This window comes from Mytilus edulis, chromosome 4 (assembly GCF_963676685.1).
Source record: "Mytilus edulis chromosome 4, xbMytEdul2.2, whole genome shotgun sequence".
Taxonomy (NCBI): Eukaryota; Metazoa; Mollusca; class Bivalvia; order Mytilida; family Mytilidae; genus Mytilus; species Mytilus edulis.
This window is the reverse complement of record NC_092347.1, coordinates 83636945-83709033: the sequence shown is the minus strand read 5'-3', so window position 1 is coordinate 83709033 and position 72089 is coordinate 83636945. Positions and strand designations below refer to the sequence as shown.

At 33.2% G+C, this 72089-nt stretch overlaps 2 protein-coding genes across 8 annotated transcripts; one reads left to right on the top strand and one right to left on the bottom strand.

Annotated features, from left to right (window-relative positions):
• The first annotated feature begins 20994 nt into the window (after nucleotides 1-20994).
• On the top strand, nucleotides 20995-29735 carry LOC139520812 (dye-decolorizing peroxidase YfeX-like). Its single transcript, XM_071313777.1, has 9 exons — nucleotides 20995-21144; nucleotides 23395-23597; nucleotides 24413-24604; nucleotides 25937-26009; nucleotides 26524-26685; nucleotides 27021-27094; nucleotides 28161-28209; nucleotides 28910-29005; nucleotides 29318-29735. Exons 1-9 carry the CDS (start codon nucleotides 21087-21089, stop codon nucleotides 29572-29574), a joined length of 1164 nt encoding a protein of 387 aa, XP_071169878.1. The 5' UTR covers nucleotides 20995-21086; the 3' UTR covers nucleotides 29575-29735.
• Nucleotides 29735-71887, bottom strand: LOC139520810 (echinoderm microtubule-associated protein-like 2). Of its 7 annotated transcripts, none has more exons than XM_071313774.1 (27): nucleotides 71670-71762; nucleotides 56323-56499; nucleotides 55221-55317; nucleotides 54509-54681; nucleotides 52024-52144; nucleotides 51351-51553; nucleotides 50065-50162; nucleotides 49580-49754; nucleotides 48163-48388; nucleotides 47901-47966; nucleotides 46941-47273; nucleotides 46446-46593; nucleotides 45959-46108; nucleotides 43820-43892; nucleotides 43256-43354; nucleotides 42468-42554; nucleotides 41370-41513; nucleotides 40815-40955; nucleotides 40198-40311; nucleotides 36964-37119; nucleotides 36390-36530; nucleotides 34842-34912; nucleotides 34230-34324; nucleotides 33165-33271; nucleotides 32342-32441; nucleotides 31639-31865; nucleotides 29735-30403 (listed from the first exon to the last, which is right to left on the bottom strand). In XM_071313774.1, the coding sequence occupies exons 2-27, from the start codon at nucleotides 56428-56430 to the stop codon at nucleotides 30281-30283; spliced, it is 3576 nt and encodes a 1191-aa protein (XP_071169875.1). In that variant the 5' UTR covers nucleotides 56431-56499; nucleotides 71670-71762; the 3' UTR covers nucleotides 29735-30280. The 7 variants fall into 7 exon arrangements, with proteins under 7 accessions (XP_071169875.1, XP_071169877.1, XP_071169874.1 ...); XM_071313775.1 differs by having other exon boundaries at nucleotides 30157-30403; nucleotides 71756-71887; XM_071313772.1 differs by lacking the exon at nucleotides 71670-71762 and adding an exon at nucleotides 65352-65438 and having other exon boundaries at nucleotides 30157-30403.
• Between the last annotated feature and the right edge of the window lie 202 nt (nucleotides 71888-72089).

The window sequence follows — 72089 nt, the reverse complement described above, 5'->3', positions numbered from 1 at the left end:
ACAGCACTTAGGACCAAAAGTTCAAAAAAGTTGTGCCCAATACGGCTAGGGTTTTCTGCCTTGGATAAGAACATCCTTATTATTTAGAATAATATATACTTTTGCAAACAGTAAATTTGAAAATGACTATATAATAGATATACATGATAAAACCGAAGTGTTAACTAACTACAGAATTAAATACATTGCACAACACAACATAATCCAGCACAAAAAAAAAAATACACACGCCCGAACGATTTTAACATTCTGCTGAAGCCGTTTTGATTCAATGCTCATGAACATTTTACATGTTAAGACTCACAATTTTGAAAACGTTTGGTTTGGAGATTTACTTAATGAAGTTAGATTCGAGAATATCGTCATCACAGAAATCGGCACCAAACGTTTTAACTACATGGATGACATTTGACGTAATAACATTGTAAAACTAAAATTTATAAACAATGACCCTATTCACCATGGAGACATTAACCACTACAGGACAATGGGAACACGGAATAAGAACTCTGATATTTTCAGTTGAAAATATGTCAAGTTCGATCAACAAAACTAGCTGAAAGGGGTGTAAACACAGATCAGGTCAACAACCTCTTCAATACTATACCTCTCATAAACATTGCAGCATGCAGTCATTCCAGCATTTTTTATGAGAGCTATATTCTGGAATCAAATTTCAGACTAAATTTAAATTTAGAAACACTTAATTACAAGTAAAGGGTACAGCCCGTAACAGAGTAGTGATCGAATTCGCGTTTCTTTATACCGTCAGAATAAGTTACGTTATCGACAGACTTATTTCAGAAGTGACATAATTTAATTTTCTTCATCAATAAAATATTTCATGTCCAACGTGTAAGTTTTCATTGTTTAAGTCGAAGTTTTTTTTAACACAGTAAAACATTTTTTATAATCAACCTCTGTCATTGGCATTTTTATTTTAACGGTAAAGGATCAAATACGGGATCTCCGAAATTTCTATCATTTGTTACGAGGAAATTCAATCGAACATATGTCTTTGTTCATTGGGGCGATTTGGAGCTTTTCAGAAGGAGTGAGATTCCACCCTTGTGGAGACCTCTAGATTTTTAAATTCCCTCCGTTTTTCTCATAGATGGAGTGTGGTCTCTCTGTAAATTACCCCATATCTTTTCATTTTCCTATTTACCGAAGGTTCCATGTAAAAAATTTCCATTGGATCATATCTGTTAAACTAAGTGTACAAAACAGGCTCAAGAAAAGGCGAAATTTCTTTTTCAAACCCGAACTAGAAATCCATTTTTTTTTCTAATAGAGCACCTTACATTATCGTCAATGAGTGCAGGCATGTGAAAAATTATATAATCATACACAAGAAAGAAACCCTGAAAAGGCTTTCAGCAATAATGTTTACTTGTTTAATATTAAGTAAATATTAACATGTACATGTATTTGATAGAGTACAGATATAACAAAGAAACTGCCCGGTATCCGACGTTAGAGTACACTTTTTTACTGCACGCGTAGTTGGGTGCGTTCACTACGAGGACACTTGTACTCAACTACCCGTGAAGTATGAGTACAGAATCGTCCCATACAGGACATTTTTTATGTTATCCTAGTATATTATCCGACAGTTAAGAATAGAATCTGGTCAAATTTTGAAGTTGAACATGTGGGAATTTTTTATTTTTGCCACGGACCATTTAAATTTTATGGAGGAAGGGGCCTGGTAGTTTTTAGAAAACAATATTCTGACCCTGATATTGTCTTAAAAAATCTGCTGCCTCAATATTTTGTCATATGAAAAAAAAATTGTCAACAAAAATTTTCTGTATAAACTGTAATAGAAAACAGAGAAAATGTGTCTATGAGACACAGATGCCCCCGCAAAACAGGAAGTAGACGAATGACAGACCTGAAAAGGGGAGACACGGTACAATTCACCTGGATAAAGCTTAAGACAAAATATCAAACCAATCCGACATACACAAGCCGATTTATATTTGACAAAAACTTTATAGACCGGACGTACAGACGTACAGACAAGGGTAAATCTAAATGCCGCGTCGCCTAAAGGCGGGGGCATAAAAATCTGACCAGCGAAGCGGTTATCAAAATATTCTGAGACATATACCTATATACCCCCCCCCCCCCCTTTTCCCCTCCTGAAAATCAAATGTTTCGTGCCTTAGCACATGTGTGATAGCACTAAGTTGTTCAATTAACGCGGTTAAGAAGAAATGTTTGTGTATTTCGACAAAAATTGGTAAATTAACACCAGAGATTCCTTCGTTTGATCGAAAAGTTTTCTTGATTCAAGCTGAATAATTCACACCGTTCTACATGAAAAAAAAAAAAGATTTAAAAACCAAAGTTCCGGCGGACTTTTTTACGTCCTAAATTTCGAAACCTGACAATCCGGGACATTAAAATTCCACTTTACCAACAAAAAGATAATCCCAACTTTATTTCTTGATAAAGGGTCTCTGGTAATAATGATACGAAGTCGGAATTAACTCAGGTTTTAAGAAAAACATACGTGTACATTCTGGATTTCAAAAGTAAGAATTTATGACAACATATTTGGCCTTGGATAGTGCCTATGTTCAGAAAAGAAGGTCAGATGTTAAACTAAACTGCCTAATGGCAATCGTCTTGGTTGAGGATCGAAGTCGCCGGATTCAACGTTTGAAGGAGACTGATCAAGGGTAATTTCAGCAGATATGTCGAGATTTGGCAAATAGCTTTAAAATTTGCAAGATTTTATTTCAGCGTGGCGACCAAACATTTTCAAGAACTCACTGGAAACGATCAAGATTCTATCAAAATTTGGTTCCTATTTAATTAGTTGTTTCATTTACACAAGCACGGTGGGCCGTGGAAGTATAAATTCAAAATGTTCACACTTCTTTGTCAGCTATAGAGTACATTTTTTTTTAGAAATGCAGCGTCTAAAATGAATTAATAGTACTCGATATACAATGCAATCAATTATTCCAAATATTTAACAAGTATTCATATCTTCAAAATTTCTGTGCATGAAAATACCAAACTGTATACTATTATTGAGAGGACTGCACTTGTTTAATGAAATACATGTTTTTGTTTGTAGCCAAAACTTCCTAGATCAAATACATGTTTTTGTTTGTAGCCAAAACTTCCCAGATCAAAGACATGGGAGTGCGATCCCTTGACACCTGTTTTTAAGCAATGAAAATGTTTCGTTCTAACGATATAGCTTTGATTATACGGATGTAAAGTTTGGTCTCCCCCACATGTACAGCTTCCCACAGCCAATCCCAATTTTCGTTCTCGTTCCTATTCTTGCCAATGAAAATCTGATGTCAGTTTGCAATGCTAAATATCAATCATAAAAGTACAAGACCTACATTTAGTATGCAAGACTCGCGTTTCTTTTATTCAAGACTCGTCAGTGACGCTCGAATCAAGAACGAAAGTTTGTCAGCATTGTCAATCTTTTTAACGTTAAAGTACCAATAGTTCGGTCACTACTCAATTAAGTTTGTCGATAACGTAGCTAATTTTGACGGTAAAGAAACATCAATTCGATCACTTCTCTGTTACGGGCTGTATCAGTCAACTCCAAATTGCCTGAATTTTGAAAAGAATTCCCGTACAAAGTCAGGAAAATGGCAATTGTTACCGTATAGTTTGTTTTTGTGTGTTGTTGCACTGCCGTTTGTTTTTTGTTCACTTCAGTGTTTCTGTGGTTTCGATGTCGAAATGTATCATATTTGCATTGTTTATTTCGTAATTCTCTGTCCTGCATGCTCTTGCATTTATTTGTACTGTATTACTGTCATGTAATGGTGTCATTTTGATGTTATAATTAACATTGCCATACAAGCGGGAGGTTTGGCTAGCCACAAAACCAGGTTCAAACCACCATTTTTTACTTGAAATGTCCTGTACCAAGTCAGGAAAATGGCCATTGTTATTATTATAGTTCGTTTCTGTGTGGGTTACATTTTAGTGTTCTGTTTCTGTTGTGTCGTAGTTCTCCTCTTATATTTGGTGTGTTTCCCTCAGTTTTAGTTTGTAACCCGGATTTGTTTTTTTTTCTCAATCGATTTATGAATTTTGAACAGCGGTATACTTCTGTGGCCTTTATTCCTCACTGTTTAACTACATCCCGTTGTCAATTTTGAGGTTATTAAAAAAACCCATAATATATATAGTATCATAGGCGGATCCAGGGGGCCCTGGGGGCCCAGCCCCCTCCCCCCTTTCGTGGGAAAAATTTGGTTGATTATATAGGGAATCATTGGTCCATGACTGGAGCGGGCCCCCCTTAGGTCAGTCAGCGGCCCCCTCCCCTTAGGAAAAGTTCTGGATCCGCCACTGAGTATATACTCCTTTACCCATATTTCTGGAACTTCGACCGAAATATGCATGTGATTATGACCCAAGTTTATGGGCGTCAAGTTGGTTACCTATTCCCTATTCCCTATTCGTTACCTATTCCCTATTCCCTATTCGTTGCCTATTCGTTACCTATTCCCTATTCCCTATTCGTTACCTATTCGTTACCTATTCCCTATTCCCTATTCGTTACCTATTCGTTACCTATTCCCTATTCCCTATTCGTTGCCTATTCGTTACCTATTCCCTATTCCCTATTCGTTACCTATTCCCTATTCCCTATTCGTTACCTATTCGTTACTTATTTGATTTTTAATATCCTTCCCCCTTTTTAATTATGGCATGGAATAGTTTAATATGGCTGCCGTTACCATGGAAACGGCACAATTGTGAAAAAAATGAGCTTTTGGTTTTTGGTGAACTGTTTGGATATGCTTCAACTCAGAATCATCATATTTTAAAACAATGTAGGTGCCCACTATATACAGGTGTTGGATGATTTTGGCGATCATTGGAACTACTATGTTGCCATGGAAACTACACCAAAATTTTCAAAATTCTCAAAATGCTCAAAACTTCATGAAACTTCACAGTAATGATGAGCAACATTGGAGTTGGAATTTCCAAAATAGGTCTTGTTACCATGGAAACAATGCAAAAAGGTCAAAAATTTCAAAAATAAGAATTTTCCGCAAACTGGATGAAACTTTACAGGAATGGGAACTGGCATAGGCAGAGTTGGATTTTGAAGTTAGAATTTTCAAAATGGCCGCCGTAACCATGGAAACAGCAAAAATATCAAAAATTCAAAATGTTCAAACTTAATGAAACTTTGCAAAAATGTTACTAGACATCTGTAGATGCTCTCTTTGACTTTGGAATTGTCAAAATGGCTGTCACTCACCTGGTAATAGGGGGAAGGGGTGTCTTCCGTTATTGCTAGCAATTACAAATCTAGTTGTTAATAGTCTTACATATGGTAATAGTTCTGAATTGGTTGAGGTAAAATGATCTTTTTATGACCTATTTATATGTGTTTGTGCTCAACCGATCCTTTTACTTCATGTTCGATACGCATTTGTTCCTTACTTGTTTTTTATACGTTCTACCTTTTAACTGCTTTATGTCCGTATGTTTGAAGATGGATCTTGGTTCGACGGGATGAAATCACCGTGTTAGCGCTTGCGTAAAACGAAGATGTGGTATGATTACCAATGAGACAACACTCCACATTAGACCAAAATGACACAGAAATTATCAACTATAGTTCACTGTACGGCCTTCAACAATGAGCATAGCCCAAACCGTGTAGTCACCTATAAAAGGCCCAGACATGACAACCTCATACAATTCAAACAACAAAACTGACGGCCGTATTTCATATACAAAAAAATAAACGGAAATATGTAACACAAAAACAAACGATAACTACTTAATTTCAGGCTCTTGTCTAGGGACAGGCACATACTTACATAATGTGGTAGAGTTAAACATGTAAGCAGGGTGTACATCGTTTCGGAGCATGCTATTACCTTGTTTAATTCGTTCCATCACTCGCTTATAATTCGCTTATAATACGTGTATCTTACGTTGCACCTTTTAAAACATGATTTTCAATGGTTTTGTTGTCTCTGGTGGAAGATTTGGGCTCTTAGAGGTGATATAACTCTATAAGTGCATTTGTATCCGTTCCAGCGGTCGGATAATACCCTGTTAAATATTCGTTACTAATTCGCTTTTAAAAAGTTTGTTGTACGTTGCACCTTTTAGAAAAAGATTTCCAATTGTGTTCATATCTCTGGTGGTAATAATGTGTTCTTATAGATGAAATACCCCTATAAGCGCATATGTACTCGTTCCAGCGATCGGTTAATACCCTGTTACCTATTCGTTACCTATTCGTTACCTATTCACTTATAGTACGTTTGTTGTACGTTGCACCTTTTAGAAAAGGATTTTCAATTAAATTCATATCTCTGATGGTAACAATGTGTTCTTAGAGATGAAATGACCCCATTAGAGCGCATGTACCCGTTCCAGCGCTCGGTAAATAACCTGTTACCTATTCGTTACTTATTCGCTTTTAATGCGCGGGGTATACGGTGCACCTTGAAATAAATCGTTGTTTAATTGTGTTCAGGTCTCTGGTGGTAAGAATGTGTTCTTAGAGATGAAATGACCCTATTAGCGCGCATGTACCCGTTCCAGCGCTCGGTTAATACCCTGTTACCTATTCGTTACCTATTCGTTACCTATTCGCTTATAATACATTTTTTTATACGTTTCACCTGTTAGAAAAGGATTTTCAATTATGTCCAGGTCTCAGACGGTAACAATGTGTTCTTAGAGATGAAATGACCCCATTAGAGCGCATGTACCCGTTCCAGCGCTCGGTAAATAACCTGTTACCTATTCGTTACCTATTCGCTTTTAATGCGCGGGGTATACGGTGCACCTTGAAATAAATCGTTTTTTAATTGTGTTCAGGTCTCTGGTGGTAAGAATGTGTTCTTAGAGATGAAATGACCCTATTAGCGCGCATGTACCCGTTCCAGCGCTCGGTTAATACCCTGTTATCCATTCGTTGCCTATTCGTTACCTATTCGCTTATAATACATTTTTTATACGTTTCACCTGTTAGAAAAGGATTTTCAATTATGTCCATGTCTCAGGTGGTAACAATGTGTTCTTAGAGATGAAATTACCCTTTTAGCGCTCATGTACCCGTTCCAGTGCTCGGTAAATAATCTTGTTACCTATTCGTTACCTATTCGCTTTTAATGCGCGGGGTATACGCTGCAATTTGAAATAAATCGTGTTTTAATTGTGTTCATGTCTCAGGTGGTAACAATGTGTTCTTAGAGATGAAATGACCCCATTAGAGCGCATGTACCCGTTCCAGCGCTCGGTAAATAACCTGTTACCTTTTCGTTACCTATTCGCTTTTAATGCGTGGGGTATACGGTGCACCTTGAAATAAATCGTTTTTTAATTGTGTTCAGGTCTCTGGTGGTAAGAATGTGTTCTTAGAGATGAAATGACCCTATTAGCGCGCATGTACCCGTTCCAGCACTCGGTTAATACGTATACCCTGTTACCTATTCGTTACCTATTCGTTACCTATTCGTTACCTATTCGTTACCTATTCGTTACCTATTCGCTTATAATACATTTTTTTATACGTTTCACCTGTTAGAAAAGGATTTTCAATTATGTCTATGTCTCAGGTGGTAACAATGTGTTCTTAGAGATGAAATTACCCCATTAGAGCGCATGTACCCGTTCCAGCACTCGGTAAATAACCTGTTACCTATTCGTTACCTATTCGCTTTTAATGCACGGGGTATACGCTGCACCTTAATATAAATCGTGTTTTAATTGTGTTCATGTCTGGTGGTAACAATGTGTTCTTACAAATGAAATGACCCCATTAGAGCGCATGTACCCGTTCCAGCGCTCGGTAAATAACCTGTTACCTATTCGTTACTTATTAGCTTTTAATGCACGGGGTATACGGTGCACCTTGAAATAAATCGTTTTTTAATTGTGTTCAGGTCTCTGGTGGTAAGAATGTGTTCTTAGAGATGAAATGACCCTATTACCGCGCATGTACCCGTTCCAGCGCTCGGTTAATACCCTGTTACCTATTCGTTACCTATTCGTTACCTATTCGCTTATAATACATTTTTTTATACGTTTCACCTGTTAGAAAAGGATTTTCAATTATGTCCAGGTCTCAGACGGTAACAATGTGTTCTTAGAGATGAAATGACCCCATTAGAGCGCATGTACCCGTTCCAGCGCTCGGTAAATAACCTGTTACCTATTCGTTACCTATTCGCTTTTAATGCGCGGGGTATACGGTGCACCTTGAAATAAATCGTTTTTTAATTGTGTTCAGGTCTCTGGTGGTAAGAATGTGTTCTTAGAGATGAAATGACCCTATTAGCGCGCATGTACCCGTTCCAGCGCTCGGTTAATACCCTGTTACCTATTCGTTACCTATTCGTTACCTATTCGCTTATAATACATTTTTTTATACGTTTCACCTGTCAGAAAAGGATTTTCAATTATGTCCAGGTCTCAGACGGTAACAATGTGTTCTTAGAGATGAAATGACCCCATAAGAGCGCATGTACCCGTTCCAGCGCTCGGTAAATAACCTGTTACCTATTCGTTACCTATTCGCTTTTAATGCGCGGGGTATACGGTGCACCTTGAAATAAATCGTTTTTTAATTGTGTTCAGGTCTCTGGTGGTAAGAATGTGTTCTTAGAGATGAAATGACGCTATTAGCGCGCATGTACCCGTTCCAGCGCTCGGTTAATACCCTGTTACCTATTCGTTACCTATTCGTTACCTATTCGCTTATAATACATTTTTTTATACGTTTCACCTGTTAGAAAAGGATTTTCAATTATGTCCATGTCTCAGGTGGTAACAATGTGTTCTTAGAGATGAAATTACCCTATTAGCGCGCATGTACCCGTTCCAGCGCTCGGTTAATACGTATACCCTGTTACCTATTCGTTACCTATTCGTTACCTATTCGCTTATAATACATTTTTTTATACGTTTAACCTGTTAGAAAAGGATTTTCAATTATAACCATGTCTCAGGTGGTAACAATGTGTTCTTAGAGATGAAATGACCCCATTAGAGCGCATGTACCCGTTCCAGCGCTCGGTAAATAACCTGTTACCTATTCGTTACCTATTCGCTTTTAATGCACGGGGTATACGCTGTACCTTAATATAAATCGTGTTTTAATTGTGTTCATGTCTGGTGGTAACAATGTGTTCTTAGAGATGAAATGACCCCATTAGAGCGCATGTACCCGTTCCAGCGCTCGGTAAATAACCTGTTACCTATTCGTTACTTATTCGCTTTTAATGCGCGGGGTATACGGTGCACCTTGAAATAAATCGTTTTTTAATTGTGTTCAGGTCTCTGGTGGTAAGAATGTGTTCTTACAGATGAAATTACCCTATTAACGCGCATGTACCCGTTCCAGCGCTCGGTTAATACCCTGTTACCTATTCGTTACTTATTCGTTACCTATTCGCTTATAATACATTTTTTTATACGTTTCACCTGTTAGAAAAGGATTTTTAATTATGTCCATGTCTCAGGTGGTAACAATGTGTTCTTAGAGATGAAATGACACCATTAGAGCGCATGTACCCGTTCCAGCGCTCGGTAAATAACCTGTTACCTATTCGTTACCTATTCGCTTTTAATGCGCGGGGTATACGCTGCACCTTGAGATAAATCGTGTTTTAATTGTGTTCATGTCTGGTGGTAACAATGTGTTCTTAGAGATGAAATGACCCCATTAGAGCGCATGTACCCGTTCCAGCGCTCGGTAAATAACCTGTTACCTATTCGTTACTTATTCGCTTTTAATGCGCGGGGTATACGGTGCACCTTGAAATAAATCGTGTTTTAATTGTGTTCAGGTCTCTGGTGGTAAGAATGTGTTCTTAGAGATGAAATTACCCTATCAGCACGCATGTAGCCGTTCCAGCGCTCGGTTAATACCCTGTTACCTATTCGTTACCTATTCGCTTATAATACATTTTTTATACGTTTCACCTGTTAGAAAAGGATTTTCAATTATGTCCAGGTCTCAGACGGTAACAATGTGTTCTTAGAGATGAAATGACCCCATTAGAGCGCATGTACCCGTTCCAGCGCTCGGTAAATAACCTGTTACCTATTCGTTACCTATTTGCTTTTAATGCGCGGGGTATACGCTGCAACTTGAAATAAATCGTGTTTTAATTGTGTTCATGTCTGGTGGTAACAATGTGTTCTTAGAGATGAAATGACCCCATTAGAGCGCATGTACCCGTTCCAGCGCTCGGTTAATACCCTGTTACCCATTCGTTACCTATTCGTTACCTATTCGCTTTTAATGCGCGGGGTATACGCTGCAACTTGAAATAAATCGTGTTTTAATTGTGTTCAGGTCTCTGGTGGTAAGAATGTGTTCTTAGAGATGAAATTACCCTATCAGCGCGCATGTACCCGTTCCAGCGCTCGGTTAATACCCTGTTGCCTATTCGTTACCTATTCGCTTATAATACATTTTTTATACGTTTCACCTGTTAGAAAAGGATTTTCAATTATGTCCAGGTGTCAGACGGTAACAATGTGTTCTTAGAGATGAAATTACCCTATAAGCGCTCATGTACCCGTTCCACCAGAGACATGAACACAATTAAAAAACGATTTATTTCAAGGTGCAACGTATACCTCGTGCATTCAAAGCAAATAAGGAACGAATAAGACCCCATTAGAGCGCATGTACCCGTTCGTGCGCTCGGTAAATAACCTGTTACCTATTCGTTACCTATTCGCTTTTAATGCGCGGGGTATACGGTGCACCTTGAAATAAATCGTTTTTTAATTGTGTTCAGGTCTCTGGTGGTAAGAATGTGTTCTTAGAGATGAAATTACCCTATTAGCGCGCATGTACCCGTTCCAGCGCTCGGTTAATACCCTGTTACCTATTCGTTACCTATTCGTTACCTATTCGCATATAATACATTTTTTTTTACGTTTCAACTGTTAGAAAAGGATTTTCAATTATGTCCATGTCTCAGGTGGTAACAATGTGTTCTTAGAGATGAAATTACCCTATTAGCGCTCATGTACCCGTTCCACCAGAGACATGAACACAATTAAAAAACGATTTATTTCAAGGTGCAACGTATACCTCGTGCATTCAAAGCAAATAAGGAACGAATAAGAAGCAGGGTATTAACTGAGCGCTGGAACGAGTACATATGCGCTAATAGGGGTATTTCATCTAAAAGAACACATTATTACCACCAGAGATATGAACTGAATTAAAAATCCTTTTCTAAAAGATGTAACGTACAACAAACGTAATATAAGTGAATAGGTAACAGGGTTTTTATCGAGCGCTGGAACGGGTACATGCACGCTAATAGGGTCATTTCATCTCTAAGAACACATTGTTACCACCAGAGACATGGAGACAATTAAAAATCCTTTTCTAAAAGGTGCAACATACAACAAAAGTATTATAAGTGAATAGGTAACGAATAGGTAACGAATAGGTAACAGGGTATTCACCGAGCGCTGGAACGGGTACATGCGCGCTAATAGGGTAATTTCATCTCTAAGAACACATTGTTACCACAGGAGACATGGAGACAATTAAAAATCCTTTTCTAAAAGGTGCAACATACAACAAACGTATTATAAGTGAATAGGTAACGAATAGGTAACGAATAGGTAATAGGGTATTAAACGAGCGCTGGAACGGGTTCATGCGCTCTAATAGGGTTATTTCATCTCTAAGAACACATTGTTACCACCAGAGACATGAACACAATTAAAAAACGATTTATTTCAAGGTGCAACGTATACCTGGTGCATTAAAAGCAAATAAGGAACGAATAAGAAGCAGGGTATTAACTGAGCGCTGGAACGAGAACATACGCGCTAATAGGGGTATTTCATCTAAAAGAACACATTATTACCACCAGAGATATGAACTGAATTAAAAATCCTTTTCTAAAAGGTGCAACGTACAACAAACGTATTATAAGTGAATAGGTAACGAATAGGTAACATGGTATTTATCGAGCGCTGGAACGGGTACATGCGCGCTAATAGGGTCATTTCATCTCTAAGAACACATTGTTACCACCAGAGACACGGACACCATTGAAAATCCTTTTCTGAAAGGTGCAACGTACAACAAACGTATTATAAGTGAATAGGTAACGAATAGGTAACAGGGTATTTACCGAGCGCTGGAACGGTTACATGCGTGCTAATAGGGTAATTTCATCTCTAAGAACACATTGTTACCACAAAAGACATGGAGACAATTAAAAATCCTCTTCTAAAAGGTGCAACATACAACAAACGTATTATAAGTGAATAGGTAACGAATAGGTAACAGGGTATTAAACGAGCCCTGGAACGGGTTCATGCGCTCTAATAGGGTCATTTCATCTCTAAGAACACATTGTTACCACCAGAGACCTGAACACAATTAAAAAAACGATTTATTTCAAGGTGCAACGTATTCCTCGTGCATTAAAAGCAAATAAGGAACGATTAAGTAGCAGGGTATTAACTGAGCGCTGGAACGAGTACATACGCGCTAATAGGGGATATCATCTAAAAGAACACATTATTACCACCAGAGATATGAACTGAATTAAAAATCCTTTTCTAAAAGGTGCAACGTACAACAAACGTATTATAAGTGAATAGGTAACGAATAGGTAACAGGGTATTTATCGAGCGCTGGAACGGGTACATGCGCTTATAGGGTCATTTCATCTCTAAGAACACATTGTTACCACCAGAGACACGGACACCATTGAAAATCCTTTTTTGAAAGGTGCAACGTACAACAAACGTATTATAAGTGAATAGGTAACGAATAGGTAACGAATAGGTAACAGGGTATTAACCGAGCGCTGGAACGGGTACATGCGCGCTAATATGGTAATTTCATCTCTAAGAACACATTGTTACCACAAAAGACATAGAGACAATTAAAAATCCTTTTCTAAAAGGTGCAACATACAACAAACGTATTATAAGTGAATAGGTAACGAATAGGTAACAGGGTATTAAGCGAGCGCTGGAACGGGTTCATGCGCTCTAATAGGGTCATTTCATCTCTAAGAACACATTGTTACCACCAGAGATATGAACACAATTAAAAAAACGATTTATTTCAAGGTGCAACGTATACCTCGTGCATTAAAAGCAAATAAGGAACGAATAAGTAGCAGGGTATTAACTGAGCGCTGGAACGAGTACATACGCGCTAATAGTGGTATTTCATCTAAAAGAACACATAATTACCACCAGAGATATGAACTGAATTAAAAATCCTTTTCTAAAAGGTGCAACGTACAACAAACGTATTATAAGTGAATAGGTAACGAATAGGTAACAGGGTATTTATCGAGCGCTGGAACGGGTACATACGCGCTAATAGGATCATTTCATCTCTAAGAACACATTGTTACCACCAGAGACACGGACACCATTGAAAATCCTTTTTCTGAAAGGTGCAACGTACAACAAACGTATTATAAGTGAATAGGTAACGAATAGGTAACAGGGTATAAAGCGAGCGCTGGAACGGGTACATGCGTGCTAATAGAGTCATTTCATCTTTAAGAACACATTGTTACCACCAGAGACATGGGCACAATTGAAAAACGATTTATTTCAAGGTGCAGCGTATAACCCGCGCATTAAAAGCGAATAGGGAACGAATCAGTAACAGGGTATTATCCGAGCGCTGGAACGAGTGCATACGCGCTAATAGGGGTATTTCATCTAAAAGAACACATTATTACCACCAGAGATATGAACTGAATTAAAAATCCTTTTCTAACAGGTGCAACGTATAAAAAATGTATTATAAGCGAATAGGTAACGAATAGGTAACAGGGTATTAACCGAGCGCTGGCACAGGTACATGAGCGCTAATAGGGTAATTTCATCTCTAAGAACACATTGTTACCACCTGAGACATGGACATAATTGAAAATCCTTTTCTAACAGGTGAAACATATAAAAAAATGTATTATAAGCGAATAGGTAACGAATAGGTAACGAATAGGTAACAGGGTATTAACCGAGCGCTGGAACGGGTACATGCGCGCTAATAGGGTAATTTCATCTCTAAGAACACATTCTTACCACCAGAGACCTGAACACAATTGAAAAACGATTTATTTCAAGGTGCACCGTATACCCCACGCATTAAAAGCGAATAGGTAACGAATAGGTAACAGGTTATTTACCGAGCGCTGGAACGGGTACATGCGCTCTAATGGGGTCATTTCATCTCTAAGAACACATTGTTACCACCAGACATGAACACAATTAAAACACGATTTATATTAAGGTGCAGCGTATACCCCGTGCATTAAAAGCGAATAGGTAACGAATAGGTAACAGGTTATTTACCGAGCGCTGGAACGGGTACATGCGCTCTAATGGGGTCATTTCATCTCTAAGAACACATTGTTACCACCAGACATGAACACAATTAAAACACGATTTATTTCAAGTTGCAGCGTATACCCCGCGCATTAAAAGCGAATAGGTAACGAATAGGTAACAGGTTATTTACCGAGCGCTGGAACGGGTACATGCGCTCTAATGGGGTCATTTCATCTCTAAGAACACATTGTTACCGTCTGAGACCTGGACATAATTGAAAATCCTTTTCTAACAGGTAAAACGTATAAAAAAATGTATTATAAGCGAATAAGTAACAAATAGGTAACGAATAGGTAACAGGGTATTAACCGAGCGCTGGAACGGGTACATGCGCGCTAATAGGGTAATTTCATCTTTAAGAACACATTGTTACCACCAGACATGAACACAATTCAAAACAATTTATTTCAAGGTGCACCGTATACCCCGCGCATTAAAAGCGAATATGTAACGAATAGGTAACAGGTTATTTACCGAGCGCTGGAACGGGTACATGCGCTCTAATGGGGTCATTTCATCTCTAAGAACACATTGTTACCACCTGAGACATGAACACAATTAAAACACGATTTATTTCAAGTTGCAGCGTATACCCTGCGCATTAAAAGCGAATAGGTAACGAATAGGTAACAAGATTATTTACCAAGCACTGGAACGGGTACATGAGCGCTAATAGGGTAATTTCATCTCTAAGAACACATTGTTACCACCTGAGACATGAACACAATTAAAACACGATTTATTTCAAGTTGCAGCGTATACCCCGCGCATTAAAAGCGAATAGGTAACGAATAGGTAACGAATGGGTAACAGGGTATTAACCGAGCGCTGGAACGGGTACATGCGAGCTAATAGGGTCATTTCATCTCTAAGAACACATCCTTACCACCAGAGACCTGAACACAATTAAAACACGATTTATTTCAAGGTGCACCGTATACCCCGCTCATTAAAAGCGAATAGGTAACGAACAGGTAACAGGTTATTTACCGAGCGCTGGAACGGGTACATGCGCTCTAATGGGGTCATTTCATCTCTAAGAACACATTGTTACCACAAGACATGAACACAATTAAAACACGATTTATTTCAAGTTGCAGCGTATACCCCGCGCATTAAAAGCGAATAGGTAACGAATAGGTAACAGGTTATTTACCGAGCGCTGGAACGGGTACATGCGCTCTAATGGGGTCATTTCATCTCTAAGAACACATTGTTACCGTCTGAGACCTGGACATAATTGAAAATCCTTTTCTAACAGGTAAAACGTATAAAAAAATGTATTATAAGCGAATAGGTAACGAATAGGTAACAGGGTATTAACCGAGCGCTGGAACGGGTACATGCGCGCTAATAGGGTAATTTTATCTCTAAGAACACATTCTTACCACCAGAGACCTGAACACAATTAAAACACGATTTATTTCAAGGTGCACCGTATACCCCGCGCATTAAAAGCGAATAAGTAACGAATAGGTAACAGGTTATTTACCGAGCGCTGGAACGGGTACATGCGCTCTAATGGGGTCATTTCATCTCTAAGAACACATTGTTACCACCAGACATGAACACAATTAAAACACGATTTATCTCAAGGTGCAGCGTATACCCCGCGCATTAAAAGCGAATAGGTAACGAATAGGTAACAGGTTATTTACCGAGCGCTGGAACGGGTACATGCGCTCTAATGGTGTCATTTCATCTCTAAGAACACATTGTTACCACCTGAGACATGGACATAATTAAAAATCCTTTTCTAACAGGTGAAACGTATAAAAAAATGAATTATAAGCGAATAGGTAACGAATAAGTAACGAATAGGTAACAGGGTATTAACCGAGCGCTGGAACGGGTACATGCGCGCTAATAGGGTAATTTCATCTGTAAGAACACATTCTTACCACCAGAGACCTGAACACAATTAAAAAACGATTTATTTCAAGGTGCACCGTATACCCCGCGCATTAAAAGCGAATAAGTAACGAATAGGTAACAGGTTATTTACCGAGCGCTGGAACGGGTATATGCGCTCTAATGGGGTCATTTCATCTCTAAGAACACATTGTTACCACCAGACATGAACACAATTAAAACACGATTTATATTAAGGTGCAGCGTATACCCCGTGCATTAAAAGCGAATAGGTAACGAATAGGTAACAGGTTATTTACCGAGCGCTGGAACGGGTACATGCGCTCTAATGGGGTCATTTCATCTCTAAGAACACATTGTTACCACCTGAGACATGGTTATAATTGAAAATCCTTTTCGAACAGGTGAAACGTATAAAAAAATGTATTATAAGCGAATAGGTAACGAATAGGTAACGAATAGGTAACGAATAGGTAACGAATAGGTAACAGGGTATACGTATTAACCGAGCGCTGGAACGGGTACATGCGCGCTAATAGGGTCATTTCATCTCTAAGAACACATTCTTACCACCAGAGACCTGAACACAATTAAAAAACGATTTATTTCAAGGTGCACCGTATACCCCGCGCATTAAAAGCGAATAGGTAACGAATAGGTAACAGGTTATTTACCGAGCGCTGGAACGGGTACATGCGCTCTAATGGGGTCATTTCATCTCTAAGAACACATTGTTACCACCTGAGACATGAAAACAATTAAAACACGATTTATTTCAAATTGCAGCGTATACCCCGCGCATTAAAAGCGAATAGGTAACGAATAGGTAACAAGATTATTTACCGAGCACTGGAACGGGTACATGAGCGCTAATAGGGTAATTTCATCTCTAAGAACACATTGTTACCACCTGAGACATGGACATAATTGAAAATCCTTTTCTAACAGGTGAAACGTATAAAAAAATGTATTATAAGCGAAAAGGTAACGAATAGGTAACGAATAGGTAACAGGGTATTAACCGAGCGCTGGAACGGGTACATGCGCGCTAATAGGGTCATTTCATCTCTAAGAACACATTCTTACCACCAGAGACCTGAACACAATTAAAAAACGATTTATTTCAAGGTGCACCGTATACCCCGCGCATTAAAAGCGAATAGGTAACGAATAGGTAACAGGTTATTTACCGAGCGCTGGAACGGGTACATGCGCTCTTATGGGGTCATTTCATCTCTAAGAACACATTGTTACCGTCTGAGACCTGGACATAATTGAAAATCCTTTTCTGACAGGTGAAACGTATAAAAAAATGTATTATAAGCGAATAGGTAACGAATAGGTAACGAATAGGTAACAGGGTATTAACCGAGCGCTGGAACGGGTACATGCGCGCTAATAGGGTCATTTCATCTCTAAGAACACATTCTTACCACCAGAGACCTGAACACAATTAAACAACGATTTATTTCAAGGTGCACCGTATACCCCGCGCATTAAAAGCGAATAAGTAACGAATAGGTAACAGGTTATTTACCGAGCGCTGGAACGGGTACATGCGCTCTAATGGGGTCATTTCATCTCTAAGAACACATTGTTACCATCAGAGATATGAATTTAATTGAAAATCCTTTTCTAAAAGGTGCAACGTACAACAAACGTACTATAAGTGAATAGGTAACGAATAGGTAACGAATAGGTAACAGGGTATTAACCGATCGCTGGAACGAGTACATATGCGCTTATAGGGGTATTTCATCTATAAGAACACATTATTACCACCAGAGATATGAACACAATTGGAAATCTTTTTCTAAAAGGTGCAACGTACAACAAACTTTTTAAAAGCGAATTAGTAACGAATATTTAACAGGGTATTATCCGACCGCTGGAACGGATACAAATGCACTTATAGAGTTATATCACCTCTAAGAGCCCAAATCTTCCACCAGAGACAACAAAACCATTGAAAATCATGTTTTAAAAGGTGCAACGTAAGATACACGTATTATAAGCGAATTATAAGCGAGTGATGGAACGAATTAAACAAGGTAATAGCATGCTCCGAAACGATGTACACCCTGCTTACATGTTTAACTCTACCACATTATGTAAGTATGTGCCTGTCCCTAGACAAGAGCCTGAAATTAAGTAGTTATCGTTTGTTTTTGTGTTACATATTTCCGTTTATTTTTTTGTATATGAAATACGGCCGTCAGTTTTGTTGTTTGAATTGTATGAGGTTGTCATGTCTGGGCCTTTTATAGGTGACTACACGGTTTGGGCTATGCTCATTGTTGAAGGCCGTACAGTGAACTATAGTTGATAATTTCTGTGTCATTTTGGTCTAATGTGGAGTGTTGTCTCATTGGTAATCATACCACATCTTCGTTTTTACGCAAGCGCTAACACGGTGATTTCATCCCGTCGAACCAAGATCCATCTTCAAACATACGGACATAAAGCAGTTAAAAGGTAGAACGTATAAAAAACAAGTAAGGAACAAATGCGTATCGAACATGAAGTAAAAGGATCGGTTGAGCACAAACACATATAAATAGGTCATAAAAAGATCATTTTACCTCAACCAATTCAGAACTATTACCATATGTAAGACTATTAACAACTAGATTTGTAATTGCTAGCAATAACGGAAGACACCCCTTCCCCCTATTACCAGGTGAGTGACAGCCATTTTGACAATTCCAAAGTCAAAGAGAGCATCTACAGATGTCTAGTAACATTTTTGCAAAGTTTCATTAAGTTTGAACATTTTGAATTTTTGATATTTTTGCTGTTTCCATGGTTACGGCGGCCATTTTGAAAATTCTAACTTCAAAATCCAACTCTGCCTATGCCAGTTCCCATTCCTGTAAAGTTTCATCCAGTTTGCGGAAAATTCTTATTTTTGAAATTTTTGACCTTTTTGCATTGTTTCCATGGTAACAAGACCTATTTTGGAAATTCCAACTCCAATGTTGCTCATCATTACTGTGAAGTTTCATGAAGTTTTGAGCATTTTGAGAATTTTGAAAATTTTGGTGTAGTTTCCATGGCAACATAGTAGTTCCAATGATCGCCAAAATCATCCAACACCTGTATATAGTGGGCACCTACATTGTTTTAAAATATGATGATTCTGAGTTGAAGCATATCCAAACAGTTCACCAAAAACCAAAAGCTCATTTTTTTCACAATTGTGCCGTTTAAATGGTAACGGCAGCCATATTAAACTATTCCATGCCATAATTAAAAAGGTGGAAGGATATTTAAAATCAAATAAGTAACGAATAGGGAATAGGGAATAGGTAACGAATAGGTAACGAATAGGGAATAGGGAATAGGTAACGAATAGGGAATAGGGAATAGGTAACGAATAGGCAACGAATAGGGAATAGGGAATAGGTAACGAATAGGTAACGAATAGGGAATAGGGAATAGGTAACGAATAGGTAACGAATAGGGAATAGGGAATAGGTAACGAATAGGCAACGAATAGGGAATAGGGAATAGGTAACGAATAGGGAATAGGGAATAGGTAACCAACTTGACGCCCATTTATGACCCATTCCATATTTGGGTGGTAATAATTTTTAACCTTCGGTTCAAATCTTTATTACCAAATCAAGACACTGAAATATGACATAATAAACTTAAACAGAAACTACATAAGAGCCAAAGTTGTCAAATACTTGCTTAACGGCACAAAAATCAAAAGTAGACAGAAACAGAAAATCATCTCAGCGGAAGCATTTTTTCAAAGAAAGAAAAGCGTATTTGGAGGACATAATAACTCCGGGAAAAAATGAAGACTTATGTACACTAATAAAAAAGATATTCACAACCTACATAAAGCACAAGAAAAACGACCAGAGCTGATGAACGGAACTGATGTTAAATCAAAACTGATCATATTAACGTAGCAAATAAAGTTATCGTTAATTCCAGTCTGTTTTCTCGTCTGCCTTACCTGCTCTGTAAGTAAGAGAAAAGTAAGGCAGATTTTTTTCTTTTACACGAATGGATACACAATCCAAAATCTGAATCAACACAAAGATGCTGGATCAGACAACTTCAAACAAATGACAAACAAGGACAGACTACTTGAAATGCCATTGAACTTAAGCACCAGTGTAATATGTATACACATTTTGTTTTAACGTTTTGACTCGCAGACTCGCTCTGGAATCTACGATGAGTTTACTTATTCATATGGCGTGTAATGTGCACATGCCATGAGACGGTGATTCTGTCCACACATCCGAGTTCATTCCGTTTGGACTTATACTTGACTATGATATTTTCGTTTTTCTACCCAAACGTTTAAGAAAAGTATATCCCACTTCAGAGTGATCCGTTATATTCCTGGAACAATCTAATTAAAAAACAGATCGCTGATTTTGTTATACTACACAAAATATTGGTTTACATATACATTTCAAATGATGATTCTTGCAGATGATTATTACAAAATATTTCAAATCATAGAAATAAACATTCGGTTGTCCTGAGACTACCATAACACATATAACTATGTGTTATAGTAGTTTCAGGGTTGTCCTTTTCTCCTTTTTAAATTTTTTTTTAACACACGGCGTATTCGGTAGCATAATGTTTTTTTTTTTTATTAAATACAATTTAATAAATACACTAGGTGTTTAAAATTTTCCTATACTATCATAATGACTAAACGAATTTATTTCAGCGCGCTTAGATAACTTTTCACAAAAGGTCAATGTCAGATTATATCACTTTACCTACCTAACCAGTCGTCCTTCACCGTGTATCGGCTGGCTATCAATTTAAAATCTTAAACATTTTATATAACCAACATGGCAGCTCTACGAGGCAGTGTTCGTCAGCTTGGCAAACTTAATTCTACATTTGCATGTAAGTATTAACTTATATTGTGCTTTAACTAACCTAAATGAATACAATTAACGACCATACTATTTTGTAAACATATATTTCTATCGCAGTATATTAATAGAATACAGTCTACCTGAATTTGCTCGCATATACATTGTGTATTAAGATCTATTAACATGATTAATGAACAGGTAAAGTTTAAATTACTGTCGGTTTACGTGTTGGAATTTGTTTTAGTCGGTCTTTGTTTTATCATATATGAATGATACTTATAAGATAAATGTCTCTCGTGTATATATATCTATTTCAATTTATAGCGTATCCGGGATAAATAATATGTCCTCATATATGAACTGTTACCGGAATTAAAAAAAGTTCATTGCACTCGGGGGCTTATATAACTTTATTCTACACCCTTTAAGATGGTCCTTATTCGTTATATATCGTAAAGGCCTTCATTGATAATAATTATAAAAAAAACCAAGAACAAACAGTTCATTTTTATTTAATCAATGTAAATGAACTTTAGTATGCAAATGTCTTATGATAATAAAACTATCAGTGAAGTGATTTATAATTTTACCTTAATATTGATACAGCTTAGTCATGCATGTTCTCAATATTTTATTACATATTGCAAAATTGTCACGTTTATATTATCACATGATTATGTGTCGTTATAAATCTATAATTAAGTTATATATGCTGATGTTTGCATCTTTTTAGATCAAAAAGATTTTAAAATGTTGTTTTTTTAAATATAAATCTTTAAATATTTCAGCAATTTATTAGCTGAGAAAGATCAACCCTCTTTTTCCCACACACACACACACACACATAAATATGCTACACTACTACTAAAATCCGGTAATTGTTTTAAATGTCGGCCAGCTTTATGAACTTTATGTCCTGCATTGACATCTTTACCTTAATTTAATACAAAATATAATACAAAATATATTAAGATGTAGAGTATTTTTTTTCCAGAAAAAAGTGCCTGTGATAACTATCATATATAAAATGTATCCAAACATAAACGAAAGGGACTTGGTCACTTGATTTATGATACCTTTAAAATTATTAAATTTATTTTATTTAACGCCTACATTTTTTTTAGCGGTACAATAATGATTTCAATATTTATTAAGATTAAAGAATTAACTATTCATTTTCATATCAATCAGTAAAGATGAATTTGAATAGTAAATTGTTTTGAATTGACAATATACATTGAAATATGGTGGTAACTTTAAGAGAACAACAAATCAGTGGCCAAGTACAGTAGTGGAGGCACGTCAACATTACACATCAAGACTCGGTATACATACTTAAAAAATATGCTGAACTTGACTTCCCCCTCAAGTTGAGACAAATGGACCAAAACGTTTATCCATTTGGATTTATAAATACGAAACTGCGTTTGGTAGGTGTGGGATTAAGATCGATGCTAGAAGAGTTTTATTCTGTTTGCATGATTAAGAACCTCTTGCAATAACATATAGATGATCTGTTTCACAGTTACGTCCTAATCCAATTTAACACGTTTAATCCATGTATACTTGACATATTTTTATACATAATTTAATAAGTTCATCATCTTTACATCACAATAAAATGAAAATCTGTCCCTCTATTGTGTATCTCTATACTCGTGCTTCAGTGATTTTAAATTAAAATATTGAAGTACCTCCTTTACGAGTCTTGACCCAGGCTTCAGTGGAAGGAATTTTAACATTGTTCGAAGTTTTCTGACAATTTGTTTTTTGTTTGTTTGAAGAAGTACTTATGATATACCATTGATTTACGACATGCTGCTGCCTCAGAAAGTTTACAAGTCTTGCAATAGACCATGGACATCTTTTCACATTAAATTATTTGTTTCTGTATCTTATTTGCAAAAGTATTGTGGACTTTGAATTTTGTTATTGCACTTATGGTGTTCGATTGAACCTCCCGCTTTCTATCCTCTCTTTTATTCAAACTTTTCTGATTACAAAGTAATACCATTGTTCATACTCACATAGTTAAAAAGATATCCAATATCCACTATCATGTACATCCAGTAATATGTTATCAAATAAAAGTTTTTGATGATGCTTTAAAACTTGCGAAACATATCTCTAGTATTAGTTTGATCCGTCTTTTACAAGTAAATAAACGTGCGAGAAATTATAGTCAATATACAGATGCATGTATACAAACGATGATTTAAACCTTTTAATTGTCTTAACTTGTGTGATTTTACGTTTTTGTTATGTCTATTTTGATTAGGTAGTAGACGAGGATTAGCAACGGGACGGTCAACAATCTCTAGATTTTCCAAGCCTATCTTAATTGGAGGTTTAGCAGCAGGAACTGGACTCGGTTGGTTATATAAAAATAAAGACAGTTTTAAAACAACAGTAGACGAGGCCATCAGTGCTGTTACTCCGACACCTGTGTTTGCTGCAGAACCACCAGCAAGTCAACCATCTGTAAGTTCTGTCAGCAGTTCTGTTAAAGCAATCCTGTTGACTGTTTTCACTTAGGTTAAAGTTTGAAAAGGGATAATCAAGTACATCATTAGAGGTTATCATATGTCATGGGTTCATTTTTGTTGACCACGTTTTGAAATCAACCTTTATTACAAATACATCAGTAAACCAAGGCATACAAAATATTTTATTTTTTTCAGGAAATTCAAAGCACGTTTTAACCAGAAAACATCATTCTCAAACCTTCAGACACATTTATACATCAAAAGACTCGTACAGATTTTCATTTTTCCCATACACAATAATTCAATGGAATCTTTTACCAACTTCAATAGCAAATACACAGACAGTCGACTCTTTCAGAGATCAGCTTACATATGCTGTTCTCTCCACTATCATTTAAAAAGCTTCATCTCCTGTACATAATTTTAATCACTACATCTGTTCTCTGCACCGTTTTGTATATAATTTAAATATAAACTAGTTTTAAATAAATAGGTCACGTATGCACCAGTTATTAATCATCTTTATTCAGATGGAAAACTGGAAAACTTAAAGAAGAAGAAGAATAACCTAAATTTGGAAAAAGTTTGGAAAACTGAATTACTGTTAGGAAATAAAAATATTAAACGAATATATAACAAAATTATTTTCTTGAAATTATGCTTTATTTTATTATGAAATATTATTTAAACGGAAAAGATACATACATACAAATTCTCCTTGCCAAATTTTATAAGACTTTAATCTCTTCCATTACGAATTCTTCGTTCAGCTGTGATACACATATCAGTTATTATACTCCATTATTTCAGGTATTCTCACAAGGCAAAGATCATGCTTTATATCTGTGGATACATCTAAAACCCACTGCCAATGTCAAAGAAGTCGGACGAGCATGTGCAAAAATACAGAGTTTGGTAGATAAAGTGACAGACCCCAAAATGAGTGACGAAAGTGATGAAATATGGGCTGGTGTTGGATTTGGTCCAAATATTTACAAACAGGTACGTAACCGTATATATATCTTTGAACTGACCTATTATTATTAATTTTTTCAAGATTGCCTATTTATTTAAGAAATCAGTTGTAACCAATTGGGATTTCTACGTAAATAGTTATCAAAGGTACCAGGATTATAATTTAGTACGCCAGACGCGCGTTTCGTCTACATAAGACTTATCAGTGACGCTCATAACAAAATATTTATAAAGCCAAACACGTACAAAGTTGAAGAGCATTGATGATCCAAAATTCCAAAAAGTTGTGCCAAATACGGCTAAGGTAATCTATGCCTGGGATAAGAAAATCCTTAGTTTTTCGAAAAATTCAAAGTTTTGTAACAGGAAATTTATTAAAATGACCACATTATTGATATTCATGTCAACACCGAAGTGTTGACTACTGGGCTGGTGATACCCTCGGAGACGAAACGTCCACCAGCAGTGGCATCGACCCAGTGGTGTAAATAGTTATCAAAGGTACCAGGATTATAATTTAGTACGCCAGACGCGCGTTTCGTCTACATAAGACTCATCAGTGACGCCCTTAACAAAATATTTATAAAGCCAAACACGTACAAAGTTGAAGAGCATTGATGATCCAAAATTCCAAAAAGTTGTGCCAAATACGGCTAAGGTAATCTATGCCTGGGATAAGAAAATCCTTAGTTTTTCGAAAAATTCAAAGTTTTGTAACAGGAAATTTATTAAAATGACCACAATATTGATATTCATGTCAACACCGAAGTGTTGACTACTGGGCTGGTGATACCCTCGGGGACGAAACGTCCACCAGCAGTGGCATCGACCCAGTGGTGTAAATAGTTATCAAAGGTACCAGGATTATAATTTAGTACGCCAGACGCGCGTTTCATCTACATAAGACTCATCAGTGACGCTCATAGCAAAATATTTATAAAGCCAAACACGTACAAAGTTGAAGAGCATTGATGATCCAAAATTCCAAAAAGTTGTGCCAAATACGGCTAAGGTAATCTATGCCTGGGATAAGAAAATCCTTAGTTTTTCGAAAAATTCAAAGTTTTGTAACAGGAAATTTATTAAAATGACCACATTATTGATATTCATGTCAACACCGAAGTGTTGACTACTGGGCTGGTGATACCCTCGGTAAAATGGACCATCTGTGGGTCGGCTCAAGGTCATCGTCCTGAGTTATTGCACTTCTAACTTGTCTAAGTGGAAGCTTTGGGTGAACTTTATTTTGAAAGCAACAAAACGAAAGAATGAAGAGAGTCTTCAATAGTTATATACATTGCTGTATTTGAATTATGCCATTATAAGGATTACAAAATATCTTTATTTTTTGCATTTTAGTTGGGAGGCAATCCTAAAGAGAATTATACATACGCTTACAGGAAAGGATCATTAGGAGAAATGCCAAGCTCTGGTGAGTGCAGTGTTCTGGATGGATAACTTTACCCGTTTTAAAGAAAACGTAGTGTGTTAAATTTATTGTGAATAACACATGAAAATAGCAGCTGTCTATAAATAAGTGTTACCAATTTAAATCTTCATTTTTCATGAAGATAGATCCGGATGTTGAACAAATTAGATTTTTTATTTGTTGAAAACCAATTCACGAAATTTGTAATGTAATATTGAATTTAAATTTATTTCACATTGTGTTGTGTATACTTACACAGTTACCTTAACAGACTATAAAAAAAATATGTGGTATGATTGCCAATGAGACAGGTAAACATTAAAAAAGGATGAAAATAACTACAGGTCACCGTACGAAATTCTACAATGAGCAAAAACCATTCAGTATAGCAAGCCACAAAGGGCCCCGGGAAGACAAAATGTGAAACATTTCAAATGCGAAAATTGACGACCTAATTTCTGCTAAAATCAATAAAAGAATCCCAATTGTGACAGACAGTATTATATTACACTTTCAGGTGGCGATGTCTTTATCCATGCCAAGTGTAACACTGTAAGTAAACTGTTTGAACTAAGTCAATTATTCCTGAACAGTTTACCTGCTGGTAGTGTAGACAATGCAGAAGATATATTTAGTTTCGTATATCAAAATGGACGAGATTTGTCTGGATTCATTGATGGTGAGTTGAATTTGATACGTACCATTTCAACATCAGTTTAACATTTCATTTTAAAAATATATTTTATAACATTTTTATCATTGTTTTGATAAATACTGATATTCAATTAAAATTTAATGGTGGATTCTTTTATTCTTATTTTCTAATAGAAATGTTTGTCTTCCATATTTAAATAGTAATCCTTGTCATTGGGTATAATGGCTTGATATATTCTTCACCACCTTATTGCTATTTGACGTCACGTGTTTCGTCCATGTAAGTATGTCCCCCTTTAATTTCTTTAGATACTGACATGCAACTATCACATGAGTGGAATCCATTTAATTGTATTTCAGGTACCGAGAACCCAGCAGACGATGAATCCCGCCAAAAAGTTGCTGTAGAGAAAGACACAGGAGGAAGCTATGTGGTAAGGTTCACTCATTATTCTTTATAACATACTTTACGTTAACATATGTTGTTTTTGTGCACTGAGTCTCAAAAAAATATCCTAAAGTTTTTAAGTCATGCTTTATTTGAAATGAATGTGGTTTCGTCTACAGTGTAACTGTTTTATTGCTATTTTTGGAAAATTTGAACATTATATCTAACGTTATCAAATTCTAACCGATAGCAAGCCCCATTCCCTCAATTTTTTCAGATTGATACTTTTCAACACAAGAAAAAACATTGTTAAAGTGTTGTTTTCTGGTTCTGTATGTATTGATCGAGAGGAAACAATTAATCCCAATAGTAACTTCTTTGTCATAGAAATGTTATGTATTCACCTCTTCTCTTTGTGTATATCTTATTTGTATATATCATATGTAATACCTGTACCACAGTATTCGTTCACCTTAGTTTTTTTTAACATTAATTTATGTTGTTTAACACATGTATTGACGTGTAAATCATAGCATTGACAGAATTTATCACTTATTTTATGATAATTTATTCATTGCCTTTGGCTATGCATTTTTCTTCTTACTTTTATTTAAAATTTGTGCTTAGTAAGTAATATTCTTTCACACACTGTTATGTTTTAAAAATGTCCGAGGTATGCATATCAAAAGAAGTGTGACAACCTTTGGATCAGGAAAACTAAAATTTTAAAGGAGAACAGACCAAAATCAGGTATACTCAACTTAGCCTGAGGGATGGGGGATTGTAATGTTCCCATGTGAATAAAGAAAGGTTTATGAATAATCATGACACAGAAAACCAGCAACACAAAATCAAAAAAGATAGATAGGGTTAAAAGTATAGTCGTCCATTATGAGAAAGTGTATATAACACATGTCTACCTTTAATTTAGAAAATCTATGAATTTCTATGACAATCTAACCATAAAAAAAAATTATTATTATTATTTCTTTTGCATAATACCAAAATTGTGCCAGTCCTTTACAAAATGTTGGTGATTAAATCCTTCAGACCACCACTTTTTGCGAAATCTGATAAAGTTATTACAAATATCTCTTAATTTTTTTCTTCAGATTACACAGAAGTGGATCCATGACTTAAAACTAATATCATCAGAAAAAGGTATATTGTTCAGCTCTTAATATGATTCAATAAGTTAAATTGCAGAATAAAGTGTCAGTGTTTGTATATTTCATGCTGTCAAAAAGATTATTTGTTACTTCGGTATATAAATATGTAAAACACACCCTATTACCGGTGATCGATACGGCAGATTTAAAAGTATCAGAGATCAAAATCTTCTAATCACGATTGCAAAATACATTGTATTGCAATGACAATCGGAACTGGAAATAATAATCAGCTGTACGCGTTAACCGTTGTTGTAAATATCAATCAGGAACACAAATCTATATATTGTATCCGCTGTACCTATAGCCGCTAATCGGTTGTTATATCGTTGAAAATGTTATGTATGTTATTGTTTATTGTTACAAAGTCTTAAATCATTTCAATAGTTTACCGTTGACATGCATATAAATTTGAAATGAAAACGTAAGCATTCTCAACAGTGATATGAATTTTTTCTCGGAGCAGATTTCTTGATCCACCTGTATAAATATAAATAAAAGCAGAAAAGGAAAGAAAAAGAAAAAGAATTTAACACGAATATAAAAATATTGAACCGACAAATCGTAGCATAACATAAACTGAACTTTAGATAAAAATACTTTTATGCAAAGTGATGTGCGTCGAGGATATTTATTATTTGATAAACTATGCTGAAACTGATTAATTAACATTATTTTGATATCCTTTATAGACAAGACAATGGAAGGCTGGGTTGGCAGAACAAGAGCCGACAGTATAGAACTGAAAAAGAAATCAACTTCATCTCATGTAGCCCGTATGACAGGAGGTATACCTTTTCCCCCACAAAATAAACACGAATGTTTCTTTCTTTATACTCATGACTCTACTTAATATGGTTTTGAAGAGATTTCATTATTAAATAGACAAAGTCTTCTATAATGATATTGAGTCATCGATATATTTTCTGTTTTGAATTAAATGATACTGGGCTACCAATTCTCACACAATACTTAGCATGAGACTAAAGCATTTTCTTCTCTATTACATAGAGAGCAATAACACAGGTAGATGTACTCTCGAAAATTTATACAGACTTGTAAAATTGTCAACTGATACACTTGAATTATGTTTTTGATAGGAGTAAATTTCGAACAGAAGAAGGCCTTTGAGATGGTCAGACAATCTATGCCATTCGGAAACGTTACTGGTGAGGCTGGATTATTTTTCATTGGATACACTGCCTCTCCAGAGAACCTTAACTTTATGTTGGATCGTATGGTTGGTGCTGGTTCAGGTGGCGATGGAGTCAGTGACGATATTATGAGGTTAACAAAGAACGTAAAGGGAACATATTGGTACTTTCCAGGTGTTGCAGAACTGAGAAAGATGGCATAAAAAAGAACAAAAATATCGGACAAATTTAGCTATTCTAAATACTACGCATACGTGATACGATCGTTTGTTAACATATATTGTATAATCAAATTGTTTATGTTAATTCTCACTCATATATACATTAAAGTTTATTTTTTGGAAGGATAACTCATATACGAAAATAGTTTCTCTTTCTTTAATATCATATTATAAAAAAAAAGACTACTCACTGTTACAAATAAGCTGGGACTCACGAATAAGTCGAGATACAAGTGTTTTCAGATGCAGAATTGTTAATGGTCTCACTTATGTTCCTCTAATGGATTTAAATTGCATGGAACATCATCATTTAGATTTTAGATTAGATTATCTTGTTTTGTTGGGTTAATTTGCTAGTATAGAATAGTGAGGGCATATAATTTCCATATGATGAAAATTTCTGTGGCTGGAATTATAACCTGTCCACTGAATTGTAATTTGTAAAATCAACATTCAAATTTATAAAATGAAAATATTCATTATCACGTCCTTCAGTGGCCACTTGCTGTTTGTAGTCTTATAATGCATATTATGCACAAGGAAACACATGTGGATTTTTAATCCTTGAAATAAAATAAAGAACGATCAGATATGTAATACACGAAGTTGCTATTTTAACCCCCTTCTGAAAGTGTTTTTTTTTTCCACATTTTCATACAATAGTATTGAATTAAGAAGCACGGATATTTTACACGATTTTCCATTGAATGACACAAGAGTCCTTGCCACCAACACTGATGACATAATGCCCGTCTCTGGAAAAACTAACATTGTGTACGGCAGCATGTCCATGATACATATGACAATACATCTGCAATAATATAAACATATAAATTATGCAATTAGTTTTCTGAATGAAAATGTGTCATATTTTCATTTCGGAGCCTTTCACAGTCAATGTTACGGTGTATTTTTTCTTATCATCAGGTTGAAAGCCGTGCTGTGCCTAATATTGCTTACTTTCACGTCATTTGAAAATAGGATTGTTTTCTCATGGGCAATAATTCGCCAAATCCTTGTTTATATGTATAGATCATAAGTGGATCCAGGAAAGGGGGACCGGTCCCCCTTTGATGGGGAACATTTGGTTGATTATATCATGAATCAATGAAGCATGTCAGAAGCGGCCCCCTTTATGAAAAGTTCGGGATTCGCCACTGATGATATATTATGATTTAGATGAAAATCATATCGCAGCATATTCTTTAAAAATGTTACGCTGCTTTGATTTTATAAGTGCTGAAGACCGTGAAATAAATGTCAGAAATGAAAAATGAAAAAAAATTATGTCCTCATCCATGTCGTGTTATTTTTTTTATCTAGTTGGGATTCGTATGGCGGATGATTTGTCGACTCATTCGGCCTCGCTCCATACGGAATTAACATGAATGCTTATGGCATTTTCATTTCGAATGTAAATTTAAATATATGCACGATTTAACAGGGGTGTAAACTTCCTGAACCAAATCTCCAAAAAACAGATCTATGGACTTTGACATTTTATTAGGGACCTTCCGTTTTAAACTTTCCTCGTTTGGTATTTTTTTTATTTTGCTTTTTTTCATAGGATTTACGATCGACATCGAGATTCGGTAGACCGATACGATATTTCTGTGTCCTGGGTGTTTAGCGACATGGTTTTATGATCATTTGGTACCAGAATATTTGACTGATCTATGGTACAGCCGATTGTGTTTTATATACGAATCCCCACATTTGTGCTGAATTTGAAATCGCTTGACTGGTGAGGTAAGCATAGCAGGAGTCGTGTATCATACCAACCAACCAGATATCGCTGCTTTTATTAATCAATGCAAACCCTTTATTGTTTTTTAGCGCGAGTTGTCGCTTTAATCGGTCTATGATATTTGAATATCAGTAAACTACTGTTGCCTTAATTTATATATTTAATTGAAAACCGTTGGATTTCACTTCAATATTACTTTCATCAACGCAAATATAAATTATAATAAATACAAAAAGCTAAAGGTTTTCTCAAATAAAATAACAATTTATATATTAAAAAAAATAATTATAGAAATTTACCCCTTTTCTATCGCATGGATATCTATATAAACAAACGTTTCCACACGAATCTCCCATAACTATGAGACTTGAATCTGTATAAACATCCACACAGTTGATATCACCTTCTTGTTCCAATTTTGACCACCACAGTCCAATATTAGAAGCAGTTATTTTACATTTTTCAGTCATCCATGAGACCTCTCGACATTCTGACATATCCACTTCATCAAGATTTTGGGCATTCCCTGTTAAAGTAAGCATAATAATTTTCGTGATGAATTAATAACGATGAAATTTTTATCAGTGTCGATATATAATTGAAAGGAAAGAGTTGAAGATTGTAATTTTAACCACATAGAAGGTGTGCTATAAGTTAACGCGATTCATACATAATTCCGTTTCATTTCTTCACTGATCAAATTGAAAGAAGATGGAATATTCCGCCGTAAATGTATCTCTGTATCACTATCTGGAAGTACCGTGGGTATTAAGCTTAGTTGCGGTATCGTTGTCTTTTTTATTCGCAATTTACCTTGTACTTTCTATCACTACAGTCAGTATACTGTATACTTTTTCGATACTCACGAATGTTACGATGGGAATCCAACAATACCCTTTTTGTGCCCAAAAAAGTAAATACATATGCAAAAGATATATATACATAAAACTTTAATCAGAAATTCAGAAAAATAATATTCTTGCATAATACAATTTTACTTACAATATAGGATTTCTGGTGCATTAGTACAGCTACGCAGAAGAAAGTGATTATGGAACAAATCCGCAGAAAAGTCAATATCTACCACAGGATCACGGTGTCCCTGAAAAGGAGAAAATGAACAACATACAACATTTTATTAACACCTTAAGCATATGCTCAGTTGCCAATAGTATAGAATCTTATATTCAATTATCATGATTGATCGATATTTTCTCTATTTCTATTTTATTTGTTGACCAGTGTAATACATGTGTTTGAATTGTTGTAGCAAACAATCAAATTTATCCTCTTTTTTGTTTATCTCAATTACATCTAATCACCAAACTGGTACTTGCCATGAAAGACACAATGGAAAAAAAGTAAAATCACAAAAATATCAAACCTTTTGGAAAGTTTAAAACGGAAGGTGCCAAATAAAATCAAAGCTCAAACAATTGTATAACAACTGTCATAATTCCTGACTTGGTACATGTATAGCCACTAGAAAAGCAGAATCTGCCTCTGCGTCCGAAGTACATGAGATCGCTTGCGCGGTTTGTTTGTATTCATGTTGCCTAGACTTTAGTTTTCTTAGAAGTGTTTTATAGACGGTCGTTTTCCTTTTCGTCAATTTTTCATTGACGTATGATTCTGTATTGTCCTCTTGTGTATTTCCGTTTCTTTGTTTTTCCGTCTTTATTTAACGATGTTATTTTTTCTCCATGGTATCGATAAATATTAATATCATTTGAAAACAAGATGACATTGTTGTTTATTACATTTGTAAAAGAAATTTGCTTGGTTGCCATTTTGTACCTATCACGTGGACATTGATGGTACTTACCACACATTTCCCTTTCATTTCCCATGCAAACGAACCATCCGATTTTGATACAAAATGATACATATGAATTGAGCAATCATGTCCACCAACAGCTATGATTGTGTAATCTGGAAAAAGATAAACTCGTTTACGCATTGAAGAAAAATGATGTGTTCCTATTGTATGTGAATTCAGTGCTTCGGACGGATGCAATTGATGAACTGCTATTTTCATTATTAAGTTATATTCATTTTTTAATACAATTACTGTTAACAAATACAATGGTGTACAAGGCTACACTTACTCTAAAAAGTTGGAATGTTTTGGGTGCATCAATTGAAATACATGATTAAATATGATATAAAAATAATACTAACAAGAATGTGTCCACAGTACACGGATGCCCCACTCGCACTCTATCATTTTCTATGTTTAGTGGACCGTGAAATTGGAATAAATTCTCTAATTTGGCATTAAAATTAGAATGATCTTATCAAAGGGAAAATGTATACTAAGTTTCAAGTTGAATGGACTTCTACTTTATCAAAAACTACCTTGAACAAAAACTTTAACCTGAAATTTGCACTATCATTTATATGTTCAGTGAACCGTAAAATTGGGGTCAAAACTCGAATTTGGCATTTAAATTAGAAAGATCATATCATAGGGCACATGTATACTAAGTTTCAAGTTGATTGGACTTCAACTTCATCAAAAACTACCTTGACCAAAAACTTTAACCTGAAGCGGAACAGACGGACGGACGAACGAACAGACGGACGGACAGACGAACGGACACACAGACCAGAAAACATAATGCCCCTCTACTATCGTAGGTGGGGCATAAAAATAAGAACAAGCATCGTGAAGAAAATCCTGTAGGTAACCCTTACAACATTTTAACCAAAAAAATGGAAAAGTATTTCACTTATTGTTCATTTACATTCGTTTTTACATAAAAAAAAAAATCAACAAAGATATCAGTCTTGTTCGGCAGACGCGCGTAATAAAAAATTTTGCTATGTCATATGTCTTGGTAAGAAATTTATCAAACAAAAAACAAATTTGTCGTGAAAACAAATTTACCTGGTGAAAATCGCACACAATCTATTCTGTCTTTCGTTATTTTATTGTTGAATACTTCAGAACTAGACTCTCCTTCAATTTTTAGTATTACTAAACTGGAAAAAATGCATTAAAACAATTAATAAATCACAAAATTAGTATCCGTCATCAATTGTGAAAGCAGATGAAAAAAGCCATAACTACATTAAAATGTGGATAAATCAACATGAAAGACAAATAGTCCGGTAACTAATCTAACACCATACTAATACATGCTAAATATCCCCTAAAAACGAAAACAAATTTCAAAAAAGCAGACAATTTCATTTCACAACATGCTCCAAGCGCATTTCCAACAACCAGTATTAAATTGACAAAAATTATGAACCAGATTATACAAAAACTATTATACAAGTATATAACAAACTCTGCTAGCACGACATTTAAGATAAAGAATAGTGGCGGAAGCAAAATTGACTTCAAAATAAGTTATTTCTATTACAGCTCCATTTTTATCAAACATGTCATACTTTCCACTACTGTATTTTCTTACTTTTTATCAAGAGTTTATAATACCATTTATTATTAAAATTGTTGAAGATGCCAACTGCCGAAAGTCCTTACTATACTTACTTTCCATTCTTTGTACCCAATACAACATTTTTACCATCAAACGATGAATCTACACATGTAAACTGCATTCCCTATAAAAGTTAAATGTTGATGTAGTATTTTTATATTGATTTCATTTTACGAAGTACATTTACGACGCATTATTCATGTAAATCTAATTATGAAATCTTAAATCTACCATCTGTCTTCACTTCATATGCTGCCTTTTTGACTTTCATTGGTGCTCTTTTTGTGATTTCCATGGCCTATAAAGTTGATAAAGTATTTGAGCTACTTCCAGGTGAGTTCAACTCAAATCTTAGTTGACTGAGATTGTCAGTTTCCTACCGCAGAATTGTAGTTTTCTCCGATCATTCCGGTTTCCTCCACTTATAAAAAATGACCTCGATGAAAAAACACGATAGATCTGAAAGTGGCGTTAAATAGCAATCAATCGATCGATCTTGTTACTACCTTAAATCTAGGTGATGTACATTTTAATGTTATGCAGTGCCAACATTTTGAAATTCATTTAATATTTTCTCTCTCGTCTGTTTTCGAAAATACGATCGACTAATTTAAAGTTATATTTGTATATACTCAATTCTGTTCATGCAATTCGCTTGTTGATGTGGTATGTTGAGTCTGTTTTCAGAATATTCAATAGTTGTCTGAAAAACTTTTAATCAATACTGTTTGCTTCAGGGAAATGAATATCCAAAATTTTACATTTTCATAATTAGATATTTCAGATAATGGTATGATGGTATCATCAAAATGATAGAGTCTGTCAACAAATCATTTACTGGTGAAAAGAAGATATCATGATAAAAGATGCGGGACTTCTTTCATCGATCTACCATTGTACAACCTTTCCGGCTGAATTTCTCGAATGCACATATAAAACAGAATTTATAGAAAACATTGATGGTGAAATATATTGCTTTTAAATGTTTGCAAAGTTATTTAATTTCCATTTCAGTTATATTGAAGTCATGTCACTTAGTAATCCACATTTAAGTGAGGGCTTGCGTCTCATATGCAGGTGAACTTGATGTTGAGATACTAGTAACTCCTGAACTAAAAAGTTGCTTTTTATCTTTATGTTTTCCTTTATATTGACACAGATAGGAGAATTAAAAAAGAATGAAGAAACGTGATTTGGAATGTTAACTTTCAATGTCTCAGCAGTCGAACACCCTATTATATATATTAATCAATTCGTTACGATCGTGCTGCTGTGCAGTATAAAAAATACGGAATCATTAGCTATGAGGGAGAAAAACGATTGAAATCGATTATAGACAAATTAATTTACTGATACAATATGTCTATGTCTCAACTCACAAATGAATCATTTTTGTAATTTTCGATATATTATTTTTCTTATATATAAAGGATTTGTACGGAAGCGTATTAGTGCCACATTTAAAAAAAAATTCTTTCAATCTTTGCGTTATATCGCAAACCTTTGCGGCCGTTTACACAATAACGGTTAATGTTGTGTAGACATTTTCTGCGACCCGTTTTGCTACTGATACATTTCTTACAAACATCCGGTCAATTTACCTTCAACATAAGTTTGCAGACAGGATCTCTCCTTTCTGTGTTGAACCAGCAGACTACACCGTCAGTTCCGGCGGTAAGGAAATCTCCACCAAGCTGAGATTCGTGCATTACAACCAATCCACGCAAGTCGTCATAATGACCCTAAACATGTAAATTGTAAAAATCCTGATCAAAGAAACCCAGTTAGTTAGTGCTTCGGATACATTTAATTAAATATAGTGTTGTTTTCAGTCAATTACTTAGATAGTGGTCAGTCCCATATAATTTTGTACTTTTTAATGATTTCATGTATTTTTGCTTTTTCCAAAGGAACTTTGAGAACGTTTTAGAATGTTTTTAAATGAAATTTGAGAGTTTAAATCAATTCGATGAACATGAATTTGTCAACAAGTGGTCCGTTTTAAAAGATGTAAAATATGGAAAGATAGTACACTAATTATTAAAATTGACCAATGATCAAAGACAAATTGAAACATATTATCTTTCCATTCTACTGTTTTGTAAACTTTTCATCCTGAAAAATATGACAAAATCCAAAATATTGTCAGGAAGTCATGTACTTATAATATCTCACCTGCGTGATAGGTACTGGGTCCAACTGAATCCCAGAGAGGGGCGAATTGCCTTTTGTAGATAACTCTGCTGACAACATGGAGTTCATTGTAGTTCCAATGAAAAATGTGTCATCATGAAATTGTAACATTCGAATCCCCCCTTCAGATCTAGGTATCTGAAACACAGTGTTATACGTTGTATTTCGACAATCTAACGATCAAATCATTAAATGGCAATAGCCGGTATCTTTGAGAACTTTGAGAGAGTTTTGTTCAATATGTTTAAGTGATATTAGCTTCTCGACATTTTGATAAAGTTGCAAATATGTTTTATTTATAATTGATAAAACCATGTTGAAGATTTACCTTCATCCTGCTTATACATATTTAAGTAATCTTATAGATATTAGAAAACAAACCTTACTTCCCTACAAATGAGGAAACTATAGTACTTTTTCAAAATCTGTGATATCTGAACCATCCATTATATTACTCTATTTATTTCACTTGACTGGTTGGGGTATAACCGGTTCGCTTATAATACACCAGTCCATCTATAGATAGGTGTTTTAGGATAAACTCATCAATGAAGTGTCCAGTCATTCTTTTGTAAATTCCTTTGATGACACTCATACAGTACAGCCTGTGACATTCTCTTAATTATGTCCACCCTCTTGCATGGTCAACATCCAATGGTGGCCATTTATTGGGGTATTCAATCTTGAGATGTTGGCCATTTATTGGGGTCATAAAACATAGGTTGATGTTTTATCTAATAATGTTACCTGTTGTAATCAATCAGGGTTGAAGTTTTCAACTTGTATGTTTCTTTAAAATTTACCTGTACAGGTAACTTAGGAATAGGTTTCTTTCAAAATTGACATTTCACCTTATTTTGAAAATGTAGAATAAGACATTGTTTTAGTCTTTGTTAATTAATATTATTTTTGATTTTTCTGTCTTTTGAATTTATTCAAATTTTTTTTTTTTTTTTTTATTTGTTTTTATTCATTTTTGTATGTTTTGTTTCTTTTTCTTTTAATGTCTTCTTAGTAAGAATCTTGAGAAGCAAAAAGACAAAAATGTCAAAGATAAAGTTATTGACTAGCATTTGAAAGACAACAGACTTAGATTAATTTTTTTTAAAAGTAAAAAAAAAAATTAATGTACATGTTCATTGTATTTAATTGTTTATTTGCATTATTCAATGAATTATCATTAATAAAAACTAATAATCAAGCAAGTGATATTTTTAAAGAAACCATGAAGGAAGTAATTTTTAGCAAGCCTGTTTCTTAACAAAACAAAATGATCAGACAATATCAATCCTCTTATAATAAGTTTTTATAACATCTATTATTATTCAGGAAAACTACAAATATCATTATACGGTTTTAATAGGAAAAAACTATTTTTGCCTACAAGTGTAATTTTTTTTAAATCTGAAATCAGGAGTTAACATAATGGACATGTTGAAGAGACTTTTTTTCCAAAAAAATATTTAAAGAAAAAAACTGTCTTGCTTTGCCTTTTTGAAACAAATGTGAACTTATTAAATATGACATCTTCAGTTTGGCTAATATCTGTCAGTTAAAAGCCAAAATTTGACAAAATACACTTATATAGATGGTTACACTTTTATGGTCTATTAATTAAATCATTTTTTCTGTGTACATTTATATTGTTTGAAGTGCTGGACTGGTATGATACATATTCTTGGTATACATTTGCAAATATTTCCCTAAACCCAGGCCTTTTAGATAAAGTTAACAATTTCAGGGACTTGAATGAATTTAAAAGACTTTAAAAAAAAATGAAAAATCAATTTAACGAAAAATATAAGAACATTTTTGAAAATAGATTTAAGAATAAAAACTTTGGTTAAAACTGTATACTCAAATGTGTCACATAGAGAGTTAGTGGTTATAATTTAGAAATAGAAAATAGTGGACAATATAAAATTCCTAGAAAAGATAGAATATGTAAACTGTGCAACTTGCTGGACAATGAAGACCACTCCTTTCTTAATTGTAAAATTAACAAAACAACTTGAGATAATCTATTTGAAAATTGTTTACCTTCTCATAATATTGTCTCTTACCCAAGAACAAAATGAGGAAGAAATGCTAAACCTTTATTACATGAATATGCTGAAAATATTGGCTCCCTTATAAAATAGTCATTCTTAGAACTGAGGGCAGAAACCTAAAAAAAATCCATGTGTTTTAATTTCTGATAGAATTGTTAATTCTTTGCATTATAATTGTTTGGTTGTTTTTTTTTTGTTTGTTGTTTTTTTTTGTCACAAACTAAATACCATATGTTTATATGACAATACAAATATTATCAAATTTTATTGAATTAATGAATATTGTGAATATATTTATTCAATAGAGAAATAAGGAATTGGCTAAATTTTATTTAGAATAAGTTCTAAAGACAATCTTTAACATTTGTAAAACAGTATTGAATGCAAATAAGTCTATCTACATGTACTATGATTTAAGTATAAATCATTTTGATTTAAGAAAATTAATTTGAGAAACAACTTTTCAATAGAAAAAGGCAGGCATTGGGAAAGTTTGCATTATATTAGAAGATGATATTCATTTATTCTTCACTTACCATAAAGTACATAACTTAAATTGATTAACAAGGTATAATGTCAAAACAAATAGTCATGAGTCAAATTAAAAAAAAATCAGCTATTTATTCAACTAGTTATATTATTTCATTTTATTTTTTAATGTTCTTGTCATAATCACAGTAATTAAATTTCACAAACACATACATGTATATTTTACCTGAGACACATGACCTGTAAGTTATATAATTTTAACACTTCAATGCAGTCAAGATTTCCCTTTATCCTTGACTAGTTTTTGATTAATACCTTGTGTATTAATTAAGCCACAGGGGGTATAATGATGAACATATAGGGCCACCATGGTGGACATAAATTTTATGGCCACCATGAATAAGATAATGTCATAGGTAGTACTGTAGGTGATTAGAAATCAATAATAATTATAACGGCAATCATCCTTATCAAACATATCTTCAAATATACTGTCCTTATGCAAATTGAAACGTAAGCTCCGCCCGATGTGTTGAAATAAGATTGGTAATAGGTCAAATTGATTTAGAGACACATAATCTTATTATATGCACCTTTTTAAATATTACTTTTCTGGGGGGGTTTCCTTTGATTTCGAAGTCAACGAATCATGTAAATTTGACTATTTAATATTCACCTGTAGTTCTCCAACATTGTCCATATTTTTATTACACTGCCAACAATACACAATCCCATCTCTTCCTCCAGATAGGATGTAATTTTTATAAAACATTACAGCAAAAACGGGACCCTGAAAAATCACGTTATTTCAACGAATGAACTGTTAATCAAACAGATGAAAATGATAAATATTTTCTTGTCATTTATATTTTCTCGATAATACTGTTTTTTTAGTAAGTTAACCGCTTCTAAAATTCTTAAATCAGAAGTAAATAACATGGTATTTTAAATGATGCTTTGTATAAAAATTGGAAGATAAAAGATACTATTTTATTCGGATGTTAAGTGTAATTGTTACACATAACTTTAGTTTTGTTTTATATCTTTTTCTGAAGAATTAAAACCTATCTATACATTTAGTTTTCATAATAAAAAAAAACCATAAAAACATCCTGAATATTGTTTCTATACACCAGTATCGTAAATTATAAATAGAGTTGTTTTCATAAGTTTGGTGGTGTCAAGTAAATCTAAAATTAGAATAGTCTGTGTAAAACAAAACAATGCGCCGTTACAGATTCTAACAGAATGAACTAGAAATAGTGAATTCCTTTTAAAGATCTACACACTTACATCATGCGCATGCTTGACAAAGTTCGTTATCTTATTTCCACCATCCGCCCAGATATAAATAGTTCCATTGGAATCTCCGGTTACTAAGTCTCCTTTCTCGTTATGTTCAAGGAATATGATGAATTTTGCTTTCAGATAATTCTAAAAAATAAAGTTGACATATATTTGTTGTAATACTAGTACATGAAATAAATTTACATTAAGTGTGCAGACTGGTTCTTTCGTTTTTACAGCTGCCCCATACAATAAAACTTCAAATATTAACTTCACATTTCCTTTATCAGTGAGAAACAAAGAAAGTATTAGATAAGTATATCACAAGTTTACCATATGTAATCCTGATTCCACATTTGTTTTTAATCTTTTAGATAAATTGTTACCATCTTATTACGTTGGTTATATTAGAATTTCTTCCGACTTAATTTTAATTTTTGATGTTTTTCACATTCTCAAATTCCCTTAAAAATGGAATAAACAACAAAGTTGATTGGTGTTTGATGAACTTATATTTAAGTTATATAATTTATGTCATGATGAATGATGTAGAGCTCTCACATCATACTGTGGCTGAGCTACTGGTTGAAGTGTTCGACTCTCCTCGTAAATTTTCCACCATTGAAGATGTTCTTTTCCAGAGGTCACTAACAACTCTGGATACTTTTTATTGAAGGATATATCACAAATCAATTCTGTATTCACCTGTAAATAATAATAACTTCGACTTGAATCATCGTGATTTATGTTGATATTTTGTTCTTTGACTTTGCCAATTAAGATATATGTGGCATTTACTGTTGTTCTCCAGAATTCAATCTTGCAGTAATTGCATAAAGTTTTCATTTTAACTAATATATGAAAACCAGAAACAAAGTTAACTTAATAAAAGTAAATAATTACATTAGATGTATGTTTCATTATTATACGTTATTTTGATTGGCTAACAGCAATTTCGCTTCATTCTTCATTTCAAAATAAATTGCATGATGAAACATACATGATAACACACGTTTCTACAATAAAGTGCACTGGTAAATAAAAGAAAAAAACTTGATAGTAATCGTGTTTTCATGATCATAGCGAGAAAAATGTAATTATAAGTTAAATGCTTTTTTTAGTAATTTCATAGGGTTGTAAAAGCGTTGACCGTGTGTACATTTTTATACCAAATGTACTTCGGTCAACGCTTTTACACCTAAATGAATTTACAAAAAGAAGCATTCAATTCTTACTTAAAAAGATGTCGAGAGTGGTGAAATTAGAATATACCTGTTTGTTTCTACTTATTTGTCGGTCCCGCTGCTGGACTTTAAAACCTCGAAGTGACTATTAGTTTTCGGTAGCTAGTACTGCCGGATATAGGTATTATTTAAAGTATACATTTTGTTTGTGAATTTCTAGTTCATTATGCTTGTGTAATGGTCCTAAAGTGAAGTTTGCAAATTCCTAAGACAATTTGACCTTACATAAGTTTGTCCTTTAAGACCTTTATGTTTTTAGTGCCCTTTACATAATTTCATATTTTTCTTTACGCAACTCACTGTTATGAACAAAAACAAATGAAAGTTATTGTGACGTCTTAACATTCGCATTATCTGAAGTCATACTTCGATCTTTATTGAGCCACACACAGCTTTTTAATATTATATCACATACCTCTGTTTCAGTTATAAGTTCTCCTGAAGAAATATTCCAAATTGTCAGGCGTTTGTCGGGAGTATTGTCTACAGCAGCTAAAATATCCTGTATAAAGAAAAAACTGGTATTACTAAGAGTGAGGTAAATTCATACTAGAAAACCAAAACTTTCGTACAAAAATGTAGAGGGTGTTAATTTGATGCATTTCCCCTAAAACAGCTAAATATAAACAAAATAAAGTAAAAGTAACATAAATGTCAGCAAAATATTATCTATTGCCTGATGATACTCGATGTGCTTTCAATGCATAGTTCTTTTCAAACAATTCTGCATCTTGTTATTAGAAAAAAATTCAGATAACAGACCATATCTTTCGAAAGGTTATAAATCTCTTGTAATGCATATTTATTGATTGGTAATTGATTTACGCCGCATCAGCACAAAAAGGCTATATCTCGGTAAGGAATAATGCGGGTTTAGTAGGTCCTATATATCAAATTCCTTTCCAGAGGTAAATGTCCTGATATAGTCTCGTATTATGTTTTAAGTCCATTTGATTAACTTCCATGTTTATCTGTTTGCATTTGGATTATAAGAGCTGACAATACTATCGAACATTTACTCATTATTGTATTCCTTCTTGTTTGGGTGTCATCTGAAGCTTGCCTCTGGGTGTGGGATTTTATCGCTGTGTTGAAGATACGCTGGTGGCTTGGGCTGTTTTCTGCGCCTTGGTCGGGTTGTTGTCTCTTTGAGTAATTCCCCATATCCATTCTAAATTTTAACATAAATTCACGTAAAATTACCTCTGAGTTTGAAAATGCTAAGCACATAACAGATTTTTCGAACTCTTCGAGTACATGTGTTGTCTGTAAAGTATCGGATCTCCATATCCTAATATGAGGCTGAAATATTGTAATTTGGTTAGAGAACAATATAATTAATGGTGTTTTTATGGTTATACTTCTAACTATACTGTTTAATAAACTTTGAATTGTTCAAAATGCCAAGCCAAGGAATAACTTACCTTAGCTGTATTTGCAAAACCTTCCGGAATTTCGGGTCCTCAATGCGCACAGACATCGTATTTATTTCTACTTTTATCCTTTTTTATTCTATCATCACCTAAACCTTTTGAAGACGAAACGCGCTTCTGACGTACAAAATTAAAAACCAGGTATCTTTTTGTTAAGTTCTATATTTTTAACAGGGTGAGAAATTGTACGCTCCTTTATTTATAGCTTGTTAAAAAATCAGTGTCTAATCCCGAACAATGTACTGAATATTAAGAATCAATTGAAACTCAGTTAAACATAAAATGAAAAGGTATGTTAAGCATACAATATTTCAATTTGTGTAATCTTTCTTACCTTATTATGTGGTCTATGTTTAGAACATACTTGTCCAGTAGCTATTGTAACACCATTTGAATGAAGGGCAATACTGTAAAAGTATATTCATCTTCGTTATTTGAATATATAACTCAATAGATTGATGTGTTGTCGACATAGTGAAATGGTATTTTAACGTGTTGTGTTGGAATTGTGTAGATAACTTAATTCACACAAATGATTTTAGAATTTAAGACTTGTACTTCAATTTAGTTATCGCGGTTCGCCGTACCGTATAATTTTGTGTTTGTTATTATTGAGTTTAAGGATACCATAAATGATTTTAGAATTTAAGACTTGTACTTCAATTTAGTTATCGTTATTGGTGGTTACCGAACTTTAAAATCAGACGTAGCGATCCTTTTTCCATTTGGAGGAAGGCAGCAGATAATTGAACAAAATATAAAACCAAACATAAAATGTAATGAAAAAAATCAACATCTTGTAAATATAATAAGAATAAGAAACTGCTTTGGTTGTCAATGCTCTCCTACTTCGTATTTTATTATTTTCTTAACTTTTTTTTATTGGAGCGTCATTGATGGTTCTTTTGCGGACGAGGCAGGCGTCTGGCATAAATACAAAATTTCAATCCTGTTAACTATGATGTGTTTGTTTATGTTAAATTTCAGGTTATGTTTGAGTTTACATTTCTGGACGTCTTTATGTATTTTGCAAAATGAACTGATGAAGAATTCCGATTGATGTACATCAACGACTGATTTACAAATATACTCGGATTTTCAGAATGGGCTGCATCGTTTTCGTTTCATAAATGGTATAATTCATTACAAATGAACAATGCATGGGTTTTGATCCATGACATGTGTTCCCAAGGTGATACACATTGTTTAAATGTTAAGGGGGCTCCCGGGTATAAATCATTTTTTTTTCTAATATAGGATTTCGCTATATTTTTTTATAAATGAACTTTATCTTATACTTAATAGAAAAATAAAATAAAAAAATGGGGTCACCGTTCATTTAAGCTCACAATCTGCCTTCGGAAGAAGCATACAGTTTTGTTAATGTCCTTTTTTCTGTTGAACTAATAAGGAGAAATATAGGTTATAACGAAATAAAAAAAATAACCTAATTACAGAAATCGCTTAAATTTTACAATTATTTAGTTTATGTACAGCTTATTTGAAAACAATGATTAAAAAATAGGTCACCGATGAGTTAAAAAAGATATTTAAAATTTAATGCCAAAAAAAATGGCATTTTTGCACCAAAGGGAGATAATTTGGAGCTTTTTCAATGATACAAACATTTTAAAAGTCATCTGGGGCCAAACCGAAACGTTTTTTGTGGTTTATTTTTGTACCTTATTATAAAGGAATAACTTATAGTGGAATAAATAAAATTTGTAATGAAAAAATAAAGGTTTGATTTTTTTGCTGAAATTTTTGTACCCGCAAGCCTCCTTAAATTCTGTTACCACAATCTGCAGAAGTCATAGATTTATGACATTTGAACAGCGGAATACAACTGTTGCCTGTATTTGATAGTTTGGTTGCCATAATCGGCGAGATGGCTGAAAACCCAGTTACAATAAAATTGCAACACATACATATATTCATATAAGTTATATTCTATATGTATAAATTCAAATATTATTAAAGGCTGTGGCCAAATACGACCAATTTGTTGGTTTTACAAACATCTGGGATAACAGAATCGTGGTCTGTATTGACTATTATAAAAACCAGATCAACATTTATAAATACAACTGCATCTTGAGCATAATGGCGCGTGGTATATTATGTTCTAAATAAGAAATGCTCTATAATAAACTTAACTTGTAATTGTTTCTAAATTGTTAGGTGATTGACCTGTTTTTGGTAAAATTTGATTATATATACGCAAAACAATATAAAACTGAACTGGAATTATTTTTTTTATTTCAGTTTTTGATTAGTTTAAAGCAGTTGATTTGACCTTTAATTTAACCTCTAAAATCAAGAGGTTTTTTCTCCTTAATCAGGAAAAGAACTGATGGTTGTCTCCAAATATATAACATAAATGTGAATGTGGCACCAGACAGGTGATGGCCATCACATTGTTTATAAAAAAAATAATAACCAAATAAACAAATAATCTAATAATCAAATATACCATTTGATGTATTCTGTGTGTTCTTTGTAATGCCTCTGTTTATGATGTTCCTTGTCATATAAAACAACAATGTTAGATATAAAGTACACCAGCTCTCCATTGGCTAAAACATGTATGTTATTCCTACAGTCGTTTCCACGATAGCCATACCTAAAATTCATTTGGTACTTAAATGTTATCGTAATTGTTTTACAAACGGTATATTTCTGATGTAAATGGGAATTATCAATTTTCAAAAGAAATCACAATTAGTCAATTACAATGAACAACATAAAAATAATTAGCCATTTTTTCAATATTTCCATAACAGTAAATATATCATTTTATTCTATAACCTTTTTATATTATTTTAATATTTAAATTTTTTAATTGATAATAAACATATGTTATTTTAACACTTATTATCTTTTAATTATTTACTGCAGTCAAATGCTTGTTGAAAATATACTTCTTACACTTAGTCAAGCTAAAGCCGAATATTACTTACACCCAGTCAAGCTTAAGCCGAGCTTCAGGAGGTTCTAATTTTACCGTTTCAGTATCGTATCCAACTGGCTTAGAAAATTCAATAGTATGCCCATTTTTTGTTAAAGTAAGATTATCTCCATCTGAGCATCCGCTATCATTTATTGTTGCTAAATAAAAAAAGTAATTCTCATTAATTTTTACTGTGCCGGTAATTGAACTTGTTAACCTTAGAAAAATGCGTTAATTGAAATTTGCCTTTATTAAAAATCAGTTTCGGCAACATATGTTTTTTTTTATATAGTGTTTGGTTAACTTTATTTGTACTATAAAGGTTATTTCGAAAATGTTCGTTTGCTATTTTATTCAAACTTATATTAGTTCCAATAAATAGATTCATCTCACATTGCCATTCCTTTCTATCTGGATGCATATTGATTCGAAAGAAGGAAATCCCATTTTAAACTACTGTTTTGAGTAAAACAAATGGTGTCTCACTGATATCAGATCAACTCACACTTTGGAACTTCTTTCTCTTTTTCTTCCACGTTGTCAGTAATATCCTCAGTTTGGGGGTTTTCAAGGCAGACCTCTGTCTGGTTCTCATTACTCCCAGAATCGTCGGTTAAGTTTTTCTTAGAATTATCCGTGTCTTTAACAAGAGTTATATCTCTTGGACTGACTTCTTGAGTTTTATCATTCTCTGTTTTCTCCTCCTGGTCTGTGTTTTGATTAGTTTCTTTTTCTTGATTCTTTTTTTCCTCTTTATTCGAGTCCGTGTCCTCTTTTTCAGTACTCTTTTCTTTTAATTCTATCTTTTCTTCCGATTCTTCTTCCTCCTTCTTTCGACCTAAATATCAATTCAGTGTTAATAATATTATGGAAAAAGAAGCATAGATTAAGTTTTTTTCTTAAATATGCTGTTGTTTTGAACGTAATTCAGGTTTCGGTTATAAAAATATTTTCAATTTTTGAAAAAAATTCTTTAAAATCTTAATAACTTCAAATAAAAGTTGTACAGTAACATTTTAAGCATTTTTCTAAGTCATTTACTCATACAATTATATGCACTAATGACACATGTAGCTTATGATATGTGGAAACATTCAGGGACATTGATGTTTCATGACATTAACAAGCAAGATTCAATACGTACACCAAGAAGGCAAACCATGAATAAGGATAAAATAAGATATGCATGTGGTATTTTATTGTCAATGTACTAAAAGTGGCGTAAAACTCAATTCAATCAATCAATCAATATTATCAACGTGTATCTCCGACTCCTGTCAACAGTCACAAATTTTCAATATTATTAACTTTACAAAGAATGATTATGTTATGCCTTTTCTCGGCATTCAATAAAAACCACACATGAATTTCATATTTTTGTTTAGGAATAACATATACAAAGTACAGTGCTGCATTTACGAATAAAACTTTACAAAGCATAATCATAAAAATTCTTATACATTACCTGCTATTAATGATTTAAAAGTATTCAATAAAGATGGTGTCTTCTGAAGCGCTGGTTTCTGTGTATCTAAACAATACAAATGTGCATAGGTGCTCTTAAAACAACACTTAAAACGCGCATAGTATCATCTGCATATAGAAAATTAACATTTATTAAGTGACTGACAATAAATAGAGATCTACAAATACCATTAATAATACATGAATCTCATAACTGATAAATATCGAAATTCTGAAATAAGTTAATCTTTCAAATTATATACCTTCTGGTTTTTCCTCCGTGGTTTTCTTCTCTGACTCCTGATTTTCTTTTTGTGGTAACGTTTTACTCTTCTCATTTTCTTTTTGTGGTAACGTTTTACTCTTCTCATTTTCTTTTTGTTCTTCCGTCTCTTCGTGTTGAGCAAGTTTTTCTTTTGTTTCATTTTCTTTATTTTCTTCCACTGATTTTTCTTTTTTGTTCAGATTTGCAGCTCTGTTTATAGATCCCTGAAGAAAATAAAGGTCATGCCGCTTGTACCAGACTTACAGTTCAGTTAGTGCATAATAAATAATCCACCCATGTTTGTCACTTTTTTAATGTTGAGGGTTTGTACACGTGGAAATAATGTTGGAAAATAGCAGAAGATACCATGGGGCAATAAAAACCATGAGCTCTTAAAGACAACATAAAGATGAAAAAAAAAAAAAAAAAAACTACAGACCATATGTTTACACTTAACTTAAACTGAAATTTGAGGTAAACCAACCCAATCAGATACTGAGGGTGAACTAAGTTGCTCATGAAGAATAAGATTATCCTGCCCCAAAATTATTGTCGTTTTGCACAATTTAATTAAAGTTCCGGTCAGAATTCGCATTCAATAATGACGTAAGTGATGTGAAAAGGGGATTGAACCATCGACAAGTGGTTCATATTTACTGTGTATCTTGTTTTATGATATCATATCAACTGGGAAATACAAGTACATGTATTTATACATTTGATGGAGGTTCTGCAGAAATGACGCTAAATAGAAATGGAAAGTTGACAACGAAAAATATGTATTATATTGTTTGTCATTAAAGTTGAGCTTTCACTCGACCTTCACAGTTAATTTCATGATATGTAGATATAGACAATGAGCAGACATAACTGTATCATGCATTTGAAGTTCAAAAGATAATTGCGAGCAAAAGCAACCAAGCTTTGTTAAGTGAGAGGAAATCATCTATACATTGGTTTAACAGAGTAAAATTTGTCCTTTTCTCAAACTTGACATTTTTTTTATCAACGTCAACGATAGTAATTTTTGTAAATTAGTACCAATATACTGCAATTGAGAGTCGACTTTCTTTCAGGGAAATTAAACATAAACAACAGTTCTACTCATACAAAACTTGAATCATGCTACCCTAGACATGTAGTGTTTGAGCTACCCTAAATTGAGTAGGTCTATTTTCGTTCATTGGCACTTGATGAATATTGATTATTCATTTTCACCGCCAAATATTAAAGAAATTCTAAAATATCAAAAATTTCATGTTGGGTTTACTGTTTGGAAATGAAAATTGTAGAGGTGTGCATGCTTTGTCTTACACCTTGTAACTTTAAACCTAACTTCAAAAATAAATTTCACAATACACAAAGAATTGTTTATTTTTTATGATACACATAGGATATAAGAGAATTCTTTTTACCTTCTTTAAAAGTCTGTTTACCAGTCTGGATTTAGTTTGATTAGAAAGCATATCTGATGCCTCAGGTACAACAGGAGTTTTACTTTTCATCAACTCTGGTAAGGAAGACATTTCAGGATACTTTCTCCATGCATTTTTCTGTGCTTTTTCCAGGAAGCTTAAAAACTCTGGCCAGCTGTTAACAAAATATGAGAGTATACATTTGAATCCCCTACATTTATCATCGTGTAATTACGGAACTGTATTAACTTTTTCCATTCGTTTAGAAAAGAAAATATACATTCAAATGATAATTTGACAAATACGAAACAAATAGAAATCCATTCACCGCAGATTTCAGAACCAGGTTAAGAAATGTGCACGGTATTCATTGCCAAATGTTGTTAAAGTCCTTTATCTTCGACTGTCTCACGAATTTACCATAGAGCTTTTATATAATACATAGTATATCTTATTTTTTTCATCTTAACAATGTTATTATTTACCTTACAATATTATGGTTGTCCAGATCACATCGTTTTACTAATACCTTAAGAAGAGCTCCGTACAATGGTTGTTGTTTCAAGGCAACGATATCAAATACCTATCATGAAAAACAAAACTATACATAAATAACAATTTAAATAATAACACAGTGTTATTAACACTGCAAAATCTTATTATGATGAATAGGACAAATATTTTACCACTAGACGCGGGATGACTGCATGTTTTAATGTGTTCTTACCCTGTCAACACACTTTACTTTTCCCAACTTCATACAATTTACAAAGTCTCATAAATGCAACAGTAGTATACCGGTGTTCAAAAGTCATAAATTGATTGGGAGAAAACAAATCCAGGTTACAAAACAAAACCGATTGAAAACGCATCATCTATAAGAGTTAAACAAGGGAATAACAGGAACACCGAAGTTCAACAAAAGCAATCGCCAACACACATAGAAACGACTATATGATAACAACTGCCATATTGCTGGCTTGGTAGAGGACATTTTTAGAAAAAAAAATGTGGGTTGAACCTAGTTAAATTGCATGCTAAACCTCCAGAAGACCGTATTTAGATTCCTGCAATGCAAGGTATTTATTACAATGGCGACCATCGTCCACAATAAACTTATACATTGCTCGAATTGTCTGGTGTACAAAATATTATAAACCTAGAAAATTTGATAAATTTTAAAACTACTGGGTTGTTTCCAATGTCGGTCGACCACAGTGAAACACCATCCAAGTATTCAGCAATTTCATTTGAAATGAAATATTATTAATATGCTCGTGTCTGTTAATCTACTGTTGATAAGTTGTGAAGTATTCGTAACACTAGCGTTTTTTTTTTATCTGCAGGCGACTATCTTAGTCGTATTTGCTACATGCTTTTGGAACTGTTTGTTTTAAATGCTCTTCAACGTCGTACTTGATTTTGTCTTCCAACTGTTTTGATTCGAGAGCCACCGATGAGTCTTATGTAGACGTAACGTGCATTTGGCGTTCAAAAATAAACACGATGTCTTTGATATTTTTAACATGAGTTGGGAGTCAAGAAATGGTTATGTAAACTACTACCGTTAAGTTCTGCTAGTTCAAGACAATTCGTACATATAAAATGGTGTGGTATTAGTGTCAATGAGACAACTCTCCATCCAAGGCACAATTTGTAAAATAAACCATTATAAGTCAAAGTACGGCCTTCAACACATAGCCTTGGCTCACACCGAACAGCAAGCTATAGAGGGCCCAAAAAAATGACTAGTGTAAAACCATTTGGTTACCTCATCGTTTGATATTTTTCCAGTTTTCTGTTTATCCTTCAATTGGAATGCCAGTCTCAAAGCCTCGATATCGAAGAAGGTATTGTCTTTCACCAACAATTCCTCGAGTCTACGCAGTAAATCTGCATCTTTTTCTTCCGGATTGGTGTCCATGTGAGGTTCCAGGTCATTTCTTAAATGCATAGCCATGACACTATCGCGTCCTAGAAAATTGTAAAACAAAACAGTACTTAAAAGTTGAATTATTAATTTAATATTAGTGTTTATTCCAAAGCTTTCGTCATTTAGGTTCTTCAATGTTTTTCGACTTCGTACTTTATTTAGAATAATAACTATTTTGATTTGATCATCACTGATAAGTCTTTTGAAGACAAAATGCGCGGGTTAATATTAGGTTTTTATCTTTGATTATTACTAATTGTAACATGCAGTCGGAAAAATGAAGAATATTCATTTGTTGTTAAAAGGGGGTGGGGTTTAAACTTGACCAGGTATTTAATAAATAATCTAAAGGAATGAAGTGTTCCATCAAGTATGTAAAATATTTTAATTTGCTTTACTTTTGAGCAACCAAACTGCTTTGAGATTACCAAAGCTGAATATGTGTTGTTGTACTTATATTCACGTTTAGAGTGGACATAATCTTATATTTGAATCCGTCCATGATACTCACCAGATCTTGAATGTGCTTCTGATAGATACTGAAACAGTTTATCTATATTTATTCCGTGCTGATCTTCAAATTTTCCCTGTAGAATCTGTACTACTCTGCTGTTTAACTGAATAGCGTTATCCTGAGTAAATGTAATACGAACAAAATGTTATCAACATAAATGATTTGAAGAAAAACAGTTTATAATTTACGATTCTGGCTATGCAATAAAACACAAAATAATAATAACTGAGACAACTATAGAAGTCTCAGAAAATACGAACAAATATTCTGAAGGCTGCAAATGAAATTTTTAAAATTTAAAACAATAAAGAAAAGTCAATTGTCAAAGTCATTTTTATCATCATTATTAAAAGGCGTCTGAATTCCTGAAATATTAAATTACTGATAATGGTAAAAAAAAATACTAAGGTAGCAATACACAGTTAGGAGTTTAGTTTCGCATTTTGGCCCCTGTGGATTTTTAAAATAGGAAAGTTATTGTGTAATAAAATTCATTTTTAGACAGATGAGTGCTAATTTAGCCTTCAAAGATGGTTTATAAGTTCATCAAGATTATTTTTTACATGTTTTATGGGCTGTTTTCGGTTTGACAATCCGTATTTTCATAGCTAGACCGGCCATCGGTCCAGAAATTAATGTACTGTTTACAAACACTCTTTTTCTACGCGAAGTTTTTGACGCAATTTTACAAAAAAATGAGACGAAAGACATATGATTATCATTGGATTTGCTGAATGATATATGTACACAGTTTCAGAAAAGGTATTACTTCAAGCGATTGAAATTCTACTTTTAGCCAAATTTTGGGGAAATATATGACATCTTTCCCCCCCTTTTTGCAATATTTTATAACAAATAAATGCAGATTGTTGCCATGGATACACCAAAAAGAAATTATATTTTTCCATTTTATATACTGGATATAAAATCTATGGAAGATTCTGATTACATACATATGCCCATATATAACACAAACAGTAAGCTTGATATTGCAAGAAAGCAATGAAAAGGGGATGGTAAAATTCATAAGGGCAAATTTTAGTATTTTTTCCTAACTGTTTATTGCTACCTTATGGCATACTTACCAAGCTCAGAATTGTATAATTTAAGACTTTTCATGCCACAAATCTATTGATATTTAGATTCTTAATCAATTTCTGAGTAAATTGAGTGTTTAAGAATGACAATATATGTCAATTTTATTGTTTACAGTCCTTAGCAACCAAAATTAGACATTTTGACACAAGGCTTATATTTGTACTCTATCGGCTTAAATTTTGCTTCTGATGGATTGGGCTGCATGTAGTGGCCTAAGTATTGAACGCGTTGGGTTTTTTCTTGCGAATATATCAAATTATTGTTTTTATCAGGATTTCATGTTACATTTTGGCATATATTAAATGTATAGTTAAATCAGATGTAAGAAATTGATTCCCTATCACCAAGTTTTTTTAATCAAGTCTTTGGTATGCAATAAGCATAAAGATTAACATTTTTATGCTTGAAATTGCTAAATTTTATACAATGTTGCATCATCAGAGATCTTATTAAGATATTCAACATTAAAAAACTGACAAAAGAGGAACAGTTTTTAAGATTTGGCTAAAAATTGAGGTAGAGACAAGATTTACACTTTGACTTGGCACCTTTCTTTAAAATCAGTTTTTGTCGCGTTTCAGTGTCAACTGCTAACCTTCATAAAATATTCATTACTCAACCAACTTTCAAAAATAAAAGGCCATTTTACTCGTATTAGCTAGCAGAACTCAGAAAATAAGTTAAAAGGGAGAATTTGAAAAAAATATTTACTATTAAGGTAGCAATACACAGTTAGGAGTTTAGTTTCGCATTTTGGCCCCTGTGGATTTTTAAAATAGGAAAGTTATTGTGTAATAAAATTCATTTTTAGACAGATGAGTGCTAATTTAGCCTTCAAAGATGGTTTATAAGTTCATCAAGATTATTTTTTACATGTTTTATGGGCTGTTTTCTGTTTGACAATCCGTATTTTCATAGCTAGACCGGCCATCGGTCCAGAAATTAATGTACTGTTTACAAACAGTCTTTTTCTACGCGAAGTTTTTGACGCAATTTTACAAAAAAATGAGACGAAAGACATATGATTATCATTGGATTTGCTGAATGATATATGTACACAGTTTCAGAAAAGGTATTACTTCAAGCGATTGAAATTCTACTTTTAGCCAAATTTTGGGGAAATATATGACATCTTTCCCCCCCTTTTTGCAATATTTTATAACAAATAAATGCAGATTGTTGCCATGGATACACCAAAAAGAAATTATATTTTTCCATTTTATATACTGGATATAAAATCTATGGAAGATTCTGATTACATACATATGCCCATATATAACACAAACAGTAAGCTTGATATTGCAAGAAAGCAATGAAAAGGGGATGGTAAAATTCATAAGGGCAAATTTTAGTATTTTTTCCTAACTGTTTATTGCTACCTAACCTGACAGGCTAAATTAAGTTCTTTGACTGAAATCCGTCCATCTACGTTACTGTAGTGACGTAAACTCATCTGTAGAGCGCGCATGCGTTGTCTGCTGTATTCAGAAACATTATCGCTGATCAAAAGCATCGTTTTATCCTCTGCATTAACGGTTACATTTTCTGTTTTTCTTCCTTAAAACATAAAAAAAAACTCAACTAATTTAAAACATTACTGTAATTACTGCAAGTTTTTCACTCTCTTTTTGTCGAACTTATTTATTTTGTCGAATTTATTTCTTTTGTCGACTGTTTTGCCTATCTGTTACAAGATGTTGAAACTTTATTGATACTTCTTTAGCAAACTAAGTGTTAATGACGGAGTTACGTGATGAAGTTATATTTAATTCATCATGTACATATTTTTCAAAATTATTTTCTGATTGTCATCTTCAAAATTTACAAATGTAACAGGATTATTTTGTTAATGATAAAAAATTACTACACAATTTTTCTTTCTTCAAAATATTTTCTGATCAAACTTTCAATTATACTAATAACATTTACTCTATAGATGATGTGTTTCCCTTTGGTTTCAGATTGTAACCCGGATCTGTTTTCTCTCAATCGACTTATGTCTCTTGAACAGCGGTATTCTCCTGTTGCCTTTATTTTACTTTTTATAATGTTGATCACACATCAGCATCAACTTATTATCTACTATGAAAACCTACCTTCTAAGGTCTGGTTGTCCGTCAATTCTGTAGCTTGTGGTGATCTTTTAGGTTTTCTCATAGGTGGGTTATATGGACTTTTCCCTCTTTTTCTATCCTATATTCAGAATACATGTTAGTTACTAGTATATCAATTTCAAAATTTCTTCAGAATAAAATGTTTCATTTTCTAAATGAATTAAAAAATATTTATGTTCTTAATAAACCGAAATATGCCTAAAAGTTAATTTGTCAATTGGAACTTGAATTAACGTTGGCTAATTTCGACAGGGAAAAAAAAGCAATTTTAGTGTTGCGCAAAATATTTCATTTTGGTAAACAAACTAATCATAGATACCAGGTACAGTAATGAATGCCACATTTTTCGGCTTGTATTTAAAAGTTAAACAGTTTTATAAATCCATTAAAGAACATTTTTCAGTGCTTACAAGACATTATTCTGTCAAATATCAGTATTAATATTTTTGTAACGCTCTTTTGCATGTATCATTTTGGTTACAAAAAAAACTTTCGTGAGTTGGCTGTGTCTAGTCCCATTTCTAGACCTTTTTATGAGCGTTTAGGTAAAAGGTTTAAAAGAGTAAAAGGAATCTTTGACTTCAATATTCTCATATCGACGAAAAGTGACACAGGGTACAACATAGAAAACCTAATAATTGGTAACACGAAGCCAACCAATAAAACAATGGGTCTGTTTCTTTTTGGAATGATAATAAAGAGAAAAGCGACACAAAAGGGACATTCAATTTTTGAAGAAAAATTACAATTTTATTTTATTTGTTTACTTTGAAATTGTATGAAAAATAATATTGGATTGTACAACATTGTATCTTTCTGTACTGTTTTATGACTTTAATGTATGTCTCTGAAGAAAGCGATTGACTCTTCAGAGTTTCGTATGACATGATTTATCTCATTAGGTTAAATTATTTTATTTTTTAGCTGCGAGTATCCACTAATAAGGTATTTTCAGTTATTGGATGGATTTCTTGTTAATGACCTAAATGACAAATTCCTTCAAAAAGCTATACATGGGATTGCCTGCAATAAATTTATGCGTATTTATAACATGATCTTAAGGGAAACACTAATCATGACGTACCAATGTCCTGGTGTCATTGGGTCCATTTTTCTTCTGGTTTTGGTTTCTTTGTATTTTCTTGTCAGCGTTGCGATTATAGATTTGTGCTTGAGATTGACCTAACGGCATACTGTCACTAGTGTCCTTTGAACCTAAGTAGTGATCTTCCAATGAACATTCATCACCATCATTGTAACCCTACAAAGTAAAGTTTTACCAGTAACAAATCTTTCTTACTTTAAAATATCATTACTCTTAAGATAAAACAAATATCAGTGTGTACCCAATTCGACTTATTAATTATTGTTTTAATTTCTTGTGCAAAAATTGTGCCAAACAGTATCCAAATGGAAATGACACCGTATCGAAAGTTATAAAAGTGTTTAGAGCCGAGGTTCATTTTCGAAATGTATTTATACATGCTCATACAAATGATGATATTTAATTGACAAAAAGACGAATCATTTGATTCCGTCATTTCAAAAAAGAAAATCTTATGAAAGAACCCATGTCGTATGATAAACTTATTGAGCAACTACAAGAATTAACATTATGTACGCTAGACGCACGTTTTGGCTAAAGTAGGCTTATCAATGACAAAAGAATAAAAAAAAAGTTTAAAGGACAAATAAAGTACGAAGTTGAAGATCATTGAGGACACAAAATTCACAAAGGTTTTACAAAACACAGCTAAAGTAAATCTTTCACTTGGGTAGAATATCTTTAGCATTTCTAAAACTTCACAGTTTGTTAGCAGTTAGTTTATGATTATAATCATATCAATGATAACTCATGTCAAGACAGCAGTGCTAGGCTGTCTTCGAGGAAAAACCTTCACCAGCATTGCATCGACCATGTGAATGTATATAAACTCATCATAAATATCAGGATTAAGTTTTGTACACCAGACGCGCGTTTCGCCTACAAAACAATAATAAGAGAAGCACAATTCAAACAATGTTGAAGGCCAAATAAATTACGAAGATGAAGAGCAATGAGGACACAAAATTCTGAAAATTTCTGTCATATACAATTATGATAAATATAAACCTAGGGTAGAAAATCCTACAGTATTTCTAGAATTTTATTGTTTTGTAAGCAGTTTTGTTTTATAATAGTGACCATATCGATGATAATTAATGTCAACTTAGAAGTGCTGAAAACTGGGATGGTTATACCCTCGGGGGAAAAAACATCCACCAGCAGTGCACGTGACATTGACCCAGCGATTGTAATTAAACTCATCATAGATATCAGTCAAAGTTTAAAATTTTGTACACCAAACGCGCGTTTCTTCTACAAATCACACCAGTGACGCTCGAATAAAAAGAGAAAACAAATTCAAATTATTAAATTATTAGCTTTGTTTACCAATTTTAATTATCAACAATATCTTTTCGCATTAAATATTGTGTTTCCATTAATATTTGACGAAGATTTTCAACTGCTTTTGATGCCTGTTTTCATGACATTGTTGACCCGTTCCAGCAGTGCACGTGGCTTCGACCCAGTGATTGTAATTAAACTCATCATAGATACCAGTATAAGATACGTATACCCCAGAAGCGCGTTTCGTTTATCGCTCGCAAGCGACCACCAAATAAAAAAAAGAAAACAAATTAAGATTATTAAAGTGCTAGCTCTGCTTGCCGATTTGATCAACACCATCTTTTCGCATTAAATATGTTCGTGTTCGTACTTCATACAAACGGTCATGTTTAAAATAGAATATCAAGTTTCATTAATTTCAGAACTTACTGCTTCATTTCATAGACAATTTCTGTCGTAGTTTTGGGTTGAAATTTTTACTTTCAGATTCAAAATAAAAATAACATGATATTTTCTGATTTCCAATAAATGAAAAATTAAGACCGAATTCTATTTTCTGCGCTTCATGCAAAATATGAAGGCTAATTGTCTTCATTTCATATAAATGGTTAACAAATCACACCATCCGATTCGGTATCAAATTAAGTTATTGTGATTGTAAAGACACATTTAGGTTCTTTATTGTTGTGTGCGGTTTCAATCCTCTAAAAATAATTTGTTTAACATTTTAAGTTAGCATTGGGGTACTTCTCTTTCTTTTAAACGGACCAATTTCTATCCTGACGAACACAAAAATAAAATAAAAACCGACACGACCTTATAAAAAATATATTAAGAAAAAATGTCACCTTACCAATTTGCCCTGCTTTTGTCTTTCGTCACGTGATAATCCATACCGATAACGAGCATCGGGAGAAATGTGAACAAATTTCTCCTTCAATAATGAACATTTCATTCTAAACATGAGAAACAATCGTGCTTTTCCCAGACAACTTCAAAGTTATATAAAATAATTAATGTACATTTCCATCCAATTCACACAGAACAAATACATCCGAACACAACATATAATATTTCAGCCTAAAATTCAGCCAGTGGTGTCGTTAAAACAGACATCAAAAGCAATCGCACATCTTCGTCAAATATCATTAATTGAAACACAAACCTTCCCTCATATTGACATTAGGTTCAAAACACCAGCATTTAATCTCCACAAATGTTGAACTTAGAGAATTAATTATTGTAACTGTTCAATTAAGCCGTACGTTTCTGTTAGATTCTCATTCGAATGAGTAGACAATTAACCAAACACTTAATGAATACCAATTTAGGTACAATAGGTTGCAATGACGTTTATTACAATATTGTTGATCAAAATAAGCATTCTTTATCGATAACTTGCAGAAATGTCACAAATACAAGACCTTTTTCCTAGACATGGTGTCACACTGTTTTTCAAATAACATTTTCAATTTTTAATGGGCTCATTTTATTTCAATATTTCAGTAATCTATTGTTAAGCCGTCCCTTCATTTTAATTTGTTTAGCGCCAAGTCATTTTTCCAAAAGCTAATAGTTGACGAAAATAACACGTACCAAATATAAAGTAAGGCGCCAATTTTTAGAAAATATTTTATTTCTTTTTCATTTTGGTAGATAATTCAATGTATATCTAGAACATAATAAATTTTATTGGGATAAACTACTGCAGATCGAAATTTAGCGAAAGTTAGCGACCGAGTGTCATTTCTCAAATATGCTGGTTGTTTCCTTGTGTAATATTAAGGTATGCCTGATATTTTTCAGAGACAGGTGCCTGTGAAACAATGGTGCAATAAACACATTCAACCTTTAAGAGATTTCAAACTAAATCGGTGTAATTGAACGTATATCCATTTTGCTTAATTTTACTTCAGAGTTGAGAACGTTAATTAAGGATAGAAATCGTGCAATGTGTAATCTATCATAGACAGAATTCTATGAAATCCTTTTTGCGTCAAACAGTATATATATGGAACAGAATTGCATTATAAAAGAGAATTTACAAAAGAAATAAATGTATTACTATGGATAATGAATATCGATATCGGTATATATATATTTTTTTAAATCTGATAAATCATTTTGTAATGCATTTCCTTATTAATTTTTCACGTAAAACAATCAATTCATGACATGATATATGTATCATTGTTTTATCGCTCTCAATCATACTTATTTATTGATGATGTCTACTACTGTCTTTCTTCTGGAGTTTAGCGCATTGGGTTGACTAGAGCTAGGTTTTTTTTGGCTTATACAAGAAAAGCCTTGTCACAAACTTTGACGAGTAGAGTTATCAAGCTGCTTAACTATTCCTGCACCAAAAGAACATTTTTGAAATTTGTAAAAAGCGTAGGTGTATTTCAGTACATAAAAAAGATTAATTCAGCTATATACATGTATTGTGTAATAGTTTCTTGTCAAACATTGATCCAACTATTCTGGTCGAATTAGAAAAAGTTGATCTTGGTCAGGTTCTCAATATATATGAAATACTTGCCACTGAACTTAAGCAAGCTTAGAACACAATGTTTTAGTAGTAGATTTAATCATTCAAAAAAAGTTTTTCAATTTACTCATTGCATTTTGTTCGGCATAACAACGCATTATCAAGAATACTATACTTTAAAACAATACCTATGTCATTGTTGAAATCAAAGAAAGGAATATAATTTGATGACTTAGAGAAACAAATACCACAAACTGTATTAAAGAAAAACAATCATTGATAGTTACATATCAACAAGTGCTCCGATTACTGAAACCGGCTCTTTAAAATACATTATACCTTTACTCATATTTCTATTCAATATCTATAAGTATGCAGTACAACAGACATCTTCGCTAGCAAAGGGTTACGATCCACTCCCGTTTACTCCCGTTACGGGAGTGGATCGTAACCCTTGGCTAGCGAAGGTGTACAACAGACGGTATATAACAATAATTGACTGTCCCTATTAACGGCTTTTTCTGTGGGTTACATTATCGTTGGGTTTTGTTGCACTTTAGTGTTTATATTTTTTCGTTGTTTTCCTCTTATATTTGATGTTTATCTCAGTTTTAAATTGTAACTCCGATTTGTCTTTTCTCAATCGATATAGATATATGACTTTCGAACAGCGGTAAACTAATGTTGCCCTTATTTGATGCTTTAAAATATACAAGAGAACGACAGAAAGTAATATTTCAAAATTAAATTCCTCGTCAAGAGAAATTAACCGTTGAAGAACACAGTCAAACACGTTAGTTATAAAGTAACAAAGATTAGAGTAGTTTGGAAAAGTTTGAATAATTTCCGAGAATAAACGGTTTGTTTTTACATGTTTTAGCCAAATAATTCCTCTTCGAATCAGAATCTTTAAACCAACCTCAAAACTCCTGTTTTTTTATTTATATTTTCTTATGAAACATTTATTGAAACAGCAATAATAAAAACACGCTTAAATTCAATTGCTACAGTAATAGTAAAAAACACGCTTAAATTCAATTGCTACAGTAATAGTAAAAAACACGCTTAAATTCAAGACTGTATAATAATCTTTTTTTAACCTTGAACTACTACGTAATGTATATGATAAAGACATCAATAAACAAGCATGCGACCGTCTTCAAATTCGTATCGTGTACCAATGGTAACTAACTAATTTGAAGGAACTGGTAACTACTATTTCTTGTGTCTCTGTAATATTGTTCCAGGTCTGGGGTGGGGTGGGGGTGGGGGTGGGTGTGGTGCGCTTTCTAACATCTTTAACCGCGCCATATTCTTTATGTGACTGTACCATGTCAAGAGTATGCAGTCCAGTGGATGTCATTTGTTCATGTCTGTCATATTTGTTTTTCATAAATTGTTTTGTTATATATTAGGCCGTAAGTTTCTCAATTGAATGTTCCATATTTTATTTTCATTTCAGAGATCCTTCAATGTGGTCTATACAGTAGGTTTTTTTCATTGTCAAAGGCTGTACGGTTTTCTATATTTGTTTTAAATTACATCCCCTTTATTTGAACCTTGGTATATAGCTGTCTCATTGGCAATGATACAGCTTCTCCTTATTTGTATATTGTTTCCTTATTTGCTTCGTTGAGAATTAATTGTATAACATTTAAATTCAAGTCATATTTGCTCTGTGTTTTACTGAATTATCTTCCGTTAGTGGCTTCTCATTGAATTTTTCAAACATGTAATCAATCTCTTTCATGTAACTTACGATTGCTATTTGTACCATTTTTGTTTTAAAGTATTGGGCGCAATGCTTTCCGGTGTATATAATCTTTCAATTCAATTCGTTTACTAGACTGTTGTATTAATTCCGTTTTTAAAAGAATGTCAATATTCAGCACAGAGCCAATATTTGAACGTTAAGTCTATCAAGTATCAGGTAAAAATTGATTTCCCTAGCAATAAAAATAATTACTTTTCCATTTTTTAACCGATCGATTCTAAAATAGTAGTTATTAGAAAGAGATGGTGCCGATAGGAATATTAATCTAAACATATAAATTCTTAATACGTTAGAAAGGCAGAACATGGTAATTAATCTGATATTTAAACAAACTTTGATAGTTTATAGTTCTACACTTGTATTGCTATCGTACATCTTGCAATCATCACTGGATATGTGATGATTAAATAGTTGCATGGAAAGATTTTTATCACATGGGGTTTTGCGTTAAACCAAAAGTAATTAATGCATTTGCACAGTTTTACGTTTAGTACATTTAGCGTCGACCACCAAAAAACCATAAAGGAAGATCTAAGTAAATAAAATGCTTTAAATGGCAGCAACTTAAAATATACAGAGATATACTTTCTGATTTCCCATGTCGGGTATAAAAAGGACAAATACATAAATATATAAAGACCAAATAACGTATTAAAGTACATGTACACGAATCGGAGACCTGCAAATGAGTGTACGGTTCTTTTCAAGATATTATTAGTTACATAGTGTGCTAGTAATCTAATACGGTATATATGGGGTCAGTAAATTCCATATGGGGTGAGAGCGAAGCTCGAATCCCCATATGGAATTTACTGACCCCATACATACCGTATTACGTCACTAGCACACTATGTAACGAATTTATCTTACCGACTATCTTAAAGTGTAAAATTTAGACCAGTGACCTATCAAAATAAGCAAGTCTTCAATACAGTTAGCATTAACATGATTAAGGAACTTACTACTCCATTGATCCTACAAAAACAGATGCCAACAATGCCAACTTGTTAGATTTTTAGTGTTTTATAAATTTATTTTAATCTTAATCATCAATTTCTTCGTCTGTTGAAACCTTTACGATTTTTTAAGTACTATTTTGTTTTTCTAAAGGGACGTAACACCACTACTAACCGTGTATGAAATTAGCCCCGCCTCCCTACTACCTTATATGGAATATAAAGGGACGTAACTCCACTACTAACCGTGTATGAAATAAGCCCCGCCTCCCTACTAACCTAATATCAAATATACACGGTTTCCACGAGGACGCTTTTAACCAATCATTTTCCTAGAAATGTATAGGAGGTAAGATAAAAACAAACACATCTCATTTTTCTTTTTCTAGTCGTCATATCTTATTTTTTTGTGTTTGTATTTGAATGTTTTAAATTAGATACGATTTTTGTTTGTAACCTGTCTCTGTCATCATTTATCACAAGTAGGTTTTACAAGCAACTTAAATCATGTCGTCTTTATGTGTTAAACTTGTCAGATATAAGTAAATGTGCTGGGCGATTAAACATTTTTACGAGAGAGTTATCCGTCTTTTATCAGAATAATCACAACTTTATTGGGATTATGTTAGTTCGGCCACCTCTCTAAAAACTAAATCATTATTCCTGGTCTATATGGCTCATTAACAGACAATACCGTCATGTACTTTTCTTAAATTTTACATTACAGTACTGTACACATCTACTTTTGCATAGGTCTTATGTCTGTCCTAAAAATGTGAAGTACTGGAAATTTACTTTGAATTTTTTGTACTATTTATGCACCTTAAAGTTATTGAAATGTTTAGGTACCTGTATTTTACAGTACTTGATTTGTACCTTAAGTTTTGGTACAGAAATAATACCAGCAATAGTCCAAATTATAACTTTGAAAGATTTGAAAAATACAAAATGCACAAATGCAGAAAATGTAACGGTGTAACCAAAAACCTGTATTACTTAAAATAAAATTTCGGGTAAAAAGCAAGTACTGTAAAAACAGGTACCTAAATATTACAATAATTTTAAAGTAACAACATATTACTGAATATAAAAAGGAGATTTCCAGTTCTACATATTTTTGGTACAGAAATAATACCTATGCAAAAGTATCTGTGTATAGTGTATGCAAGTACAAAATGAACTGTCATTTCCAGAATTCAGAAGACACAAATTATAACGCGTTTTCATTTGTCGTTAAAATTGTCGATGTCTCATAAGATATAAAAATAGACATAATCTATAGCATGTAAACAGACATTTCTTGCATTTATTTTCGCCTTTCTATACTATCTGGTTAAACAAAAGTCAATGTACTTAAAAAGAAATGATAAAAAAAAGACTTTTTTTCAATTTTACTATTTATGTGTGTCGTGTTGATGATACAATTTCAATTTTAAACTATGGCTATTCCAACAGATACGACCATCATCTCTCCTATTGTTATAACCCTGTATATGCACGTAGTCTATCCCCTTTCTAGTTCAAACATTCCTGTTTATTTCAATTTTAAACTATGGCTATTCCAACAGATACGACCATCATCTCTCCTATTGTTATAACCCTGTATATGCACGTAGTCTATCCCCTTTCTAGTTCAAACATTCCTGTTTATTTCAATTTTAGTGTAGTAATGTCTGTTTCAAACTTAAATTGAGCTGGAACTGACATTACAATAGTGGATTGGTATTTCGCCACAGTGAATTGCAATAAATTAGCAAACCAGAATTTAAACGAAAAAACAATATTTTTTTTCACTAAACCTGTGGATTTTATATTTTATAGAATTGCAGATTTTATGGCGACACTAGAAAAAAAATGGTGATGTGAACATTTTCATAGGCACTACATGTGAATACTTTGTTGGTAATATATCAATATAAATGGTAGATTTTAGATATAAATTCTTATAATCAAAAAGTAACTGTGAATGTCAAAGGATGATAAATTATATAATTTTGGAAAATAAAAAATAAAAAAAAAACGTTTGTTTTGAGTGATAAAATTGGTAGCTGAGATTGAATTGGTAGAATTGAATACATACCGGTAAACTAAAATGAGATATGGAGTTATTACTAAGACAACAACTAAATGACGAAAAATCGAAAAAAAAGAAGGAACGAACACAATACGTGAAAAATCCTACAAACACTCCAATAAAAGTTCTGAGTTTACCATATGGTTTTAATGATGATTTATTAATTCAATGAGGACGCGTTTCTTTTTTTTTGAATTTCCAAGAAGTTTTCCTTGCGAAAAAGGTCCAAATACTGTCTGTCACGTAATGTCGTCCAAGCTTCGACTTTGGTCAATCCGATGAAATGTATTTCAAAATTAAATTTTTTAAATGATGGACATTCCTTTGTTTTCAATTAAAACATCGTTAACTGATTACAAACATTACCAGAAATCAAATCCGACAAGATTGAGTTCAAAATTTTAAATCTGACAATTTCTAACTTACCATTTCATATAATTCGAAGGTATTGTCCATGTTTAACTTTCGCTGGCTGTCTGAATCATATTTAAGTTTTTTGTTTGTTATATGATACTTAGAAAGTTCTATATTGACTGGAAATTTATTAGTTTTCAATATCTGTGTTAGTTAAATGCAGCAAATAATACTTAACGATTTGTATTGCTCTTTTGATGTCATATTAAACGGATTTTAATATTTGACCCACGTGAGAGTTTTTAATAAATATTTCCTGCTATCGATACAACTTGATGACAGGTTAAATTAGGTCAGGTATGTGAAAATAATCCATGGAACATAGAGACCTTATAATGTACAGTGGCAGTAACTTCGTCATAAATTAACCAACTGAAGCCTAAAATAGCGAGACCAATTGCGATCGATCTTTTTGTTCTTTTCAGAGATGGTCATTAAAAGATATATTAAATTAGGATGTGAAATAATGCCGCGAAATGTGAACAAATGAACAATTGCAATCGGCTCAACTAAAATAAATCACGCATGTGTGTAATCTGTGTTTTGCTTCAGCAGATAAAACGATTGAACGCAATGGATTTAAATCGATAATCATTAGAAACAGAGAATTGTTTTTAATGTCATACACAATCGGTTTATCTAAAAAAAATAATGAACGTCATCAGATGAAAAACGAAAAAAAGTAGTGTAATTGATATCAATTTATCTTGTGTATTTGGTATTAAGTGATTATTTGTATTTAGTGATGGTGGAAGATATCATTCGTTTTGGAGTATCTTTTAATCTATCTTAATACATGATATGTTGCATAGTGAACACTAAGCCAAATGTAAAGCTTAATTTGTGAACACAAGTTTCATTAACAGGTTTTAAAATTCTAGTCAATTGTTGAAATGAATTGACTTGATAACAAAATATCAAAGGGGTATTAAATTTTTTAGAGTAGACAGATTTTGTCATGTTGATCATTATTGCAGTTTACACTTTCAACCTATCCTTACAGTTTTTACAAAAACAAACAATAACAGGTAAAAATTGAGAAAACAACAAGAAGGTGTCCCAAGTACACTATCATTTTCTATGTTCAGTGGACCTTGAAAATGGAGTAAAATCTCTAATTTGCCATTAAATAGGAAAGATCATATAAAAGGGAACATGTTTACTTAGTTTCAAGTTGATTGGACTTCAACTTCATCAAAAACTACCTCAACCAAAAACTTTAACCTGAAACGGGACAGAAGAACGAACGAATTAACGGACGGACGGACGAACAGACGAACTGAGGCACAGACCAGAAAACAAAATGCCCATAAATGGGGCATAAAAATAATTTAGGGGAAAAAGACAATTATTCCAAATCAAACAGAGCCATGCTGATCATTTTTTCAATTTACACTTTTAATGTAGTTTATGAAACAATGCCAAGGAATGACAAAAAATGTTGAAATTCAACAATGTAAGGACAACCGATGGTCCGTTTTTTAAACGTTCTTGGTTGATAGAACTTTTTGTGGCGACTTTAATTTTGTCAGATTTCTCTAAACTTGCTATAAAAACTGTAGTTTGATACTATCTTTACATTTTTAGACAAGATGACCATGATTGTTGATCAGTCTAGATGAAAATAACAAAATGTAGCATCATTTAGAGGAAGCATACACACTAATTTTAAATCAATCAAGTTGTTTCAAAAAAGAATATTTAAGAGAAAAGTATACGAACGACAGACGTAAAGTGATGGCAAAAGCTAAGATTGCCTTCAAATTTCATTCGAATCATCGTGCTAAATACAATCTAAGCACTGCAGAATATGAGATTGTGACAAGTCTATAATCGTCTGGATTTAGATTTTTAAAAAAATAATTAAATGAGGGTTTCTTGAATCCGCCATTAAAAACCTAGTTATCAAAGATAAACCTAGTTATATAGCAAAGGTGAGCCACCAAAAAAGCTTCAATCTTGGAAAAGACATATCAACACACCGACGAGGTTAAGAAGTACTAGCTACGATATATGTATATATGTATATATATACAACTCGTCTAAACATCAACCCAACAATGTTAGATCTGTAAATTTGCTTTCGCAAATTTTTTGTTCTTCCCTAGCATGGGATTGTATATATAGATAGTATGAAATTCAAAACAGTGTAGCTGTGGCCATTGATTGACACATTAAAATCATTCATTGACTGGGACAATTTAGGTGAACGTTTGTATGTAACGACCAATGCTCACTATGTACTTTTTAAAGAAACTTAAACTATGGGGTCACCAAAGGTTCTCAAAACCTAAATAAAGTAATTCGAAAAATTAATCAGAAATAACACGATATTTTGATTTATATCAATTATATAAATCAAAACACAAAGTTTATTCCTGATTAATTTTTCGAATTATTTTATAATTAAAGGCGTTAAGAAACCTTTGGTGACCCCACAGTTTAAATGTCTATCGTAGGTACGTCATGAACAGTGGTTGTTACAGACAAACGTTCACGTAAATTGTCCCAGTCAATGGATGATTTTGATGGGTCAATCAATGGCCACAGCTACACTGTTTTGAATTTCATACTATATAGATACATATAGAACCTCTGTTCAATCATTAATGAAATTAATGAATTTAATGAATTTAATTATGGTTAAAATCGTATCTTATAAACAGAACTCAACGTGTTGCTATAGGATCAGTACAATCTGACGATATCAAACTCGACTTTGGTGTACCGCAGGGCTCGGTCTTAGGGCCGAAACTATATTGTATTTTTGCAAAACCAGTAGGCGAAATTTGTAGACGCCACGGAATGTCATACCATTCGTACGCAGACGATACTCAGGTGTATCAAATTATAAAACCGAAAGGAGACTGGAGCGATCTGTCCAAACGCCTAGAAAAATGTTTGTCTGATATTGGTGATTGGATGAGTGCCAATATGCTTAAACTTAATGAAGACAAGACTGAATTAATTATCTTTGCACCAAAACATCAATTGAAGCATCTTTCAGATTTTCGTCTGACATTTGATGGAACAGTGTTGAGCGACGTTTCTTGTGTGAAAAATCTGGGAATGTACTTTGATAAAACCATCAGTATGGAACATCAAGCCAGTGCGATCACTAAGGCCTGTTTTTACCAAATTCGGAATATTGGTAGAATTCGATCTCTTATTTCTGTTGAAGCCTGTAAAACACTAGTATGCTCCCTAGTAACATCAAGGCTGGACTATGGCAATGCATTGTTGTACGGTACTAACACCAACATTATCAGTAAATTGCAGCGGGTACAAAACACAGCAGCACGTTTGATAACACGAAAAAGGAAATTTGACTCAATTACACCTGTTTTAATTTCGTTACACTGGCTACCCATACATTACCGTTGCCAATACAAACTTATTTTATATGTGTACAAAGCACAGCATGGCAAGGCTCCGAGTTACCTTCAAAATTTAATTACGCCATACAAGCCAAGTAGATCCCTCAGGTCGGAAAATAGTATGCTCCTTCATCCTCCAAATGACGTTCGAACGAAAAGCTACGGTGAGAGGCGTTTTGACAAGGCTGCGCCTACACTCTGGAACAATTTGCCACCGTCTTTACGGAGTGTAAATTCCTTAGATGTTTTTAAAAAGCAACTCAAGACTCATTTATTTCGGACTGCTTTTAAGGATTTCTTGTAGTTTTTATATACTTTTAATTGACTGCATTAGTTTTAGACAGTTTTATATATTTTAGAGTACATGCATTTTTATTTCTTTTGTAAGTATCTTATAAATTTTTTATTTGCTTGTTTAATTCTTTTAAGATAGTGCTTTGTAATCTATGATTTATGTATTTTTGTATTTTATATATTTTTTAATGTGAAGCGCTTAGAGTAATTTTTGTCATTATATAATGCGCTCTATAAATATTGTATTTATTTATTATTTATTATAAAGCGAAATAGTAAAACAATAATTCGCTTTAAGCACCTAGTTTGGTTCATTTTTTCATGATAAGCTTTAAACATCGTTGAAGAATTATTCACATGCAAGTGAATAATTCAACCTCATTGAGTCCATATATTCATGTGACCTTAAATTTAACCCCTTAGATATGGGTTACGCATGAATTATGCGTGTTCAGTTATTGAAAGGCAAATAATGTCATCCTTGAGAGTAAAACAAGGGGAAACCATTTCATTGACTGATTCGATTATCAAATAAAGGCAACAGTAGTATACCGCTGTTCGAAATTGATAAATCGATTGAAAAAAACCCAATTCCGGTTAACAAACTAAATCTGAACACATCAAATATAAGAGGAAAACAACGAAACAACAGAAACACTAAAGAGCAACAAAAACCCAAACGACAATGCAACAAAAAGAGAAACGAACTTTAAGATAACATTGCCATTTTCCTGACATGGTACATGCTTATACAGGTAAACACAATGATTAACATATTTTTTAAGCCTACAATATGAAATCAAACAGACCTAGAAAAATCCAATTGCAAGAATTTGCTATCTATTTATATCTATATGTATGTTTATATCGGGTTATATGACAATCAACAGTCTTCGGATGTCACCTCGATGGGTAATTGGATAGCGTCTAGGACTATATATACACTAAAAAGTTCCCCCGGCTTTCTGGTACTCTAAATGTATATTTAAGAGCGCATTAATCCTCAATTTGTAAATCAAACTCATATTTGTAAGAGCCTGTTATAAAGTGGTTGTAAACTTTTCGTTGCTTCTCATGTTTGTTTTCGTTCATTGTTTTGCATGGTTCTTGTCTTGTGCCGTTACACAAATATCCTGAGTAAGATGAGGGTTCGACTCAAACAAAATAGTTTGACTCCGCCACATTCTGCAAGTGCCCATGGCAGGGACCTGTAATTAAGTAGTTTTCTTTTTTTTGCTGTGTAACATTTGTTTTTCATTTATTATTTTGTACATTAAGTAGAATTGTTTTACATTTGTCATTTCCGGTCCTTTAATGGCTGACCATGCAGTATTGGCTTTTTTCATTGTTGAAAGCTATACATGACCTATATTTTTTATATTCTATGTCATTTGGTCTATGATTTAGAGTTGTCTCATTGGCAGTCCTATCACATCTTCTTTTACATCATAGAGAATTTAATTTTGGGCTACTCTAACCTAGGTAGTGAATTGGTAGTCTGACACTTTTATTCTAATCCAGAAAACCTTATAATATTGAAAAGTAAAGATAATAAACTTCACATTCCAATCGAGGTTCAAGACACAGATCATACTGATTTATTTAATTTGTTAGCTCAAGAGCAATTTCGTAAGTTGTTGTTCTGTATGTTAAAATCTTTACCAACAATATCACACACCATGGTAAGTGTTCCAATTGGTCAATTGTCTTAATATTGAGTGATCGTAACGAAGAAATACATATATATTATTAAATTAGCATATATGAATTTGAAAGACTGCTGTAAAAACTAATAAATTTGACAGTTTTCAAGTTGTTAAAGGAGTAGGTTCAGTAAGACCCCTTTTTGGCCCCAAAATTTAGCAGGTTTAGAAAATTGTGAAAATGTAATCTTTAAGCTATATTTTGGAAAGTAAAATGCTTCTGCTACATAAACATGAGCTGTTTTTGACAATACAACGCACAAATATCGCGTTCTAGCATCATTAAGTCATGCTAAATTACTGAAATCTTCAAAATTTTAGCATTTTGGTTAATTTTTAGACGGTTTCCGTCTAAAATGAAAGTGGCCGCATTCGTGTTCATTCATAATATTGAAATGTAAGTTGTATTTGATGATAATACAAAACATATATAAAGGTTGAGGATAAACACGGATGCGGCCACTTTTATTTTTGACAAAAACCATCTGAAAAGTGACGTTTTTTGGCATATTTGATAGATTTTTCATATTTAAGCTTGAATCAGGGCGTTTATAATGACTAAATCAGTTAAAATCTTTCACATATATTAATCAATTGAAATAGACACTTAAGTGTTTAAAAAGTGTCCAAAAACTTTCGTTAGATTAACCTAAAATTTGAGGCCAAAATCGGCCCTTACCGGACCTACTCCTTTAGAAATGGAACAATTTAATGAAAACAAAATCTTCCTTGAAGCATATTTAGTATGTTAAAACTTTGCAGCTATAAAAATAATTGCTCTCTTGGTGAAAAATTTAGTGCTTAGAAACAAACTCCTTTTTTTGTTTTGTTGTCTCGTATTCAAGGATTTGGTTGATTAAAAAAGGGGCTTAGTACTGTTCCTATGTTTAATCAAGAACAAAAACAGAAAAGAAATTAGGGTCTTAAAATAAAGAAGTATGTAACGAAGTTCTTACCTGGATCGTAGTCTATGAACTGAATACAAATATTTTAAAATCAATTGGAAAATTGCTATATTATGAAACAGATCTATAATTAATACCGTTAACTTGCTTTTCAGGAAATGATGCTTCTATCTATTTTTTATCTGTTTTCAGCTGTAACATAGCATCGATGTAATTTTCTATTGACAAATACACCTGAGTGGGTTTCTCGTTATTATGTTACTTTATCATTCATCCAATTATTGACTAGTACAAGAATTCTGTTGATGTCTTGGACACTGATGACGTTTGTATAGTGTTCTGAAAGTTAAACATACGTTTTTCAATACTGTCTGACAAGTATTTAAGTGCGTTGCAAAGTAAACAATGAAATATTCATCATCGCCTCGATACTTATTGAAATGTTTGTTTATACACTAGTATGTAAATTAT

Excerpts from the sequence above, each read along its gene's own strand:
- LOC139520812 (XM_071313777.1), top strand. The coding sequence starts at position 21,087 with ATGGCAGCTCTACGAGGCAGTGTTCGTCAGCTTGGCAAACTTAATTCT. Across the intron at positions 26,686-27,020 it reads TTTGTCTGGATTCATTGATG|GTACCGAGAACCCAGCAGAC; the intron begins GTGAGTTGAATT and ends ATTGTATTTCAG. Across the intron at positions 29,006-29,317 it reads TGTAGCCCGTATGACAGGAG|GAGTAAATTTCGAACAGAAG; the intron begins GTATACCTTTTC and ends TGTTTTTGATAG.
- LOC139520810 (XM_071313770.1), bottom strand. The coding sequence starts at position 58,594 with ATGTTTAGAATGAAATGTTCATTATTGAAGGAGAAATTTGTTCACATT. Across the intron at positions 46,594-46,940 it reads AGAGAAAGAAGTTCCAAAGT|CAACAATAAATGATAGCGGA; the intron begins GTGAGTTGATCT and ends TTTTTTATTTAG. Across the intron at positions 42,555-43,255 it reads TAGCATTTTCAAACTCAGAG|GATATTTTAGCTGCTGTAGA; the intron begins GTAATTTTACGT and ends TTCTTTATACAG.